General features: G+C 50.0%; 1 protein-coding gene across 1 annotated transcript; it reads left to right on the top strand.

Annotated features, from left to right (window-relative positions):
• The first annotated feature begins 35,134 nt into the window (after positions 1–35,134).
• OVOL2 (ovo like zinc finger 2) lies at positions 35,135–66,195 on the top strand. The gene is made up of 4 exons (XM_008256350.4): positions 35,135–35,349; positions 36,007–36,221; positions 51,591–51,780; positions 65,729–66,195. Exons 1-4 carry the CDS (start codon positions 35,250–35,252, stop codon positions 66,043–66,045), a joined length of 822 nt encoding a protein of 273 aa, XP_008254572.2. The 5' UTR covers positions 35,135–35,249; the 3' UTR covers positions 66,046–66,195.
• The last annotated feature ends 4,524 nt before the right edge of the window (positions 66,196–70,719 follow it).

The raw sequence follows: 70,719 nt of genomic DNA, 5'->3' as shown, positions 1-70,719 counted from the left end.
ATTTCCTCTTTTGAAAAATGTCTGTTAAGGTCCTTGGCCCATCTTTTTATTGAGTTGTTTATTTTGTTGCTGTGGAGTTTCTTGATCATTTTATAGATTCTAGTTGTTAATCCTTTATCAGTTGTGTAGTTTGCAAATAATGTCTCCCATTCTGTTGGTTGCCTCTTCACTTTCCTGACTGTTTCTTTTGTTGTAAAGAAACTTCTCAATTTGAGGTAATCCCATTTGTTTATTTTAGCTTTGACTACCCGTGCCTCTGGGATCTTCTCCAGGAATTCTTTGCCTGTTCCAATGTCTTGAAGGGTTTCCCCTGTGCTCTCAATTAATTTCATGGTGTAGTGGCGTATATCTAGATCTTTGATCCATGTTGAGTGCATTTTTGTATATGGTGTAAGATAGGGGTCTTGCTTCATACTTCGACATGTGGACATCCAGTTTTCCCAGCACCATTTGTAAAGAGGCTGTCCTTGTGCCAGGGGTTGGTTTTAGCTCCTTTGTCGAATATGAGTTAGTTATAGATGTTTGGATTGATTTCTGGTGTTTCTATTCTGTTCCATTGGTCTAGCCATCTGTTTTTGTACAAGTACCAGGCTATTTTGATTATAATTGCCCTGTAGTATGTCTTGAAGTCTGGAATTGTGATGCCTCCAGCTTTGTTTTTATTGAAAAGGATTGCTTTAGCTATTCACAGTCTCCTGTTTCTCCATATGAATTTCAGCATCATTTTTTCTAGGTCTGTGAAGAATGACTTTGGTATTTTGATTGGTATTGCATTGAACCTGTAAATTGCTCTTGGGAGAATGGACATTTTGATGATATTGATTCTTCCAATCCATGAACATGGCAGATTTTTCCATTTTTTGTGTCTTCTTCTATTTCTTTCTTTAATGTTTTGTAATTTCCATCATAGAGATCTTTGACATCCTTGGTTAAATTTACCTCAAGGTACTTGGTTGTTTTTGTGGCTGTTTGAATGGGATTGATCTTAGAAGTTCTTCCTTGGCCATGGCATTGTCTGTATATACAAAGACTGTTGATTTCTGAGCATTGACTGTGTATCCTGCTACTTTACCAAACTCTTCTATGAGTTCCAATAGTCTCTGAGCGGAATTTATTGGATCCCCTATATATAGGATCATGTCATCTGAAAGTAGGGATAGATTGACTTCCTCCCTTCCCATTTGTATCCCTTTAATTTCTTTTTATTGCCTGATGGCTCTGGCTAAAACTTCTAAGACTATATTGAATAGAAATGGTGAGAGTGGGCATCCCTGTCTGGTGCCAGTTTTCAATTAAAATGCCTCCAACTTTTCCCCATTCAATATGATGCTGGCTCTTGGTTTATCATAAATTGGCCGCTGGCAACAGAAACTGCCTGGCAACAGGCTGTGATTGGATGGCTTCAGAAACTGCCTGGCAACAGGGTGTGATTGGTTAGGGCATAGACCGCCCCTTGACCTGATTGGCTGCCTTGGCTATATAAGCTGCTGTAGCAACTGAAATAAACATGTCTGCAGGCTGCTTGCCTCAGGCCTGCTTTCACCCGACTCCTGGGGTCTGTGTGGTGACTCCGCACCTTTTGCCCCCTCCATGCTCCTCCTCTCAGAAGAAATCAACCTCAACATCTGGCTGGTGTGGGCATTTAGGAGGTGAACCAGCAGATGAAAACTCTTTGTCTTTCTCTGTCACTCTGCCTTTCAAGGAAGTGAAAATAAATAAAAAATAAAAACATTTTATTTTTTTCTTTTCTTTTCTTTTTTTTTTCTAAAGACAGAGTTACAGAGAGAGATAGAGACAGAGAGAAAGGTCTTCCATCTGCTGGTTCACTCCACAGATGGCTGCAACGGCCGGAACTGTGCTGATCCGAAGCCAGGAGCCAGGAGCTTCCTCCGGGTCTCCCACGTGTGCGCAGGGGCCCAAGGACTTGGGCCATCTTCTACTGCTTTCCCAGGCCATAGCAGAGAGCTGGATTGGTAGAGGAGCAGCCGAGACTAGAACTGGCGCCCATATGGGATACTAGCACTTCAGGCCAAGGCCTTAACCTGCTGCGCCACAGCGCCGGCCCAAAAATAAACATTTTAAAAATGAAAGTGGGCATGGATCAATTGTAAATTTAAATGGCAAACTCCAGGACATCCACTGAAAAAGGTAAAACAAAAAAGTAATATACTAAAAGAAATGAAACCGCATCAAATGTTCAATGAAGACCACGGAAAGAAGAAGAAGAGTAGAAGATAATGTGCACTCTGGGAGGCAGCAGATGATGGTTTAAGTAGTCGAGTCTCTGCTATTCACATGGGACACTTGGATTGGGTTCTAGCCCCCTGATTTGGCCTGGCCCAGCCCTAACTGTGGTGGGCTTTTGGGGAAAGAAACAGATTCAAGATCTCTCTTTGTCTCTCTGTCTCTCTCTTTCTCTGGTTTCAAATAAATAATAACACAAAAAAGGAAAAGGGGGATATTATTATAGATTCCTTGAACATGAAAAATATAATAAAGGTACACTATGGGAGCAAGCGTTTGACAGAGCAATGAAGACATTACTCAGAATGCCTCATCCCATATCAGAGTGACTGGTTTGAGTCCCGGTAATGCACAACCTAGGAGGCAGCAGGTGATGGTCCAAGTACCTGAGGTCCTGCCACCCATACGGGAGACCTGGATTGAATTCTGTGCTCCTGGCCCAGCCCCAGTGGTTGCAGGCATTTTGGCAGTGAGCTGAGGAGATGGGAGATCTCTATCTCTGTTTTTCAAATATAAAAAAAAAATTTTTTTTAAAGAAAGCAAGAAGCTATCCAGCCATAAAGAGATATGGAAGAACTTTAAGTGCATATTACTGTGTGAAAGAAGCCAATCTCAAAAGTCTATATGCTGTATTCTACTAAATATAGGACATTCTGGGGCCGGTGCTATGGTGTAGCGGATAAAGCTGCCGCCTGCATCCCATATGGGTGCAGGTTCGAGTCCCGGCTGCTCCACTTCCAGTCCAGCTCCCTGCTATGGTCTGGGAGAGCAGTAGAAGATGGCCCAAGTGCTTGGGCCCCTGCACCTGCATGGGAGACTCGGAGAAATCTCCTGGCTCCTGGCTTTGAATCGGCTCAGCTCCGGCGGTTCTGGAGAGTGAACCAGCAGATGAAAACCTCTCTCTTTCTCTTTCTCTTTCTCTCTCTCTCTCTCTGCCTCTCTGTAACTCTGCCTTTCAAATAAGTAAATAAATAAATAACATTCTGGAAAAAGCAAAACCATGGAGACAGCACAAAGATCAGGTGCTCCAGTGGTTGGGGGAGGGAGGCTTGAATAGAGAATTTTTAGGGTGGTGAAAACACTCTGTATGAACGCATGTCGTGCCCAGCCTCACAGAACATAGAACACTGTATTAGTCCGATTTTTATCACTATAACAGAAACCTGAGGGTAGCTACTTGGAAAAGAAGAACGTTTATTTTGACTCATGCTTTTGGAGGCTTGCAGTCCAAGACTGGGCAGCATCATTGGTCTGGTACCTGATGAGCATGAGGCTGGCCTTGGAGGAGGGCTGTGGCATGACCACATAGGATTGTGCTGGCTGACAGCCAAGGTCCAGGCCTACAGCCAGAACTAACCAATAGGTGTGTAAACCTACAAGCCTTCAGATGGTTCCAGCACCAGCCTTTGAGATTTTTCCAAGCTCCACAACCATGAAGCGGGAACTACCCATCTTCACAGTGCCCTGTGTGAGTTCCTGTCCTACAGGAGCCATGACAGATAATAATATTTGGGATTGGGCATTGTGGTGCAGCAGGTTAACCCGCTACTTGGGACATCTGCACTCCACTTCTAATCCAGCTCCCTGAAAAAGGTGATGAGCAGATCTCTCTGGGTTAAATGAATTAATTTTGGGGAAATGTATGCAGTACCTATCCTTTTCCAATAGCAACCAATTTCATAACTATTGTGCTTTTTAACCATATTTTTAAAAATTATTGTCTTTGGGTTGGCACTGTGGCATAGCAGGTAAAGTGGTGCCAGTTCGAGTCCTGGCTGCTCCACTTCTCATCCAGCTTCTTGCTAATGTGCCCAGGCAGCAGAAGATGGCCCAATGCTTGGGCCTCTGCACCCACTAAGAGACCCAGAAGAAGCTCCTGGCATCTGGCTTTGGATGGGTCCAGCTCGGCCATTGTGACAATTTGGGGAGTGAAACAGCGGATAGAAGCTCTCTCTATGTCTCCCTCCCTGACTCTGTAACTCTACCTTTCAAATAAAGAAGTCTTTTTTTTTTTTTTTAAATTGTGTCAATTTCTTTTTCTTTTTAAGATTCTATTTATTTGAGAGGCAGAGTTATAGAGAGAAAGAGGGAGAGACTGAGAGAAAAAGAGATCTTCCATCTTCTGGTTCACTCTCCAAATGGCTGCAACGGCAGGCGCTGGGCTAATCCAAAGCCAGGATCCAGGAGCTTCTTCCAGGTCTCCCACATGGGTACAGAGGCCCAAACACTTGGGCCATCTTTCTCTGCCTTCCCAGGCCATTAGCAGAGAGTTGGATAGGAAGAGGAACAGCTGGGACACGAACTGGCACCTATATGGGATGTAGGCACCACAGGCGGAGGTTTAGCTTACTACACCACAGCGCTGGCCCCAGTTTCTTTCTGCTTTGAATACCTTTTGCATTTTAAGGATAGGCTGATAGTACCTTGGGAACTTAGAAAAAGGTAAAGTAAAAATATCCAAGAACTTAAATTAAACCTAACATATGTAAGTAACTTCCTTAAATAAGTGAGTCAAGATTGAGTATTTTTCTGACAAGGAAGAGACTTGTGCTTTTATTTGGAAACCTTAAGGAGCATGAAAGCTAAAGCAAGCAGGGACCCGTTTTGTGGCAGACTGCGTAAAGCCACTGCCTGCAACACCAGCATCCTCTATGGGTGCCGATTCATGTCCCAGCTACTCCACTTCTGATCCAGCTCCCTGCTAATGGCCTGAGAAAGCTGCAGAAGATGGCCCAAGTGTTTGGGAGACTGGGATGAAGCTCCTGGCTCCTGGCTTCAGCCTCACCCAGGCCTGGCTATTGTGGCCATTTGGGGAGTGAACCAAGAACAAAAGATCTCTTCTTCTCCCTCTCTCTCTGTACATTTGACTTTCAAATAAATAAGTAAATCCTTAAAAAAAAAAGGACAAAACAAGCAAAAGTCAGACTAACATGGGAAACAAAAGGAAGAATAATATGCTCCCAGACGGCTCTATTATAGGGGCCGGCGCCATGGCTCACTTGGTTAATCCTCCACCTGCAGCGCTGGCATCCCATATGGGCACCGGATTCTAGTCCTGATTGCTCCTCTTCCAGTCCAGCTCTCTGCTGTGGCCCGGGAAGGCAATGGAGGATGGCCCAAGTGCTTGGGCGCCTGCACCTGTGTCGGAGACCAGGAGGAAGTACCTGGCTCCTGGCTTCAGATTGACGAGCTCCAGCCATGGCGGCCATTTGTGGGGTGAACAAGTGGAAGGAAGACCTTTCTCTCTGTCTCTCTCTCTCGCTGTCTAACTCTGTCAAAGTAAATAAATTAAAAAAAAAAAAAGGCTCTATTATAAGGTAAATCTCTCTCTCACACACACACACACTGAACAGTCCTGTATGAATTCTGATCTATGCTTCTTTTACAGTTAAAAAGCAAGATTTTTCCTCTGGAAGTGGTTGCAATAGATGAAGGTTAATTTATCTCTCAGTCCCACACTGGTATTTTAGATACTTTAAAACATTTGTTTAATTTTTATCTTTAAAAAATTTATTTATTTATTTATTTGAAAGTCAGAATTACAGAGAGAGAGAAGGAGAGACAGAGAGAGAGAGAGATCTTCCATCCACTGGTTCATTCCCCAGATTACTGTAGCAGCCAGGGCTGGGCCAGGCTGAAGCCAGGAGTCAGTCTCCCACGTGGGTGCAGGGGCCCAAGCACTTGAGCCATGTTCCACTGCTTTCCCAGGTGTATTAGCAGGGCATTAGCAGGGAGCTGGATCAGAAGAGGAACAGCCAGGACTCGAACTGGCGTCCATGTGGAATGCCAGCACTGCAGAAGGTGGCTTAATCCACTGTGCCACAGTGCCCGCCCCTTTATATACTTTTAAAACCGTTTTTCCTCTGGAGAAAAAATGCCATTTGTTCTCATCCATCTGCATTTTCACCAAGCAGGACCAAATACAATCCTGAACTTGGTGAACTCCCAATACCATCATCCCTGTGTTATCAATAGCAAATATTTATCGAGGGCAGGGATGGCGTCTTTGTCCTCCATGTCCCTAGAGCCCAGCACAGTGCCCTGTGTGTATTTGTTTAGTGGAGATAAGGAGTCTGCGGTGGAGAAACCAACAATTGACAGTGAATGTTAGCACTTTGAATAACACCTCCTACACACGTACCACTCTGGTTAAAGCACTTAAGAACTTGTAAGCATTTTGAAACACTGGGAGTATTATTTATCCTAATAAAAGCACAAATCTCAAGCGTATAGCTTAATGAACTTTAACAAATGATGCTATCACCCAGGACACACTACAGCATCTATCCAGCACCCCGGGGGGAAATCCTCTATGGTCCCTTCCCGTTATAATCCTCATGTGTGTCACCTTAGATCAGTTTTGCCCATTCTTGAGCATTGTTTAAGTGGAACCATCCCATATGTTCTTTTTTTTTTTTTTTTAATTTTAAGTTATACAATGGGGCGGGTGTTGTGGCATAGAGGGTTTAAGTCCCAACCTCCAGCACCAGCATTCCATATGGGCACTGACTTGAGTCCCCGCTGCTCCACTTCCGATCTGGCTCTCTGCTATGGCCTGGGAAAGCAGTGGAAAGTGGCCCAAGTTCTTGGGCCGCTGTACCCCCATGGGAGACCCAGAAGAAGCTCCTGGCTCCTGGCTTTGGATCTGCTCAGCTCTGGCCGTTGAAGTCATCTGGGGAGTGAACCAGTGGATGGAAGATTTCTCTCTCTGTCTCTGTCTGTCTGTCTGTCTCTCTCTCTCTCTCTCTCTCTTTCTTTGTAACTTTGTCTTTCAAACAAATAAATCTTTTTTAAAAAGTTATACACGTTTAATAAATTTCATATATACAGTGTTCTTTTTCATATTTGACTTCTTCATCTGTGGGATTCTTCTGTGCTAATGCATGTACTAATAGCTTGTCTTTAAAAATTTTTTTTTACTCATTTATTTATTTTACTTATTTGCAAAGCAGAGAGACAGAGAGATCTCCGCACACTGGTTTGTTGACAACAGACCATGTGTACAGCAGCCAGGGCTGAGCCAGGCTGAAGTCAGAAGCCAGAAACTCAATAATTAGTGGCAAGGACCCAACTATTTGAGCCATCCTGCTGCCACTCAGGGTGTGCTTAGCAAGACGGAATTGGGAGGGAAGCTGGAACTTGAACTCAGGCACTTCCAAATGGGATGCAGTCATCCCAAGCAGCAGCTTAACCTCTATGCCAAACACCCACCCAGTCATAGACTCCTGATACATTTCACTTTAGTGGTTGAGCCAACAATGTAAGACTCTTCCCTTTGCTGTGTGTCCTCACCAACATTTAGGAAGTGTGCCTGACATTCTAGCCATGCTTGTAGGTGTGTGTGTAAAATAGATTTTAAGGTTTGTCATAAATCATGGAAAGAATTAGTCATCTTCTGTAGCAAACACTGCTGGGGCCCTGCTCAGATCCCCCAGGGACCCCTTTACTGTCCCACAGCTGCTACAGGTGCTGTTGCTAAGGGCTCACACCTGCAACTTTCTCTTGTGCTTGCCCTTGGGCAATTGGAGCTACCTCTCCAATTCAACCCTCCCTCCGCCCCCAAACACACACCAGGCTGACTGCAGCCAACATCTGGCTATCATGGGGATGGGGTCTAGAAGCCCAGTTCCCTTGCTTCAAGGCAGGCAGGTTCACCATGTTGCAAGTTAAGTTTCACAGCTGCTTAAAGGATCAGGCTGAGATGGGGTCTTCTCCTGACCCACGTCTGTGTTGGCCACATCTCCTCCTGGCCCACCTTGCTTCCCTCACAAGGCCTTCCTGTGAACACGGATCCCCATTTGCAGCTCCTCTGCTAGAGTACCTGACCCAAGATATCTGCAGCATCCTGTCCTCCATCCTCCTCCCTCAAAGGCTCTGCTTTCCAGGGATGGACTGACCAGTGATGAAAACACTTCACTGAGTGGCAGCTTAATCAAAGAGGTGGGTTTTTTTTTTTCTTCAAGCTACTTTAGCCTCAACACAAGAGCCAGTTCACTTGGGAGTTTCCAACAGAACCACAAGATACAAGGGGTCCCCCTGGACCACACCCCTTGCCTATTAGAACCCTGCCTCCCATGTTGATCCTTCCTTCCCATCCCCCTCCCCAGAGCCCACTCCAATGATCTTCAAATAGTATCTATCCCCTGTAAATACTTCAAATGCTTCAAATACTCTGCATGCATAATTTTTTGTGCCAAGCAATAGAAAATTTTAAATCCAGAGATTTTAATCACTAGATACATTAGGAACTGGCCAAGGGACTGGTGTTGTGGCATAGAGGGTTAAGCCACAGCCTGGGACTCCCACATCCCACACCAAAGTGCCTGGTTCAATTCCCAAATACTCCACCCTTCTGATCCAGCTTTCTAATAACGTACACCCGGGGAGGCAGTTGGCAATGGCCCAAGCACTTGGGTTCCTGCCATCCATGTGGGAGATCCTGATAAAGTTCCTGACTCCTGACTCCACCCACAGCAAGTGCTAACGCTGAGACCTATGACCCCAGCCAGACCTCAGCTTGCAGAGCCATTCCTACTGAGGCTTCAGACTCCACAGAACAGAGATGAGCTAGTCCCACTGTGCTCTAAACAAGCTACTGACCCACAAAATCATGTTCAAGTAAAATGTAGGGATGGTTTGTAACACAGCAAGCTATGTCTTCAACAGAAAGTATTCCGCATCAAAAAAAACAATTTACTTTTTCTTTACTCCCACTAGTTTTTTATTCTACTTAAGATAAGCCTGCTGGCCAGAGCTGCGGCTCAATAGGCTAATCCTCCGCCTTGCGGCGCCGGCACACCGGGTTCTAGTCCCGGTCGGGGCGCCGGATTCTGTCCCGGTTGCCCCTCTTCCAGGCCAGCTCTCTGCTGTGGCCCAGGAGTGCAGTGGAGGATGGCCCAGGTGCTTGGGCCCTGCACCCGCATGGGAGACCAGGAGGAAGCACCTGGCTCCTGGCTTCGGATCAGCGCGGTGCGCCAGACGCAGAGCGCCGGCTGCAGCGGCCTTTGAGGGGTTAACCAACGGTAAAGGAAGACCTTTCTCTCTCTCTCACTGTCCACTCTGCCTGTCAAAAAAAAAAAAAAAAAAAAAAAAAAAAAAAAAAAAGCCAAGGCATGCAGGTATGAAAAATGTGTTGAAATATTTCCTATCTCCCAAAATATCTCCCCACTACAACTTTTCCTGCAGGCTTTTTTTTTTTTTTTTTTTTTGACAGGCAGAGTGGACAGTGTGTGAGAGAGAGAGAGAGACAGAGAGAAAGGTCTTCCTTTACCGTTGGTTAACCCCTCAAAGGCCGCTGCAGCCGGCGCTCTGCGTCTGGCGCACCGCGCTGATCCGAAGCCAGGAGCCAGGTGCTTCCTCCTGGTCTCCCATGCGGGTGCAGGGCCCAAGCACCTGGGCCATCCTCCACTGCACTCCTGGGCCACAGCAGAGGGCTGGCCTGGAAGAGGGGCAACCGGGACAGAATCCGGCGCCCCGACCGGGACTAGAACTCGGTGTACTGGTGCTGCAGGTGGAGGATTAGCCTATTGAGCCACGGTGCCAGCCACCTTGGCTTTTCTTGTTGGATGTCTTGATGAGAGTTAGAGGGAGGCTAAGGAGTCCACTCCATGAAACTCAATTATCTACTGTGGTCAGGGAGCCATGGGAAATGAATGAAGTGGATCAGTTATGGGACACATAAGGAATGGTGGTATTGGGTAGATTGGAAGCCACCAGAATCCAGCTCCACCCAAGCATGGTCATGAGGTAGCATGGGTCTCTATAGTTCTCGCTCCCCCTCTTCATGGAGGAACGACACAGGACCCTGCGCTGTTCTTTTATCTGCTCAGCCCTCCCCGGGTTTGCTGCTGGTTCTTCCCGGGTTGGCTACCATCCCTTCCACCTCCGTGGAAGGGCGGTTCCCCCTGGCCACTTTCCCCACTTCCGCGGGGGAGCGGCACACCGCCGGCCGGCTCTCTCGGGGGCTGCACAGGTGTTCCTTCAGATAGATGTTCCCCTTAGATGTTCCTGGTGCATGTTGTCTCTCTCCTCCTTTATAGTCCTCTTCCACCAATTCCAATTCTGCTACCCACACGCTGAATACGCTGCTCTCCTCCAATCAGGAGCAGGTCCTACAGTTTATTGGTTGAACTGGAGGCAGCTGTGTAGAAGCTGTTTCTCCCTTCTCAGCGCCATATTGTGGGAGAGCAGATGCATAGAATAAGTCTTAATTCCAGTAACTTAGTCTAGTCCGAGTTGCTCCCCACAATAGTTAGTTCTTTTTTTTTTTTTTTTTCTCTCCCAGAACCAAAGCAGCCAGAATTTTAAATGAACTCTCTGATTTTTACATTTGTGTTATTGGGTTGCCAATTTGAGCTCCCTGGCATGGGGACTGAGAGTACTGGACAAGGTATCATACTCATCACATGTTGCATGTGTGTCTCTCCAAGTAGCCCATGGCTTTTTTTTTTTTTAAGATATATTTATCCATTTGAGGTAGAGTTAGAGAGAGAGAGAGAGAGAGAGAGAGAGAGAGGTCTTCCATCTGCTGGTTCATGCCCCAAATGGCCACAACAGCCAGACTCAAAGCCAGGAGCCAGGAACTTCTTCCAGGTCTCCCAAGCACTTGGGTCATCTTCCACTGCCTTCCCAGGTCATTAGCACAGAGCTAGATTGTAAGTAGAGCAGCTGGGACTCAAACTGGCGCCCATATAGGATGCCAGCACCACAGGTGGAGGTTTAATCTACTACACCATAGGGCCAGCCCTGTAGTCTGTGGTTTTTGAAAATGAAATTTGGTCTCTTTGCTTTCCAGAAAAGTCCAACTAGGTATGCTTGAAGTTGTAAGTGCTGGTGAGGATGTGGAGGCACTGGAGCTTGTACACGGCTCGTGGGTGTGTTGATTGGTGTGATCACTTTGGGGACCTGTTTGGCAATAACTATTAAGGCTGAACATACATATGCCATAGCACTAGGACCCCAACATAATGCCAAGGTTTGGAGAGGATCCAGTATTGTGGTGCAAAGAGTTAAACAGTCTCTTGAGGTACTGACATCCATATCAAAGCATCAGTGTGAGTCTTCAACTGCTGCACTTCCAATCCAGCTCTCTAAGCACATGGGAAGGCAGTGGATGATGGTCCAAGTGCTTGGGCCCCTGCCATCCATGTGGGAGACCTGGATGGAGTTCTAGGTCCCTGACTGGCCTGGACGAGCCCCAGCCATTGCAGCCATTTGGAGAGTGAACCACTGGATGGAAGGTATCTCTGTCTCTCACTGTCACTCTACCTGTTAAGTAACTAATAAATAAATATTTTTAAAAAGGGAGATTGGTGGGGCTGGCGCTATGGCTAAGCCTCCACCTGTGGCTTGGTATCCCATATGAGTGCTGGTTCTAGCCCCAGCTGCTCCTCTTCCAATCCAGCTCTCTGCTACAGCCTAGGAGAGCATTAGAGGATGGCCCAACTCCTTGGGCCCCTGCACCCATGTGAGAGACTTGGAAGAAGCTCCTGGCTCCTGGCTTCAGATCAGCCCAACTCCACCATTGCAGCCATTTGAGGAGTGAACCAGCAGATGAAATATCTTTCTCTCTGTCTGTCTCTCTCTCTGTAACTCTGATTCTCAAGTAAATAAATAAAATCTTTATTAACAAAAGGCGGGGAGGAGGCTGGTGAATGTATACCTGCTACACAAATGCAGTTATATATTCATCAGAAGACATGTGTTAGAATGTTCATAGAAACACCATTAGTAATAGTCAAATACATCAACCAAATGCTGGCTGTTCACAGTGGAATGGATAAAGAAAGCATCAGTTAATGGAATATTACATGGCAATGTGAAACTTGACAAAATAAGAACTTAGATAAAACTCATGAATGGGTCAGCATTGTGGTGCAGCGAGTTAAGCCACCATTTCTGACACCAGCATCCTGTATCAGTGTCAGTGCAAGCTCTAAGTGTTCCACTTCTGATCCAGCTCCCTGATAATGTGTTTGAGAAAGCAACAGATAATGGCCTAAGTCCTTGGGCCCTGCCACCCACATGGGAGACCCAGATGGGGTTCCAGGCTCCTAGCTTCAGCCTGGTTCAGCCCCAGTCATTGTGGCTATTTGGAAGTAAACCAGTGGAAGGATGATCTCTGTCTCTCTCTCTCCCTTTCAAATAGATCATTTAAAGATCCTTTATTTTTTCTTTATTTGAGAAGCAGAGTTACACGGGGTCGGGGGTGGGGGGAGAGAAAGATTTCCATCCACTGGTTCACCTCCCAAGTGGCCGCAATGGCCAGGGCTGGGCCAGGCTGAAGCCAGGAACCAGGAACTTCATCTGGGTCTCCCACATGGGTGCAGGGACCCAAGGACTAGGACCATCTTCCACTGCTTTCCCAGACGCATTAACAGGGATCAGAAGTAGAACAGCAGGGACTCGAAGCAGTGCCAATATGGGATGCCGACATCCCAGACAGCAGCATAACCCACTGCGCCACAATGCCAGCCCCTAAATACATCTTTTTTTAAAAAGTACAAACTGACAAACTGCTGAGTGAAAATCAGACATAGAATAATTCATATAGTATATATAAAAAGTTCATGGAAAATGGAATTAAAAGATGATTATTTTGGTGCAAAGATTTTTGAAATTCATGCATCCAAAGATTCTTCAAAATCTCATGAAAATGTATATCATGCAAGAACTATGTCTGGATCTCTCTCTTTTTTTTTTTTTTTTTTTTTTTTGCAGCAAACTAAGCTTAACTTTAATTCCATTTTCCATGAACTTTTTCAAGTCCCCTCACACCGTGTGTGAGAAGTCTGGTTGTCCCACATCAGCACTAGCATTTGCAAAATAAAATTCAAAATACACAAAACCAACCTGTGGTTTAAGCATGAGGGTGATTACCCTTGACAAGGAAGGGGGACTGGGGAGGGGACAACTGGCCTTCTGGTGCAATAAACCCATTCTGGGTCTTGTTTGTGCATTGCTTACATGGCTGTGTTCACTTTGTGAAAAGCCACTGAACGGTACACACATTTGATCTGTGCACTTTTCTCCCTTTTGTTGTATTTCAATAGAAAATTTTCAAGAGGCAGTGGGCATTTGGCACAGCAGTTAAGACACTGATTGAGACACCCACATCCATATCAGAGTGCCTGGGGTCAAGTCCTCGAACCTCTCCTGATTCACCTCCTGCTAATGTGCACCCTGGGAGATAGCAGGTGATGACCCAGGTAGTTGGGCCCCTGCCACCCATGTGGGAGACAAAACTGAGTGCCCAGCTCCTAGATTACAGGTATTTGGGGAGTGAACCAGAAAATGGAAGCTCTTTCTGCCGCTCAAGTGAATTAGTAAAATAAAAGTAAATAAATAAATAAATAAAATCAATGGGGTGACTTCTTGTTTAAATAAAGCAAAGTTGGAAAAATGTAGCACTCGCTCATCCAGCCTGGGGCCTGCAGTGCTGACAACAGCAACCTGGAGCAAGCCTGTAGCTTGCCTGGGATGAATAGGAAACACCAGCACCGGGAGAACTCAGTGTTGTTTTCTGAAGTCACCAGAAAACAATGGCTGAGCCTGCAGGTTGTCGCCTCCTCCCCTCCCCCTCAGTCTGCTCTCCAACCCCTTGCAGCCTAACAAGAAGTTGCGTTTCCCAGACTTAACACTTGGCCAATGAGTAGTAGCCAGAAAGGCATGGTACCAGGGTGTACCTGGGGCATCTCCACCTTACCAGAACCCACCCGTAGACTTTTGCTTTTACCCCTTCTCAGGTTCCTGAGTGTGGAGATGACAAGGACCCGTCTTTGAACACGCAGACAAGAACAGCATCCCAGGGGGGTGGCAGAGCCACAAAATGCAAAGAATTCAGGTCTCTGAATGACCCCTGTTACTGTGACTCAGAATTAGCCTTACATCCTGGCTACACTGACACAAGGAGGGACTATCTTCTTTCTTATTTAAGCTGCTAGATCTGGAGGCTGTTTGGTCCAACAGACAAGGTCCGGTCTTTCCCAAGCGTTTCATGATGCAGCTTCTGCCCTATACCCTCAAGAAGCAGGGTCTGGGGGATTGCCCAGTGGGCCAAGGTTGGGCTGGCTCACCTCGTAGTCTGGAGCCTCGGCAGCCATAGCTGTGAAGTTCCATTCCAGATTGATCTTGTCAGGTTACCCAGTGCTTCTCAAAGTGTGGTCCTGGAGCAGCAGCAGTAAAGGAGATATTTGGAGATGAACTGGAGACCCCAGGCACGAGGTGCAGCCATTTGCATGAACAAGCTCTCCAGGGACTTCTGATGCACTCTCAAGCTTGAGAATCCCTGGCTTAGAGGAATCTGCAAACCTTCCCTGTAAAGGGTCACGTAGCAAACATTTCAGACTTTGCAGGTCGCACAGTCTCCTTGGCAACTACTCAGTTGTATCATTGTGGTGCAAAAAAAGCCAGAGATCATAGGTAAATAGAAGGGCACAGCCAGATCGAGCCTATGGTGGGCCTTAGAGACTGAGGCAAGGGCTTAGAGTGTAAGGTAAATGCCAGGCAAAACAAATTTCTTATTTTTCAGAAATAGAACATCCCTTGAGTCTCCCTCTCTCCTTCTATCACTCCTTTGAAAAAAAGATTTATTTTATTTATTTGAAAGATACACCCAGAGAGAGAGACAGAGATGGAGAGAGAGAGAGAGAGAGAAAGAGAGAGAGAGAAGAGAGAGAGAAAAATGGAGAGCTCTTCCATCCATTGGTTTACTCCCCAAATGCCTGAGATAACCAGGGCTGGGCCAGGCCAAGCCAACAGGCTGGAACTCCACTTGTATCTCCTAGTGAGTAGTAGAGAACCACGCACTTGCGCTATGGTCTTGCTGCCTCCCAGGATGCCCTATCAGGAAGCAGAGGAGCCAGGACTCAACTCAGGCCCTCTAATGTAAAATGAGGGCATTCCCAAGTGTAGCTTTGCCCACTGTGCCACAACACTTGTCCCATCCCTTGTTTTAAAGTCTCCTCTAGACACCTGGGGGCCCCCAGTTCTTAATCTGTCTTCTGTGGCTGAGTCTCTCCCTCCAAGGTCCTTACCTCACACACACCCCTTATAAAATCTGCTCTCTATGAAATTCTATAATAAATATACTCTCTTGGGGCTGGTGCTGTGGCACAGTAGCTTAACGCCCTCGCCTGTGGTGCCAGCATCCCATATGGGTGCCGGTTCAAGACCCAGCTGCTCTACTTCAATCCAGCTCTCTGCTATGGCCTGGGAAAACAGTAGAAGATGGCCCCAAGTCCTTGGGCCTCTGCACCCACGTAGGGATGCAGAGGAAGCTCCTGGCTCCTGGCTTCGGATTGGTGCAGCTCCAGCCGTTGCGGCCAATTGGGGAATAAACCATCAGATGGAAGACCTCCTCTCTCTCTCTCTCTCTCTCTCTCTCTGCCTCTCCTCTCTCTGTGTAACTCTGACTTTCAAATACATAAATAAATATTAAAAAAAAATATACTCTCTTCAGGCATTAAAGCCAGACAGCAGCTAGCAGTGCCACTTGGAGCAGCACCAGGTTGGGGCCGCACATTGTGTCCCAACACTGGTGTGGGTCAGTTGGTAAATAGGCCCCTGTGGAACAGGGGAAGGTGTCTAGTTTCCAGGAAGTCACCTTCCATGTAAATCCTGACCTGTGTATTTGGGGATCAGATTTTTCTAAAAGAAAAGCAGGGATCTGCTGCCTTTCCATCTTGCCTGAGTTCCCGCTGCAGTTTGTTCTGCTCCCTGCAGGGAGTGCCAGCTCCTTCTTTCCCTAAGCCTGACCCCATGAGTGGGGAGGTGCCTGGGCCTCAGGGCTCAGAGCAGCCCCTGTGGGTTTTCCCTCCTCTGTAAGCAGAGATCAATTCCCACCATGCCCCTCCACATGCACCTGCTTTGTCACAGAGCCAAGGCAGGAAAATGTCTCTCTCTTACACACACACACACACACACACACACACACACACGAGGGAGACCCAGGGGAGCACCCCTTTCTCTGTCCCATCTTGTAGCCATTAGGAATCTTAGTCACAACTCAAATTGGGTTTCAACTAAATAGGGAATTTCCTGGCTTCATTAACTGAAAACTCCAGGGATGATTCTGGCTTGAAGCTCAGTTTGATGCGGAGGCTCAAACACTGGCACAGGGCTGAGTTTCTCACTTGGCATCAAGCCCCCCTCTCTGTTGGTTCCATTATTCAGGCAGGCTGGCAGGATGGAGGCTCACAGCCAGCGAGAAGGGTCACTGGCTTCTCTCCCAACAAGAGCCTCGAGCTATCTCATTGGCTCCCCATGGACCACATGCTACCCCTGAGCCACTCCCTACGACCTGTGAAAGATCGGTGCTGATTGACTAGGTCTGCTGCACGTGTTCTATCCTGGAGCTGGGAGGAAGTTACTATGGAAACATATAGCAGGAGAGTGTTTCAAGGAAATAAAAACCCAGATGCTGTTACTCCTGAGAGGCTGGGACTGGCTGTGTCTCAATATGAGATTCCCCCAGAATCTGACCCTGAGTTAAGTATAGCCCTACATCACCTAACAATGGGAATATACTCTGAGCAAAGTTTCATGAGGCAGACCTCGGCGACTCAGCTCACTGCACAGCTAGACTGTGATATATATATATATATATATATATATATATATATATACACATACACACACACACACACACACACATATATATCACTGGATACATTGCATATATGAAATATAGCACTCCCAGGGCCATGATGAGCAAAACATGAGATTAAATGGAGCACAAAGAGAAAATGATGCAGTCAAGAGAGAAAGAGAGATGGCAAGCATAAGATGTAGGAGGTTATTACTGTGTAACATGCCACACTTTTTTTTAAAGGATTTATTTGTTTGAAAGTCAGAGTTACACAGAGAGAGAAGGAGAGAAGAGAGAGAGAGAGGTCATCTTCCATCCGCTGGTTCACTCCCCAGTTAGCCGCAACAGCCGGAGCTGTACCGATCTGAAGCCAGGAGCCAGGAGCTTCTTCTGGGTCTCCCACGAGGATGCATGGGCCCAAGCACTTGGACCATTTTCCACTGCTTTCCCAGGCCATAGCAGAGAGCTGGATCGGAAGTGGAGCAGCAGGGACTCGAATCAGCACCCATTTGGGACACCAGTGCTGCAGACTGGGGCTTTAACCCGCTGTGGCACAACGCTGGCCCCTACATGCCATACTTGTAAGGTTAACTTACTTTTTATAGGTAGAAGGTATGCACTCTAAAATAATGATAAGATACAGTCAATACAAAAACCAGTAGCCATTACCGTTTTCAAGTATCATGGACTGCTTAAGTCTCACATAACTGGCAGTGCAGTAGGTTTGTTTACACCAGGATCATCTAAATTCGTGACTAATGTATGGGCTATGATGTTACAAAGCTGTGACACCACTGGGTGACAGGAATGTCTCAGCTCCTTTATAATCCTCTGGGGCCAGCACTGCATACTCTGGGTGTTGCTGTCTGGGACATTGTAATGCAGTGCATAACTGCATTCAAATAGAAGGAGCTCATTTCAAAGATGATCTCAAGGGAGAAAGGAAGCAAAATAAGAAAGAGAGGTGAGGCAATAAAGAAAGGCTAAGCAAGCTTCCTCTGGGGGGCCCTGGAGCCCAATCGCGCTGGGCAAGCCTGGGAGACAGGAAGAGGCTTCCGAGTTATCCCTTCAGAGGCTTGGGGAAGCCAGGGTTTTCTGTCAGCTCCTCCTCTATCATTCTTGGGGAGCTGCTTCCAGGCACATTCGTTAATTATCCAGAACTTTCAGCTTGTCCCATTTTCCAGCCAAATTTGCTCTCATGCCCTGCCCCAAACCAAAAACCAAACACACACAAAAAGACTCCCCAGGCAGAGGACCTAGAGGCATTGGAGGTGAAAGCTGAGTGGATGTGTGCGTCTGCCACAGGGTACCCTCCCCATGCTGTCCATCAGGAGAATATGAAGCCCATAAACACAGAAATAAAATAGTAGCACAAGGTCCCCTGAGCATTAAACAAACCCTAATTCACAGGCACTGCCCCTGGGAAAGTAAGACAGGTTTTGCAGGTGCTGAATCCTGGACCCCAGGCTCTAAAGCTCTGGGAACGACGTGGTTGACTTACTTGGCAGGAACATGTAAGCTGGGTTAGAGGCAACACCATTGGAACAGCGTTGGGAAGGGGCAGTTGTCCAAACAAAACTTGGAACAGTTACTGGAAGTGGAGTGGATGGGAGCTGCATCACCAAAAATCCCCACAGTTGTTGGCTGCAATGGTAACTCTTTTACTTATTTAAATGTTATGTATTTGAAAGAAGGGAGACAGGAAGAGAGAGAACTCCCACTGCTGATTCACTACCCAGATACCCACAGTAGCTGGAGCTGGGCCAAGGTTGAAGCCAGGAGCCAGGAACTCAATCCAGATCTCCCACGTGGATAACAGGAGTCCGATCACTTGGGCCATCATAGTTGGCTCCCACGGTCTGCATTACTAGAAAGCTCAAATCAGGAACCAGAGTCGGGTGTAGAACTCCAATGTGGAACACGGGCATCTTTGCCACTGGGCTAAACACCCACACCCCTTGTTTACGTGTTGATGTACTAAACTTGGGCAATGGTTACCAGTTTCCCAACATGAATCCGTCACTCAAGCAATTTCCCTTACTTCTTCCCTCTATTTCTCCTGGTATTTTGTTCTTAAATTCTTATTTATTCGTTACCTTTGTAGCTTTAAAAAGAAGACATTCTTCATTTTCTTGATTCATTAGCTGTAACTTTTTAAAGCATTTAAAAACTATTTATTTAATTTTTTTGAAAGGCAAAGTTACAGAGAGGGAGAGATAGAGAGAGAGGTCTTTCATCTGCTGATTTACTCCGAAAATGGCTGCAATGGCCGGAGCTGCACCAATCCGAAGCCAGGAGCCAGGAGCTTCTTCTGGGTCTCCCACGTAGGTGCAGGGGCCCAAGCACTTCAGCCCCTCTACCGCTTTCCCAGGCCATAGCAGAGTGCTGGTTCAGAAGTGGAGCAGCTGGGACTCGAGCCAGTGCCCGTATGGGATGCTGGTACCGCTGGAGGATGCTTAACCAACTATGCCACAGCACCGGCCCCAGCATTTCATTTTTTAAAAATATTTTATGGGGGGGCCAGTGCTGTGGTGTAGCGGGTAAAGCTACTGCCTACAGTGCTGGCATCCCATATGGGCACTGGTTCGAGTCCCTGCTGCTCCTCTTCCGATCTACCTTTCTGCTATGGCCTGGGAAAGCAGTAGAGGATGGCCCAAGTCCTTGGGCCCCTGCACCCACGTGGGAGACCTGGGGGAGGCTCCTGGCTCCTGGCTTCAGATCGGCCTAGTCCTGGCCATTGCGGCCATCTGAGGAGTGAACCAGCAGATGGAATACCTCTCTCTCTCTCTCTGCCTCTCCTCTCTGTGTAACTCTGACTTTCAAATAAATAAATAACTCTTTTTAAAAAATTAATATTTTATGATCTGCTTTGCCTTAGTGTCCGGCTCTTCTGATTTTTTCCCTCAGAAAATGTTTTTTAAAAGCTTTTCATTCTTATGCGGTGGGGAAAGATATATATTACACAGGAATTAGTTGATCTTTAAGTTAGACACTTGAAGGATTTCATTGGTAAACTGATCTGAAGTCTTCTGCTTTTTTTTTTTTTTTTTAATATATATTTGTTTGAAAGGCAAAGTGACCAGGTGTGTGTGGGGGGGAATCTATCTGTCTGCTAGTTCACTCCCCAAATGGCTACAACAGTCAGGGCTGGGCCAGGCTGAAGCCATGAGCCTGGAACTCCATCCAGATCTCCCACATGGATGACAGGGTTTGAAAATACTTGGAGGGCCAGTGCTGTGGTGCAGTGGGCATATGGGCGCCGGTTCAAGACACAGCTGCTCCACTCCCAATCCAATCTCTGCTGTGGCCTGAGAAAGCAGTAGAGGATGGCCCAAGACCTTGGGCCCCTGCACCCACGTGGGAGATCTGGAGGAAGCTCCTGGCTCCTGGCTTCAGATCAGCACAGCTCCAGCCATTGTGGCCAATTGGGGATTGAACCATCGGATGGAAGACCTCTCTCTCTCTCTCTGCCTCTCCTCTCTCTGTGTAACTCTGACTTTCAAATAAGTAAATAAATCTTTAAAAAAAAAAATACTTGGGCCATCTTCTCCTGCTTTCCCAGGTGCACCAGCAGGGTGCTGGATCAGAAGCAGAGTAGCCAGTACTGGAGCAGGTGTTCTTTCCAATATGGGATGCCAACATTGTGGGTGTTGACTTAACCCACTGTGCCATATTGCTGATCTCCCTAAACCCGTCATTTTTTAAAACTTTCTCTTTGGCATTTATGTCTTATTTATTTACTTATTTTTAAAGATTTATTTATTTCTTTGAAAGGCAAAGTGCCAGAGAGACAAAGAGATCGTCTGTCTGCTGGCTCACTCCTAGGATATCCGGGTGGGCAGGATATATTCACAAGGGAACCTAAAAGTGGAAGAGGGAGGCAGAAGAGGAGGTCAGAGTGAGTTGCAGCTTTCTGCTGCCGGCTTTGATGATGGTGCAAGAGCCTGAGCCAAGGAGAGTGGGCAGCCCCCAGACGCTGGGCAAGGCAAGGGATCTGTCTTCCCTGGCAAAGGGACTCGGGCTGCCAACACCTGGCTTTAGCCTGATGCGACCTGTGACAGCCTACTGACCTCCAGACCTGCAAAACAGCACGTTTAAGTTGATTTATGCCACTATGTTTGTGGAAATTTTGGTACAGCAGGGTGGAAAACTAATACAGCTCGTATTTGGGATACCTTCTGCATAAGGAAGCTGTCTTTTCTCATTTATTTCTTCTGGTATTTAGGAAAGCTTGGCTTTATTCTGGTTGAAATATATAACCCGGGGCTGGCGCTGTGGCTTGGCAGATAAAGCCACTGCCTGCAATGCTGGCATCCCATATGGGCACTAGTTTGAGTTCCTGCTGTCTCACTTCTGATCCAACTCCCTGCTAATGTGCCTGAGAAAGTAGTAGAAGATGATTCAAGTATTTAGGCTCCTGCCATCCATGTGGGAGACTAGGATGAAGCTCCTGGCTCTTGGCTTCAGCCTGACCCATCCCTGGCTGTTGCTGCCATTTGGAAAGTGAACCAGCATATGGAAGATTCTCTCTCTCTCTTTCTTTCTCTCTCTCTTTCTGCCTTCGGCTCTCCCTCTTAGTACCCCTGCCTTTCAAATAAATAAAAAAGTCTTTTTTAAAAAAATTATGGGAGCTGGCGTTGTGGCATAGTGGGTAAAGCTGCTGCCTGCAGTGTCAGCATCTCTTATGGGCACCTGTTTGACTCCCAGCTGCTCCACTTCTGATCCAGCTCTCTGCTATGGCCTGGGAAAGCACTGGAAGATGACCCAAGTCCTTGGGCCCTGCACCTACATGGGAGACCTGGAAGAAGCTCCTGGCTCCTGGCTTCGGATTGGTGCAGCCCTGGGCATTGCAGCCATCTAGAGAGTGAACCAGCAGATGGAAGACCTCTCTCTCTCTGCCTCTGCCTCTCTGTAACTCTGCCCTTCAAATAAAATAGATAAATCTTAAACAAAAAGATGAAAACATTACATGTAAAAATTATGTAAATTTACACAACATACTTAGGCTCAATTCTTTATTCCTTTGGACGTTAGATGTTACTTTCTTCCTAGGAACAAAGATGAAGTTGCTATGCTTTTCTTCCTGTCCTTTAATGTGTAATGTGAGTCAATAGAATTATCTTTCCTAATTATGATTTCACCCTTTCTCTCTGTCTCTCTCTCACTGTCCACTCTGCCTGTCAAAAATAAAAAAAAAAAAAAAAAAGAAAAGAAAAGAAAAAAAAAGGCCGGCGCCGTGGCTCAATAGGCTAATCCTCCACCTTGCGGCGCTGGCACACCGGGTTCTAGTTCCGGTCAGGGCGCCGGATTCTGTCCCGGTTGCCCCTCTTCCAGGCCAGCTCTCTGCTATGGCCAGGGAGTGCAGTGGAGGATGGCCCAGGTGCTTGGGCCTTGCACCCCATGGGAGACCAGGAGAAGCACCTGGCTCCTGGCTCCTGCCATCGGATCAGCGTGGTGCGCCGGCTGCAGCGGCGGCCATTGGAGGGTGAACCAACGGCAAAGGAAGACCTTTCTCTCTGTCTCTCTCTCACTGTCCACTCTGCCTGTCAAAAAAAAAAAAAAAAAAAAAAAAAAGGAAAAAAAAAAAAAGAAAAAGAAAAGAAAAGATTTCACACCATAAAATGTGCCATGATGGCTTCAACTTATGCACCTTCCCTAATCAATTCGGCCGTGCATTCCCAGGTCCACTCTTAAGAGCCACAGCCAGTGGTTCTAGAATGTCCTAGCCTTCACCTATGTAGTAGATTATTGGGACAGCAGCTGTCCTGAGTCAATAGAAGCCCCAGGCCTCACCATCAGGCCAGGCTTCCATCAGAGTGAGCGAAAGCCTTGCTGCTCTGGCCCCTCCCCTTGTAATGGACTCAGTTGAAGCAGAGCCTTGCTGGGAAGCTCCAGAGGGAAGTTTTGCAGTCTAAGCCAACTAAATGATAATTTCAAGGACTTATTATTATTATTTGAAAGTCAGAGTGGCAGAGAGAGCAAGAACAAGAGCGAGAGAGGGAGAGATCTTCTATCTGCTGGTTTACTCCCCAAATGCCCACAACAGCCCTGGGCTGGTATGGGCTTGAAGCTAGGAGTGAAAAACTCTATCTTGGTTTCCCACATGAGACCAGGGTGTGTATTAGCAGGAAACTGTATCAGAAGCAGAGCTGGGATTGGCATTGGCACTCTGAATAGGATGGGGTTGTCCCATGTGGTTTCTCAACCAGCTGTATCACACCCAATGCAATAGCTTTTGACAATGAACTGTTTTGAAAACATGAAACACCAGAGGCTGAACTACATATGGACTCCAAAATGAGTTCTCTACACTGAAGGAAAAAAATAGTATGGGTAAAGAGCTGTTAGACCAGAAAGTAAGATGAGGTTATATTAAGCCATCATGGATCACATGAGGGATGAGAAAGACATCCAAGTATTTACAGGTGATTTTAGTTGTTTTTATTTTTAAGGCTTTATTTATTTGTTTCTTTGAAAAAGAGAAAGAGAGAGAGAGAGAAACTGCAACAGTCAGGGCGGCACCAGGCCCAAGCCAGGAGCCAGAAACTGCTTCCAGGTCTCCCTTGTGGGTAGCAGGGACGCAAGCCCTTGAGTCATCCTCTCATTGTTGCCAGGAGCATTAGCAGGCAGCTGGCATGGAAGTGGAGGAGCCAGGACTTGAACCAGCACTCTGATATGGAATGCAGGTCGGCTTAACCTGCTGCGCCAGTTGCCCACTCCGGTTTGGGTTCCTTATAATTTTCTCCATTATATAATTATCATTGCTTAGATCTCATGAGCAATAGTAAGAATTGTTTTGTTTCTAAACCCTTTTGTATGGAATCACTGGATACCACTCAATAGGGATTTTTTCCTGTGCTTTGTTCTACTTTGTTTTTTGTTTGCTTCTTTTTAGAGAGAATAAGGAAATAAGGCACTGGGTTTTGACTGACCTGTGTCACCACTGACAGCCGGTAAAAAAAACAAAACAAAAAAAAAAAAAACAACTATGCTCAAAGCCTTAGGAAAGCGGCAGAAGTACTTAGCACTAGAGGGAGCAGGGAAACACAGAAAGTGGGTTGACATCCTGAAGAACTCATTTCCCTGAAGCCATTGTTTTATTGGGAACCCAGGATAATTGGCTGCGACTTGGAGCCTGCATGGACACAGGCCCTCTGCTAGGGATCAGAGCAGAACTTCAATCCTCGGGATACCAAGATTCTAATAAAAGCAAAGGTGTAGAGGATTGAGCCTGACACGTGGCCAGTTTTTCCCTCAAAACATTCTCCAAATTACAATATTGTTTGGGGATGAAAGAACGAGTAGATTTTGGCCAAGCTTCCAGCAAAGAGGAGACAAAGTGCAAGGCTTGCCAGAGAGTAGGGCTTAATAAATACACTAGGCTTATAGTTGAGAGCAATGGAGGGTTATGGTTTTGAAACAGAGATTAAACCAAGGGTGATGCATGGGAGACCAGGAAGAAGCACCTGGCTCCTGGCTTAGGATTGGGGTAGCTCTGGCTGTAGCAGCCATTTGAGGGGGTGAACCAATGGAAGGAAGACCTTTCTCTCTGTCTCTCTCCCTCACTGTCTAACTCTTATCTGTCAAATAAATAAATAAATAAATAAATAAAAACAAGAGTGAATTTGGGTGGGCTAAGCTATCTCTGTGATGTGGGCATCCCCTATTAGAGTGCCCAACTGAGTCCCAGCTACTTCAGTTCCGATCCAGCGTCCTGCTAATGCAACATGGGAGGTAGCAGATAATGGCTCAAATGCTTGGGTCTCTGACTACCATGTGGAAGACCTGGATGGAATTCCAGACTTCTTTAAGCCTGGCTCAGCCTAGCTGTTGGGAAAACTTGGAGAGTGAACCACAATGGGAATTAAGTTTCAACATGAATTTTGGAGAGGCCATTGCAGTCTTGTTCTGCCCTTCATCCTATTACAGAATTATCTTTGTTGTTGTTGTTGTTGTTAAGATTTATTTATTTTACTTGAAAGTCATAGTTACACAGAGAGAGAAGGAGAGGCAGAGAGAGAGAGGGAGAGGTCTTCCACCCACTGGTTCACTCCACAATTGGCCACAACAGCCAGAGCTGTGCTGATCCGAAGCCAGGAGCCAGGAGCTTCTTCCGGGTCTCCCATGTGGGTGCAGGGGCCCAAGGACTTGGGCCATCTTCTACTGCTTTCCCAGGCCATAGCAGAGAGCTGGATCGGAAGTGGGGCAGCCGTGTCTTGAACCGGCGCCCATATGGGATGCCGGCCCTGCAGGTGGCAGCTTTACCCATTACACCACAGCACTGCCCCGAGAATTATCTTTATGTTACAGACTTGACCAGCTACCCTCTAGCTCAGTTTTTTCTGCCATCCATAGAATCAAGTCTGAATTCTTCAAACTCTTACCTCACCTACCTTTCCAGCTGTTACTTCCTGTCCCCTCATTGTCTCTGCAGCTGTCAGAGATGACTACTCGTCCTCCAAATATTTGTGCTGCCCATTCTTTAGTATGGAATTGTCTCCTGAGGTGGCTTTCCATCCAGGCATGCCATTTCCTAGCCCTCCTTGTATCTACGTGTGGCCAGATGACTAATTCTACACAATGGACTGAAATGAAGAATAAGAAGTTGCCTGGGTTCCTGAGTCACTAACATGAAAGAAAATTTCTTTGCTGGCTTCTGAGTTGGTTTCATGTTCAGCAATGTGTTTGTTTGTATGTTTGTTGTCCATGCAAATAAAATATATATTGAGGGGCCAGCACTGTGGCGCAGCGGGTTAATGCCTTGGCCTGAAGTGTCAGCATCCCATATAGGCACAGGCTCAAGACCCAGCTGCTCCACTTCCAATCCAGCTCTCTGCTATGGCCTGGGAAAGCAATAGAAGATGGCCCAAGTCCTTGGGTCCCTGTACCCACGTGGGAGACCCGGAGGAAACTCCTGGCTCCTGGCCAGGAGTGTGTGTGTATATATATATATATATATATATATATATATATATAAATGTATGTATATACATTTAAAGAGAGAGAAGCAGACCCAGCCTTACCTGTACCAGTTTATTAACCCCAGCAGAAAGAGAACTCCCATTCATAATTACTTCTAGCAAAAATCATGGGTTCGACTTTCCCTGAGATACCTTGGGCCACATGATAATCCCTGAGCCCATCACCATGTCTGAGGTTCTTTGGCCCAGCTCTACACTTTATGCTGTCACTTGCCTTGTGTAGTTACAGTCAGATGGTGCCAGAGGTGTGGGTCACCTTTCCTAACAGGCCTGGCCCTAGACTAGGGTACTGGAGCAGCTAGAGCTGATCAGGAATATATGTTATGTATGTATGTTTGTAGGTAGGTAGGTAGGTAGGTATCTATCTATCTATCCATCCATTTCTCATCTGCCTACCTATCATCTACCTATCTATCATCCCTCATTTATCTATCTCATCTATTATCTCTCATATATCTCCATCATACATTCTCTTTCAGGAGCTGGTGCTGTGGCATAGTGGGCTGTGCCTCCTCCTCCTGTGGTGCCGGCATCCCATATGGGCACCAATTTGTGTCCCAGCTGCTTCTCTTCTGATCCAGCTCTCTGCTTATGGCCTGGGAAAAGCACTGGAAAATGGCCTCTGCACCCACGTGGGAGACCTGGAAGAAGCTCCTGGCTTCGGATCGGCCCAGCTCCGGCCGTTGCAGCCAGCTGGAGGGTGAACCAGTGAATGAAAGACTTATCTCTCTCTGCCTCTGCCTCTCTCTGTGTGTCAAACTCTGGTTTTTAAATAAATAAATAAATCTTTTTTTTTTAAAAAGATACTTCCTTGCCTCTCACTCTGCAAAGGAATTAACAACTATTCCTTCTGACCAACAACACTCAGCTCACCCTTTTATCATGGCACTGGGGGCAGGCATTTAGCCTAGGGGTTAAGATGCCTGGTGTTGGCCGGCGCCGCGGCTCACTAGGCTAATCCTCCGCCTAGCGGCGCCGGCACACCGGGTTCTAGTCCCGGTCGGGGCGCCGGATTCTGTCCCGGTTGCCCCTCTTCCAGGCCAGCCCTCTGCTGTGGCCAGGGAGTGCAGTGGAGGATGGCCCAGGTGCTCGGGCCCTGCACCCCATGGGAGACCAGGAAAAGCACCTGGCTCCTGGCTCCTGGCTCCTGCCATAAGATCAGCGTGGTGCGCTGGCCGCGGCGGCCATTGGAGGGTGAACCAATGGCAAAGGAAGACCTTTCTCTCTGTCTCTCTCTCTCACTGTCCACTCTGCCTGTCAAAAAAAAAAAAAAAAAAAAAAGCCTGGTGTTGTGGTGTGGTGGGAAAAGCCACTGCCTGCGATGCTGGCATCCCATATGGGCACCAGTTTGAGTCCTGACTGCTCCACATCCCATCCAGCTCCCTGCTAAGTCTGGAAAGTCAGCAGAAGATAACTTGAGTAATTGGGCCCCTGCCACCCATATGGAGACTTGGATGGAGTTTCTGGCTCCTGGCTTCAGCCAGGCCCAGCCCTGGCTGTCCCTGCCATCTCGGGATCAAACCATTGGATGGAAGATCTCTCTCTCTCTCTCTCTCTCTCTCTCTGTGTGTGTGTGTCTCTGTCTCTCTCTTTGTAGCTCTGATTTTCAAATAAATAAATAAATAAATAAATAAATAAATCTTTTTTTTTTAAATGCCTGTGTCCTCTATCAGGGTATCTTGTCTTCAGTTCCCAGCTCCGGCTCCTGACTCCCAGCTTCCTGTTAATGTGAACCCTCAGAGGCAGCACTGATGACCCAAATAATTATCTTTCTCTCTCCCCAGGGCCCTCTTGTCAGCCCTCAATTCCCGTCTGCTTGTTCTCAAACTGCTCCTGGCTGTCTCTCCATAGCTCTCACAAACACTCGCCCACTACATTTCTTGCACATTTAATGCCTTCATTCTATTTTTTATTTTATTCTTAAGAATAAACTTATCTGGAGCTGGCGCTATGGTGTCATGGGTAAAGTTGCTGTCTGCAACACTGGTATTCCATGTGGGCAGAGTTTCAAGTCCCGGCTGCTCCACTTCCCATCCAACTCTCTGCTAATGAGCCTTTCTCTCTCTTTCTCTCTCTCTGCCTTTCTTTTCTTTTTTTAAGATTTATTTATTGCAAGTCAGAGTCACACAGAAAGAGGAGAGGCAGAGAGAGAGAGAGAGAGAGAGAGCAAGAGAGGTCTTCCATCACAATTGGCCACAATGGCCGGAGCTGTGCCAATCCAAAGCCAGGAGCCAGGAGCTTCTTCCGGATCTCCCACGTAGGTGCAGGGGCCCAAGGACTTGCATCATCTTCTACTGCTTTCCCAGGCCATAGCAGAGAGCTGGATGGGAAACAGAGCAGCAGAGACTGAAACCATGCTCATAAGGGATCTCAAGTCACAGGCACCAGCTTAACCCCTGTGCCACAGCGCCAGCACTGGAGCAAGGTCTTTTGAAGGCACCTCTCTGGAAGCCTTTAAAGAAAGCAAGAGTCACAAGTGCTGAAAACAAGTGTGGACAGGGGCTGGAGAGAGTACAGGGAGGTTGCCCAGGCTGGGGAGAGGGACAGAGGCTCAGGATCCAGAGAGAAGTGAGGACTTCATGCTCTTCCCTGGGGACTGGATAGAGGGGAGGGGGGAGAGGGTAGATGCTATAGGACAGGGCCCCTAGGAGGGCTGGGACCTGGGAGTCACTTAAATAAAACCTTAGTGTTGCTCTCTGCACATCTGTGTTTGTGGGTCTGGATTGAAGCACAAGTATAAGCATCCTGTGCCTATTAAATCAGTCATTATTTTTATAAATTATTTTTAAAATATTTTTATTTATTTATTTATTTGAGAGGTAGAGTTACAGACAGTGAGAGGGAGAGACAGAGAGAAAGGTCTTCCTTCCGTTGACTCACTCCTCAGATGGCAGCAATGGCCAGAGCTATGCCGATCCCAAGCCAGGAGCCAGGAGCTTCCCCCGGGTCTCCCACGCGGGTGCAGGGGCCCAAGCGCTTGGGCCATCTTCTACCACTTTCCCAGGCCACAGCAGAGAGCTGAATCGGAAGAGGAGCAGCCGGGACTAGAACCAGTGCCCATATGGGATGCTGGCACTGCAGGTGGAGGATTAACCTACTGTGCCAAGGCACTGGCCCCTACATCAGTCATTCTTAAGGTGATTGTCAACTCCCTCAGAAGCTACCCACCCATTTACATTTGTATTTTTATGGCACTCCAAATGGTAGAGATTTGTCATTCCACACATGTATACTTATTGCACAGAACCTTACCCTCTGTCTCTCAAGATTAAGCCAAAAAGGTACTATGGCCAGATGGCCTTGGAGAACCAGCTCAGAGTTCACTGGGAAAGGATACACTTTCCATGAGTCACTGGGAGAGCAAGGGTCATTTTAATAGACATGCAGTAGAAATTCTTGGTGTCAAGTGAGAAAGTACAACTCCAAGTAGATTAAGCAAGGGAGGAGAGAAGGCAAGGGAGAGGGGTGGAAGCAGCTTCAGGCAGGGCTGGATCCAGCACGGTCTTGAGGACCTAGTGTTACCCCCTCCATCTCCTGGCTTTGCTTTCCTCTATTAGAAATCATTCTCAGCAGCTGCTGGTAGCCAAAGTGGCTGCCTGCCCCAGACTGGTACCTCTGCCCCCCAGGGGCAGGGGAGTGGTGACAGTAGCTCATCAACATAGCTGGTTCTGTTTGGGTCTCACATCTGCCCGTGAAGCAATCACTGTGGCCAAGTTAGCCAAAGGTGCTAATTAGCTGGGTTAAATGCCCACCTCTCCCAGGGCTGTGGAGACAGCCTGTCTAGAACTGCGCAGGCTGAGAGGGGAGCTAAGGAAGAATCAGTTTCCCCAGAAAATGAGAACGCAGTTACTGAGTGATGGGGGAGATAATGACATCAGGTGGCTTCCTCAGGTAGACTCCTCCCCACCCCCTCTTCTCCACACACAGGTGCACCCAGGAGCAGGCAGAGCACATGGAGGAGACGCTGAGACCTTGTTCTTGGACATCTTCTAGTGTGTCTACTGCCCGAGTAAATCCCAGGCCAGTGTGTGGTGCATCTTGAGCAGACAGGGGGCTCTGATGGACTGGCTGGGAGTTCCTTCTGAGCTCAGCACCACAGTGCTGGTGTTTTGGTGCCTCCTGCGTGAGGGGTTCTCGACACCAAGCCCCCCTCCCTTCACTTCCTTTTGTTTCTGGCAAATCTCCCCTCCACACCTACCCCTTCCTCATAGTCTCTGACTCTTCCTGCAGATCATTTTGAAAAAAGATTTATTTATTTATTTGAAAGTCTAAATTACAGAGAGAAAGAAATCTTCCATCTGCTGTTACTCCCCAAATGGCTGCAAGGGCCAGAGATGTGCCGGTCCGAAGCCAGGAGCCAGGAGTTTCTTCTGGGTCTCCTTTGTGGGTGCAGGGGCCCAAGGACCCATCTTTCCCAGATGCATTAGCAGGGAGCTGGATGGAAGTAGAGCAGCCAGGACTTGAACTGGCACCCATTTGGGATTCCAGCACCGCAGGTGGCAGCTTTACCCATTATGCCACAGCACCACCCCTCTTCAGATCAATTTTACAACATGCTTTCAGGTCCCACAAGAAACACCTTTTCCTCAAATGTTTTTAACAATTGCATTAAATCTGCACATAAATTTGTGGATTTGGTGACCTTTTTTGGATGCATCTTCCAATTCATTAGCAAGGTAAATCTTTCCTTTCATTAATGTCTTTTTTACTGCTTTGCAATAAAGCATTTTATCCGCAAAAATCTTGCACGGTTTTTTATCTTTTAAAAAGATGTTTTAATGGGGGCTGACTGGCTTTATGGCACAGCGCGTTAAGCTATTGCCTATAACGTCAGCATCCCATGTCAGAGGACTGACTGGGGCCCCAGCTGCTCCCTGCTAATGCACCTGTAAAAGCAGCAGAAGATGGCCCAAGTACCTGGACCCCTGCCATCCACGTGGGAGACCCAGAAGGAGTTCCAGGCTCCTGACTTTTGTCTGGCTCAGCCTTGGCCATTGCAACTACTTGGGGAGTGGACCAGCAGATGGAAGATCTCTCTCTCTCTCCCCCCTCTGTGGGAGAGAAAGATTTATTTCAGTAAAATAAATCTTTTTATAATTAATAAATTATTTAATTAGTTATTTGAAAGAGTTACAGAGAGAGAGAGAAAAACAGAGAATATCTTCCATTTGCTGATTCACTCCCCAAATGCCTGCAACAGTTAGTTCTAGGCCAGGCTGTAGCCAGGAGCCAGAAATTCCATCTCCCACATGGGTGGCAGGAGCCAAAGTCCTTGGGTCATCTTCCTCTGCTTTCCTAGGCGTATTAGCAGGAAGCTAGATTGGAAGTGGAACAATCAAGACTTGAACTGGCACTCCAATATGGGATGCTGATGTCACAAGTGGTGGCTTAACCCAGTGTACCACAATACCAGCCCCATATGTAAAAAAACAAAACAAACAAACAAAAACTTCAAATAGGGAAAAACCAGCAAGCAAAAGGAAAAAAATTTTAATAAATTAAAGATATATTTCAAGATCCTTTTTTCTTTGTTGCTGTTGTCATTTTGTTTATTTGACTTTTTCTGACTGTTGTTGGCAAAATGAAATGTAATTGACACACATCCCCACTCACACAGATTTTCTGTACAGTAACTTTGTGTACTTGTCTTATTCTTTTTAAAAATTACTTATTTATTTGAAAGGCATAATTACAGGATGGGGGCAGGGGCAGGGGGAGGAAGAGAGAGAGAGAGAGAGAGAGACAAAGATCCATCTGCCATCTGCTGGTTCACATCCCAAATAGTTGCAATGACCAGGACTGGGCCAAGCCAGGAGCCTGGGCCTCCATCAGGGTCGCCCATGTGGGTTGCAAGGGTCTAAACACTTGGGCCATCTTCTGCTGCCTTCCCAGTTGTGTTAGCAATGAGCTAAATCAGAAGTGGAGCAACCGGGCTCAAATGGGTGCTCATATGAGATGCCAGCATTGTAGGTGGTGGCTTATTGATCCTAATAATTTGTAGATTCTTTGATATTTTCTACATAGACAATCATACTGACTACAAATAATACTAGTTTTGCTTTATTTCCCTTTATAATCCTTTTATCTTTATTTCTTCTTTTTTTTTTTGTCTTATTACACCTGCAAGGAGTCTGACAGGCAGCCTCCTGTTGTTGAGTTTGTAAAAATATACCAAGCTGTGTACTACTGATTTGTCCTTCAGTACACTGAAGTATACTGTAGTCTACTTCAATTAAAATTTTAAAAGCTGTTTGAAAGACTTATTTTTTAAGGTAGAGTGATAGAGAGAGAGAAAAAGTTCTTCCATCCACTGGCTCTCTCTTCAGATGGCTACAATAGCAAAGGCTGGGTCAGGTCAAAGCCAGGGGGCTGGAACTCCATCCGAGTCTCCCATGTGGGTGGCAGGAACTCAAATACTTGGGCCATCTTCCACTACTTTCCTAGGTGCATTAGCAGGGAGCTGGTGCAGAAGCAAAGCAGCCAAGACTCAATCCTAAGGATGTCACAGAGCAGGTTTGTACCTATCTGCTTGCAACCTGTCTATTACGGGAGAAAAGAACACAGCTGGCTGTTTTCAGGATTTTGAATACACCTCTTGGGGGAGGTGAGCAGGGATGGTCTCAGCATCCCCCCAGAACAGGATGCAAGCTCAGTGACACAGATTTCCACAGAGCAGAAGGAAAAGCTTCCAACAATTCTATTGTCTAAATAAAGAACAGGTTACTTCTTAAGAGAGTGAGCTTTGTAGCATTGGGCATATTCAGGCTGGATCTGCACCCACCCAGGATTCTATACATGCCCCTCACACCAGCATTGGGTGGGATGGAAACCATATCATGTCTCTTGTCTCTTCCAGCTGCAAGCTTGAGATTTTGAAGAATTGGGTTCATTTTTTTAAAAATATTTATTTGAAATGCAGAGTTACAGAAAGAGATGGAGAGAGAGAGAGAAAGAATATCTCCCACCCACTGGTTCACTCCCCAAATGGCTGTAATGACTGGGATTGGGCCAGGCCTGGAACTTCATCTGGGTCTCCCACATGGGTAGCAGGGGCCCATGCATTTGGGCCATTTTCTGCTGCTTTTCCCCAGGCCATTAGCAGGCAGCTCAATGGGAAGTGGAGAAGCTGAGGCAGGCACCTGTGCCCTATGGGCTCCTGGCATTTCAGGCAGCTGCTTAACCCACCGTGCCATAACCCCAGCCGCTGAGTTCATTCCTTAGCCTGCTTTGCAAGATGTTCTATCAACCCCCCTCACAGTACTTAGAAAGCTTGGCCAAGACAAAAGCTGGTTCTTTGTGTATGTTAATAATAATTAACCCCTATCAAGTCTGATCAAGAGAAAACAAAAAGAGACAGAAAGAAAACACACTAGAATTGCTGTCTCCCTAGAAACACCTAGCAAATGTCCTAGCTTTGTGCACCCAACAATCCCACAGCAAGGTGTAGTTGTGTACTTGTCAATCTCCAACCTCTAAAGGGTGCATTGGTTTTTGAGGTTTCTGGCTGGGAACCCCAGCATCTGTAATCTTTTCAGTAACAAATAGACAAAGTGGCCTAGACACTCATTGATTTGAAATACAGTAAAAGGGGGGGGGGGGCTTTACCAATGGGATCGATTCTCCTTTTCGTAAAATAAGGACTCTTGAATGAAGCGTTGAAGATTTTTTTTTTTTAGCGACGGGGGATAATTCTGTAACTTCACAGTTTTTCTTTATTTTTACTCTTTCACTCAACCGAGCTACTGCTTGCTGCCTGTTAAAAATTCAAACGCAGAGCTCCCAGGAGCTGCGCCATCAGCCGCACAGATAAGAAAGCAGCCGCGGTTTCTTGAGCCGCTACAGAAATGTCTTCCCTCTCCGCTGGCTCACCGGGATCAAAGTCTTGTGCATTCCTGGTCCGTTTTACTCAGTCGGGACAGGGTGGGTTACTCCTTGTGGGCAGCCTCGGAGACATGGCGCGCCGGTCCCCTCCGCAGCCTGGGAGAGCGGCGCCCCCTCGGCCGCGCGGCCACAGCAGGCAGCCAAGCCCACAAATCCGCTACCAGGCCGCTGTGTCCCCAAGGGCCATTCCTGGGCGGAAGAGGCCCGGGAAAACCGCTGTGGGGACTCCCGGGGCCATGTGGGCTGGGCGCGCAGCGGGTCAAGTTACCGACAGGTGAGGCTGCCGCTGGGGTGACCCGCGGACGCCGGGCGCCCCCGCAGCCGCCCGCAGTAGGCGCTCGAGTGACTGCCCCCCGGGAGGGCTGTGCGAGTCGTGCTGGGCGCACGGGCGTCGTGCGTGGAGAGGGGCGGCGCGCTCCCCAACGTGGGCATGGCCGGCCTCGGAAACTTAGCATCTTTCTTTTCCCAACTCCCCTTCCTTCTCTCCCAACCCCCCCCCCCAACCCCCCATCCCGGTATGAAGGTAGATCGGGAAAGCAAACAAACACGTAAATACAAAGTTCTCCAGCGGGGCGGTGAAACGGTGTAGCCAATCTTTCCCTTGCCGGTTTCCTGGAAAGGCGTTCGCTAGCCTCAGAATTGGGGGATAAGGCGAGAGCGGAGTGGGCGAGGGTCGGAGCCCGGCTTTGAAGCCGCATTTGCACAACCCGCCGCTGGCTTCTCTCCATTGTGTGTTAATTTGGGGTTGGGGGGGGTGGCCTGGGGGCGCAAGCTGCTTTGACCGTAGGCTTTGTTTTTCCCGATTCTATAGCAAAGATCGGTAAAATAACAGGTTCTAAAGATGCTGAGTTCCAGAATTTATTATTCCTGTGTGTGGCGGTGGAGGATGGGGCGCTCGAGCCCCCAGTGTGAGTCGGAGGAGGCTCCATGCCGCCTCCCCGCTTCCAACCTCCCCGGTGACCGGCCACAGGGTCCAGGGGACTCTAGCCACTTTGCGGCTGGCTCGGGGGAGACACGTCCACTCGGGGGGGGCGGCAGCTCGTGGGAGGGGGCCGTGGGCAGCAGATCCGGGGGGCTACTTCGAAGAGTTCGCCCCGAGGTGCGAGTGATGATGGGCGAATGGGGCGGGGGCTTGATGGGAAAAAAAAGTGCTTCCTTTTTTTTAAAAGGGGAGGGGGAAGAATCAGACGTTAAATTCTTTTGCAAACATTCATGCCTAAGGAAGGGCTGGAACAGGCAGCCCCGGCCGCCGGAACCGGTCGGACAGGTAGCGAGCTTGTTGACACCGTTATGTTGCAGGGCGCATGCTCACTCCCAAGTTTCCTGGTGCCTTTTCTATTCCACCTTATGAAACTTTTTCCCCGGCGTGGTCTCACCCGCGATTTCAGGCATAGGTGTCGCCGAGCCGGGCGGCTGGGAGTCGCTGGGCGTGCGGGGGCGAGGCCTGGGCCGCGCCGCCGCGGGGCTGGAGAGGGCGGGCGAGGCGGGAAGGTGGGCTCCGGGGACCGCGCCGCCGCCGTCCCTAGCGGGGAGCAGCCGGGAGGGGGGACCCCACCATGCCCAAAGTCTTCTTGGTGAAGAGGAGAAGCCCGGGGGTCTCGGTGCGCAGCTGGGATGAGCTCCCGGATGAGGAAAGAGCAGACACCTACATCCCAGGTGAGCGCCGCGCGGGGGGCCGGGCCTGGGCGCGGGGCTCCCGGTGTGGGTGGGGGAAGGGTCTGCTTGTGGCTGGGGCTCCACTCCCATCTCCTTTCCGTCCTCCCGAGGGTGGGGACGCGTGGGTCTCTCGGGCGGAGGGAGGCTGGGAAGCTTGGGACGCCCCGCGGTCCCTTCCCCCTAGCTGGAGCCTCTAATTGCCCGGCGGCGGGACCGTTGGCTGCAGCGCGAGCCAAGGTGGCCCAGGAAGGGGCTTGGAAGGCAGCCGGGGCTCCCCTTAACCCCAAGTCCTACTGGGAGTGCACAGAGGTCCTCCTCCCTCTGGGGACTGGGAGGGGAGCGGGCTGGCCCGCCCGAGCTCCCTTCCCTGCCCAAGAGGGAACTTGGCGCGCGGGGTCCTCCGCGGCGCACGGCCCTGCCAGTTCGCAGGCGCCGCGGCTGGGGCGGGGGATCGGCCCCCCCAGCACCCCGAGCCCGTTGGGGGAGGGGCGCCGGGGGCTCGCTCGCACGCCCACCCACCCCTGCGACGTTGCCCACTTGGCTGGGTGCCCAGGTCCGGGGCGGGGCGGGTGGCGGCGGCACCGCCCGCAGGTCAAACTGCTGCGGGCGCCGGGGCCTGACGCCGCGTGTGTCGGGGCGCGGCCCCTCCCTCCGCAGTGGGCCTGGGCCGCCTACTCTGTGACCCCCCCGAGGACTGCCGTAGCGACGGCGGCAGCAGCAGCAGCGGTAGCGGCGGCGGGAGTAGCAGCGCCGGGGAGCCCGGAGGCGCCGAGAGCAGCTCGTCCCCTCGCGCCCCCGAGCCCGGCGACGCCGAGGGCCCCGATGGACACCTGGCGGCGAAGCAGCTCCCGGTTGCCAGGTCGAAAATCAAGGTAGGGTGTCGACTCTGCCCCCGCCGCCACCTGCACCACGCCCTGGCGTCGGGCTGCTGGGGCCGGCGCCCCTCCCTGCCGCGCCCGCCCGCCCGCGCACCCCGGCTCCCGCGCCCCGAGCGCGCCCGCCTCGCGGTTCCTGCACCTGCCCCTGGGCGGCAGCCAGGGCGCCTTACGCGTCCTGCCGCCAGCTGGGTTTCCTCCCGCGCCCGCTCTGCTCAGGCCACCCCGGCGGCCCCGCCTGACACCGAAGGTGGCCGCTGGAACTGGCAGAAACGACTGGGCTAAGTCCGCTGCGTTGGGCAGCACTATCCGTTGCTCCGAGCCTGATGTATGACGGGGCCGTCGGGGTCCCCGGGGTCGGAAAGAAAGGATCCCACCCTCTGGGACGCACGCAGATGCTTGCTCCCCGTGAGTCTGAGAGTTTCATAGACTGCTGTGTCCTGCAGACAGCAGCGGTAGTTTCTGGGCACACAGTGGGCGTCTCACAACAGCAGTTTATCCCAGCCCCAGTTCTGGGGAGCCCGTTAGACTGCGGTCGGTGCTGTGCACTTTAGATTTCGCTCACATCTGCTTGCATTACATTGGTGGCCAAGCAGGGATTCAGTTGCTGACTTCAGTGGCGGTCCTACCCCCACTGGACCGGAGTGCCTGGTCTCCTCTGTTGTGCTTCGGACCTTCGAGTGTTCCAGAATTGTAGAAAACATCGGGAACGCTCCTCTGCGCTTTGCAGGGTAGAACCTGCGTGATCACCTGCCCAGAAGTATCAGCTCCCTCCCAAGATTACAGAAATCCCATTGCACTGGAGCTGGGGGTGGTGATAGTGTTTTATAAGTGGCGTGACCCCAGATCCTAACCTGCTGGTCCACAGGGCTGCCTGTGCCCAGAGCAATAAATTAAGGGTTTTCCCGCTCGGTGTTGGGATCTTGAGTGCAGTGAGGAGGGAGGGAGAAGTGGGCGGTTGTGGTGTGGTGGATTGACAATGCCCGTTACTTTCCTGGGAGAAGCCTTCTCTGTCCCAGGCGGGTGGGCTGGGGCGCATTTGGTTATGAATTGAGGTTGGGGGCGGGAGATAGAGTCCAAAGGCGAGACCTCTGTGAAGGGTACTGGCTGGAGGGTCTGTGTGGGTATCCACTTAACCAACCAGAGCGCTGCAGAGATTCAAAGCCAACTGGCCCCAGGCAGTTCTGGGCCAGGTGGGGTTAAGTGGGAGGGAACAAGTTGCCTGGGGCTGATAGCTGTAGTCCTCGGGAAGTTCAGTGAGGTGTCCCACTTGCATATTTATCACCAGGCTGGAAGGACAATTGCAACGTTGTTTTGGGAGTGACTGCAGCCAGCTTGCTCCCCATTGCTCAGATTCCGCTGCAGAGAAAGTGGCAGAGGAGAAATGTCCCATCCATTAACCGACATTTTGGGGCATCTCTCTCTCCTGCTCCAGGCAAACAGGGCTTTCGGAACTCTGCCTTAAGGAAATAAACCAGCCCATCTTATTCCCCAAAGCAGTTGCCTCTGGGCAGGGGCGGGGACTAAGAAGCTTTGCTCTTTCGCTGTTATCCTAGAGCCAGTTTCCCAGGAGTTTTTTAAAAAAATTTTGTTATTATTTTGTTGTTATTATTATTATTATTATTATTTTACTGAGGATGTTTCAACTCCTTCTGCCTGTCTCTCTCTGGCAAAAGGAGCTATCTGGGTGTCACTGTGCTCCAGGCCTCCAGAATTAACAGCTGTGGTATCTGCAGTTTTCAAATGACTGAATGCACTGTGACTTAGCCCACTGTGGAGCTCATAATTGTTGCATGGTGTGCTCAATTCAGCATTTGCTTAAGAATTCAGTTTTTAAGTGGTAGAGGAAGAAAGCCACGCAAGGATGAGGCCCATACATGATGATTTTTTTTTAAGGATTTACTTATTTATTTATTTGAAAGGCAGAGTGACAGAGAAGGGAAGAGACAGAGAAAGATCTTCCATCCTCTGGTTCACTCCCCAAATGCCCCCCAAACAGCCAGGGTTGGGTGAGGTTGAAGCCCAAAGCTGGAACTCCATCCAAGTCTCCCACATGGGTGACAGGAATCAAAGTATTAGGGCCATCTGCCACTGCCCAGGTGCAATAGCAGGAAGCTGGCTAGGAAGATCAGAGTAGCTAGAACTCCAACCAGCACCCTGATATGGGATGTGGGTACCAAGCGGTGTCACAATACCCGCTCCATCATGGTTCTAATAACTGACGACCCAGTGGACTCTTGGGACCACAGAAAGAACAGGTTTGTGCCAGTGTCCTGAGAGATGGCACCCTGTCTAAAGTTATGGGAAGGTTGCTGGGAGATTAAAAAGGTACCCCTTTGGCATTCCTTCTAGAATTGTCTGGCAATAGTGGTTAAGCACCTGAGCTCTGGCCTTGTTGCTTGTTAGCTGTGTGACAGTGAGCAATTTGCTCGTGTAAAATGGGGACAATGACGATACATGCCTCAGAGTTGTGAAGATAAATGATTTACTGGTAGAACATGGAGGGTGGCCAAGAACTAGGTTTATGTGTGCTGTGGGAAGACGCAAATATTAACTCTGTTACAGGAAAGTGAGTGCTAAGCCAGAAGCACAAACAAAACTCTTAGTGGGGATTTCACTTTTTACTTTTTTTTTTTTTTTTTTCATTTTTATATATTATTTAAGAAGCAGAGAGAAAGAACCAGGGAGCTCCCATCTGGTGGTTCACTCTCCAGATGCCCACACAAACCTGAGCTGGGCCAGAGCCAAAGATGGGAAGCAGGAACACAATCCAGGTCTCCCGTTTACATGGCAAGGGACCCAAGTCACTTGAGTCCTTCTAGGGTCTGCAATAGCAGGAAGCTAGAGTTAGGAGCCCGAGCCAGGAATCAAACCCAGATACTCCAATATAGGACACAAGCATTTCAACCTGGATCTCAACCACTAAGCCCAGTGCCCACCCTGGGAAGTTTTCTTGCTGTGGATTTGAAGGCTGTGGAGAAGGGAGAGAGATAGACTGTAGGATGATGTGGGTGAGTCCCACTGTTAAGTAAGAAAGGGACTCAGCTGGGGGATAGGAAAGGGATCCATGAGATCAGGGAGAGGGTTGGAGGCCAGGAGCTGCACATGCAGCTGGATCAGGATGAAAAGATAAAGGGGCCAAGATCAAGAAGTGTGAATGCTCCTTCATGGGCAGACGGGAAGCCCGAGATGGCTTTTGAGAAGGAATAGCTCAGTTGGCCATGGATACGTTATCTCCTTGAAAGCCTGGTCTGTAAAATGGGGAAATAAGAGAATTGACCCCTCAGAAGCATCGTGTAGGTTGAGAGAGGCCTTGGGTGTATAAGCCACCCTACAGGGAGTCAGCTGACCATGATCTACAGCAAGCTTTCTCAGGGTCCAACATCTGGTTTCCTACAGCAGGAACATGGGATTCACCACCCCAGTACTGACCAGTGGTTCAGGAAAGGAGTCCCGGGCGTGGGTTAGAGAATGTGGCCTTTGCCAGCCTTGCATACCTCCCTGCAGGCTGAGTGACCAGCTCTGTACTACTGAGATTCTGTGAGGTACAAAGTAGATGGGGCTGGGGAGAGCACATGCCGGGTCCTGTGAGTCTATTTTGTGCCAGACCCCGTTTGCAGGTCTCCAGCTATGGGACAGAGAAACGCAGGAAGTAGGATCATTCTTCAGTCTGGGATCCTCCTCGGTGCACGTCAGAATCTGCAGATGCCCAGGTTCCTTATTTGAATGGTGTAGCATTTGTGTAGCACTGCTGTGCTTCCTCCCCTATACTTTAAATAAATCATCTCTGGATTACTACTGCAACAGACATGCTCAGTGACCCATGGTTAGACTGTGTGGTTTAGGAACGATGACAAGAAAAAAGTCTGCACATTCAGTACAGATGCAAATTTTCTGTTCTTTAAACTATTTTTTTAAGATTTATTTATTTATTTGAAAGTCAGAGTTACACAGAGAGAGGAGAGGCAGAGAGAGAGGTCTTCCATCCGCTGGTTCTCTCCCCGGATGGCTGCAATGGCTGGAGCTGCGCCAGTCTGAAGCCAGGAGCCAGGAGCCTCCAAGTCTTCCACACAGGTGCAGGGTCCCAAGGACTTTTGCCGTCTTCTACTGCTTTTCCAGGTCACAGCAGAGAGCTGGATTGAAAGTGGAGCAGCCAGGACCCGAACCGGTACCCATATGGGATGCTGACACTGCAGGCAGCGGCCTCACTGCTATGCCACAGCGCCGGCCCCTAAACTATTTTTGATTGGAGAATGTGGAACCCAAGGGTGTAGAAGACTGACTGTATGGATCCCCATTGTCATTTGGGGATTTTTTTCCCTAAGATTTATTTATTTGAGAGGCAGAGAGAGAGAGAGCGATCTTCCATCCATCGGTTCACTCCCCAAAATGGCCTCAACGGCCAGAGCTGGGCCAATCCGAAGCCAGGAGCCTGGAGCCTCTTCTGCATCTCCTACGTGGATGCAGGGGCCCAAGGACTTGGGCCATCCTCTACTGCTTTCCCAGGCCATAGCAGAGAGCTGGATCAGAAGTGGAACTGCCAGGAGTCGAACCAGATGCCAGCAAATACAGACGGCGGCTTTACCCGCTGTGCCACAGCGCCAGCCCCTGGGAGGTTTATTAGAGACGAAGGTCCCTCTGTTAGCTCAACTGGTGTTCGTTCAGCTGGTGACTCCATGTGGCTGCTGGCTCCCAAGTGCAAGCACAAACTAGCAAGTGAATTTGTCCTATTCTGTTTTCTTCCTTGGCCTCCTCTAGGAATTCTTTAAAAGAAACAGTTTGGACTCCTTTAACAGTGTTCTCACCCTTTTACTTGAGTCTCCCAGTGATAACAAATGTGAGAGTGTGAAGTCTTTTTAGCCTATCACTGTTTATACCAGAGAGTTCCAAAGGCAGAGCAGTATGTATCAGTCACCCACTCCCAGTAACCGTCACCCATGGCCCTGCCTGCCAATTCACACCCCATTCCTCCTCCCAGACATATGCTTTTGCAGTAAATCTCAGACATGTTATTTCAACCATAAATAGGATATGCCCCTAGGGCCTGGCACTGTGGTATAGTAAGCTAACCTCTGCCTATGGCACCAGGATCCTATGTAGGTGCTGGTTCGTGTCCTGACTGCTCCACTTCTGATCCATCTCTGCTAATGGCCTGGGAAAGCAGGATGGTCCAAGTGCTTGGAACCCTGTACCTGTGTGGGAGACCCAGAAAAAGCTCCTAGCAACTGGCTTTGGATTGGCTCAGCTCTGGCCATTGCGGCCATTTGGGGAGTGAACCAGCAGATGGAAGACCTTTCTCTCCGTCTCTCCCTGTCTCCGTCTGTAATTCTACCTCAAATAAATAAATAAAATCTATAAACAAAGCAAAACAAAAACCCAACCATTTAATATTTGGAAGGGAATATAAGCTCTGTCCCAAGGCAGAATTGAATGCCCTTCATTCCAACCCCCAGAGTAGCTTACTGATCATCTTCCTGGTTGCACTTTTGCCCAGACCCCTCTTTCCAGTTCTGAACCCATCAGGGCCAGGGAACACTTCTTCCTGGTCTTGTATCCCCTGACCCAATGACTCTTAGGACACGGTCAGCAAGCAGTCAAGAACAGTCCCTAAATGGGAATGACACAGCATTTGAAGGAAAATGGGAAAGTGCTTGGAATGCATGCTTGATAAGGGTGAAGTTAATTAAAAGAACAATATATGTTAGTTGCACTGGTTTTAAACTTGAGTATAGGTGAAATGGATTCTTAAAGAGACTGCATGGGTTAGTAGCAGACAACAGAATCCACTATAGCTGGCTGAAATGGAGAATCGTTAATTTTATGGTACTTAATGAACCAACACCAAACTGCGCCCCTGGGAATGACTCTGAGACACACTGCATGACTTGCCCACCTAGAGGACTGTAACCATTGCCCTGTCAGGAAGCTGTTGCCTCTATGGCTGCCGGCTCTTGCATCATGATGCCTCTGCTAATGCAGAATGTAAAGCAATGGCCTCCTGCTTGCTTCTGCCCAATTTGCTTAGCTCCTGATAGTGCATGTAATTGATGAAACCCAGTCATAGCCCGGCCTTCTGGCTGCAAGGAAGTCTGGGAAATGTAGTTCCTAGCTCTCTTGCCTCTGAGTTGGAATAGATAACCAAGAGTGTCCATCCATTGGTTCCTTTCTGGCCTCTGTGGCCTAGACTCGTCTTACATTCAGGATGGGAAAAGTAAATCTCGAGAGGTTTTTAATCTTTTTAGTTTCTTGCAGTGTTAGTGAAAAGACCAACCCCAGGGTCCCTTATTCTTTCAGCATCATTGTATTGCATTGTGGTACAATTGCACTGTCTAGGATGGTAGCCACCATCACCATGGGGCTTTGATGCTTGACAGTCTGACATTAAAGAATCTGAAGCTGGGGTCAGCACTGTGGTTCAGCAGGTTAAATCCCTGGCCTGCAGTGCTGACATCCCATATGGGTGCTGATTCAAGTCCCGGCTGCTCCACTTCTGATCCAGCTTCCTGCTAATGCACCTGGGAAAGCAACAGAAGATGGTCCGAGTCCTTGGGCCCCGGCACCCATGTTGGGGACCTTGAAGAAACTACTAGCTCCTGGCTTAGGCCTGGCCCAGTCTAGGTTGTTGTGGCCATTTGGGGAGTGAACCAGTGGATGGAAGACCTCTCTCTGTCTCTCTGTCTCTCTCTTTCTGTAACTCTGTCTTTCAAATAAATAAAGTAAATCTTAAAAATAATAAAGGAATCTGAAGGTACGTCTTCACTATGGTGTGAGACAGATGATGAAGTTCACTCTCCCTGCTCCCCTACATCATGTGCCCAGACCCAGATACCTGCCCTGAGAGAACGGTAGGTTTACAAACAACAGACCACATTCCCAGTGTCAGTGTGGGCACCTGTAAGTAGTGTGGGCACAGATAGCTTCCATCTCTTTGAGCCTCACTTTCTGCTTGGGAGTTGTAAAAGAATATACTCTTCCTGTTCTGCATGTGACAAGCTTCTCTGTTCTGCCATAGAGGGGAGATGTTAAGCCTAAGGAAATGTACACAGGATCAGGAGGTGAATCTGAATCCCAGGGAAACTGGGGAGATGTGCTTAACATTTTTTTAAAAGATTTATTTATTTATTTATTTGAGAGGTAGAGTTACAGACAGTGAGAGGGAGAGGCAGAGAGAAAGGTCTTCCATCCGCTGGTTCACTCCCCAAATGGCCATAATGGCCAGAGCTGAGCCAATCCAAAGCCACTTGCCAGGAGCTTCTTCCGGGTCTCTCACACAGGTGCAGGAACCCAAGTATTTGGGGCCATCCTCTACTGCTTTCCCAGGCCATCAGCAGAGAGTTGGATTGGAAGAGGAGCAGCTGGGACTTGAACTGGTGCCCATATGGGATGCCAGCTCTGCAGGTGGAGGCTTAACTTCTATGCCACAGCACTGGCCCCATCTTAGCATGTTTTTAAGCATTCAAGCGTATCAATGGGTAAATGGAAATCTTGTCCAAATGGCCACCAGAAGGTAGCATTGACCCAAGAGAACAGGAAATGGGACTATTGATTTATTATTTTTGTTTGAAAAGCAGAGATACAAGGATATCCCTTCCACTGGTTCATTTCTCCCCAAATGCCTGCACCCACTGGGGCTGGGCCAGGCTGAAGCCAGGAGAGAGGAGTTCAATTCTGGTCTCCACATAGTTGGCATGGACCCAACTACCTGGTGCCTCCCAGGGTGCACATTAGCAGGAAGCAGGGTTCAGGAGTGGAGTAGGGACTTGAACCCTGGCCCTCCAATGTGGATTGCTGGCCTCCCCAGCTGGCCCCGAGGTTTGATAATTGGATGAAGTTGGCTGGTGGCAGCATCAACAGAGAATGAAGGGTTGTTCTTTGTTTCTTTGGAAGTCGCACAGGTAGATGACCACAGCCGGCTCTGAAGCTGGTCAAAGAGCCAGCCGAGGTCCCCGCCTCCCCGGGTCTTGCCGAAGTTCTCAGCAGCCCTGATACAATGCCCGGTTTGTTTGTGCTGCAGAGGCCTGTTTTTTAGAACTTCAGAGTAATTTTGCATGATTTTAAAAATGAAAGCTGAGACCCTACAGAAAGCAGGGCAGTGAGCAGAAAAGCATCGAGTTGGGGGCTTGAAGAACCACTTCCCGCCCTGAAATCATTCCAGACGGGCATCACTTACCACTCACTCTGGTAGTTTGCCCACTTCACGGGAAGCATTTTTGCAAATGTGTTCATGTGGGATTAAGAAGGGTGAGACTATTAAGCTTTCTCAGGAGGTAGCCTGGTGTAAATGCCACCAGGCGGGTCTGGAGCAGTCTCCCATCATTAAATCCATTAATGTTTTCTGTATGAAAACACATGGATGGTGACACTAAATGAGATAAAGCCTGTGCAGATTTTCACATCAGCTCAGGTCAGATTCCACAGCCAGGGAAGAGAGGAGAGGATGTTGGCTTCAGAGCTTTTTTTTGGGGGGTTGCAGGGTTGTAGATGAGGGTCTGGGAGGGGAGCTTGTGGCCCACCCTGAACATCAGTTCCCTTTTTCTTCCATCAGAGGAAAAAGCAAAATGAGAAATGAGGGCTTTTGACCAATTTTTATTTAGGATTACAGATTTTTGGAGCTGGTCTCACTGTGATAGATCTTACTAAGCACCAGGTTCTTTTTAAGTAATTTTCTTCTTTAATTCCTTAATTTATTTTCAGGAGGCAGATATCATTTTTGTCAACATTTTTTTAAAAAAGATTTATTTATTTACTTGAAAGTCAGAGTTACACAGAGAGAAAAGGAGAGAGAGAGAGAGGTCTTCTATCCACTGGTTCGTTCTCCAGTTGGCCGCAATGGCAAGAGCTGTGCTGATCCTAAGCCAGGAGCTTCTCCCGGGTCTCCCATGCAGGTGCAGGGGCCCAAGCACTTGGGCCATCTTCTACTGCTATCCCAGGCCATATCAGAGAGCTGGATTGGAAGTGGAGCAGCTGGGGCTTGAACTGGTGCCCATATGGGATGCCGGCACTACAGGAGGAGGCTTTACCTGCTAAGCCTCAGCACTGGCCCCTTGTCTACATTTTAAGGTGATGAAATTAAGGCTTGGAGAGATTTGTTAGCTCATCTACATCCCACAGACTCTGCTCTTAGCTTTTTGGATTACTGAAGAGATAGATCGCGAATATGGTTTTATTCTTTTTTTACATGTGAGGATGCTAAATGATACCACACATCATATGACTAGCTAGGTCTAGGTTTTCATTCAACCCTTGAGCATTTCTTGTCTCTCCATTCCATAGTCATTCTTTAACTGACATGCCTAAGATGTAACTATTAGCGGCAGGTGTTAATTTGCTACTTGGAATGCCCACATCCCATGTCAGAGGGTCTCAGTGGTGTCCCAGCTACTGAACTTTTATTCCAGCTTCCTGTTAATGCACACCCTGGGAGGCAGCAGATGATGGCTCAGGTTGGATCTCTGCCACCATGTGAGGGACCCAGATGGAGTTCCAGCCAGGCTCCTAGGTTTGGCCCGGCCTTGGCTAATGTGGACATTTGGGGAATGGACAGGCAGATAGAAGACCTGTCTTGCTGCATCTTTCTGCCTTTCCAATAAAAATGGAAATCAAATAAATAAATGAAAGAAAGAACATGTAATTATGGGAACACTTGAAAACAGTTCATGGAAAATGGAATTTAAAGATGAGTTTATTTTAGTACAAAAAAAAAAGTTTTAAAAATATTTATTTATTTGAAAGGCAGAGTTACAGAGAGGCAGAGAGAGAAAGAGAGGTCTTCCATCCACTGGTTCACTTCCCAATTGGCTGCAATGGCCAGAGCTGCGCCAATCTGAAGCCAGGAGCCAGGAGCTTCTTCCGGGTCTCCCACGTGGGTGCAGGGGCCCAAGGACTTGGGCCATCTTCTACTGCTTTCCCGGGCCATAGCAGGGAGCTGGATCAGAAGTGGAGCAGCCGAGACTCGAGACAGGGGCTATATGGGATGCCTGCACTGCAGGAGGTGGCTTGACCTGCCTACACTATAGCACTGGCCCTGAAATATATTTTGAAATCCATGCAAACTTTCTTCAGAAAGTTCATGCAAAATACATATTATGAAAAAACTATGCGTGGATTTCAGGATTTTTTTTTAGCACCAAAATAAACTTATCTTTGAATTCCATTTCTCCTGGAACATTTGAGGTAGTCTTGTTGGTTTGGTCTGGTGTTTGTGGGGTGAAGTACAAGATTAAGAGAGGTTCACGCTGCTTTGAGCTTTTAGGAGGCAGAGGATTAGATGCAAACCTGTGTGAACGTATTGTTAAGTGGCCCAGGGAGCAGACGTGGAGACTGAGGAGGGGAACAGGTCCCCTGGCCCATGGGACGTCATTCCAGAACCAGCTGTGTTGTCTGGATCACGCAGACCCTGCTGGGAGAGGACTCTTAGAAGTGGGGCAGAGCTGGTGTCCTGGAGAGAGTGGACCATGACCCTCATTGTTCCAGTTCTTCTGATCTTAGTAGCTGGATCGCATCTTCTACTTCCGTGGGATCCTGAGTTGCGACTCTTGCCTGGGATGGACATCCGCGAGGACCCACCCCCCTGGCTGGCAGTTGGTCCCTGGACTCTCCTGCCTCTTACCTTTATCTGGCTGTTTTGATTGTATGAGGGAACTCCACAAAGTTCATGGGAAATGGAATTAAAAGATAACCTTGTTTTGATGCATAAAACATTGAAATCCATGTAGTTTTTTCATAATATGCATTTTGCATGAAATTTTTGAAGACCGCTGCTATGGTTATACCATTCTTTAACAAGTCTTATTGATGGACATATAGTTAGCTTTCAGTCTTGCTATTAAAGACTAAATTTCTTTTTTCTTTTTTAAAGATTTATTCAGTTGAAAGATGGAGTGACAGGGGAAAGAGAAAGATCTTCCATCTTCTGGTTCACTCCCCAAATGGCCACAACAGCTGAGGCTGCACCAAAGACCAAATTTCAAAGCACAGGACATGTGAAATAAACTTTCTGGCATAAATTTCATGTTCATCCTACAAATACTCCTTCCTTTCTGAGAAGGAAAATAGTCTGGCAGAAGCTGGCTTTCTCACATCAACTTCCAACTAGGCTGTCTTGAGGCTTGGGGGCTAACTTGCTCACCTCTGGCACCTGGATGGGTGGCAGCACCTCTGGGTGTGTTCCCTCGGTGAGCCGCTTTGTGGTCACTCAGTTTTCCTTGCTGTGAAATGCAGATGCATGTGAAGATGGGAAAGGGAAAAACTGCCTTCGCTGAGGGGGTATTTGGAGAGTTTCTATTTTTGCTCCAAGAAAACCTGAGGAAGACCCCTTACCCCTTGGAAATGAGCCCCCCCCCCAGCCCCAGCCCCTTCCCCCTACTCCCAGTTCCCCCTGGTTTATTTTTATTTATTTATTTTTTTTATTTTATTTTATTTTTTTTTGACAGGCAGAGTGGACAGTGAGAGAGACAGAGAGAAAGGTCTTCCTTTGCCGTTGGTTCACCCTCCAATGGCCGCCGCGGCCGGCGCGCTGCGGCCGGCGCACCGCGCTGATCCGATGGCAGGAGCCAGGAGCCAGGTGCTTTTCCTGGTCTCCCATGGGGTGCAGGGCCCAAGCACCTGGGCCATCCTCCACTGCACTCCCTGGCCACAGCAGAGGGCTGGCCTGGAAGAGGGGCAACCGGGACAGAATCCAGCGCCCCGACCGGGACTAGAACCCGGTGTGCCGGCGCCGCTAGGCGGAGGATTAGCCTAGTGAGCCGCGGCGCCGGCCTTCCCCCTGGTTTAAAAAGCTTTCTCTGTCTCAGTTTGGTGATTTGCTGGCCTCTCCTGTGCGCTCATCTCGCTTCCCTGTGTCTTTCAAGGTTTCGCTCCTTTCATTCTGGACTGTAGTAGTTTTCCCATATTACAGGTAGAGCATTTTAAACAGAAATTTACCAAAAAGATGAAATGAAATGAGAGTTCAGGTTGGAGTTGTGACTGGCAAGACTTTCCAAAGACGGTTCTAGCTTTCCACACATTTTCCAATATTTCTTTATTTATATGAAAGACAGAATGACACAGGAGAAAAGAGACAGAGATCCTCCATCCGCTGGTTCACTCCCCAAATGTCTGCAACAGTCAGGGCTGGGCCAGGCTGAACCAAGCGTGTCAAACTCCATCCAGGTCCCTCACATGGGTGGCCAAGGCCCAAGCATGTGGGTCATCTTCTGCTGCTTTCCCAGGTGCATTAGCAGGCGGCTGGATTGGAAGTGGAGCAGTAGAAGTCAAACCCCATCTCTGATACAGGATGCAGGCGTCTTAAGCATTGACTTAACCAACCCCATTCCCACACATTTTGAATTGGAATGGCCAGGGTTGACTGTGCTCTATTTCATTAGTCCCTCACAACCTCTCAGATGACCTCTGCCTTGTGTAGACGTGACCTTGAGAAGCTCAGAGTTTCTAGTGGGCCAGAAGTGGTCTTCTCCTCGCTTCCAAGGGAGGCGATGTACAGAGTGAGGACTGCATGTCCAGGAGGAGACCAGGACCTGTGCTGGTGACAGGAAAGCCCTGGGTACAACTGGGCCTTCCTTTCTGCCCCTTGAGGCAGCAGTAGTTGTGGGATGTGAGGAGTTGGGGTCCTGGATGGCCACTCGATTGGGTCATCAAACTCGACTCCGATGTCTGTCCTCCTTGGACTTCCAAGGACTCCCTTCGCCCTCTGGATGTATCCCAGCTCCAGTGGGGTCCGTGGTGGACCCCTGGGGGAACCCTGCCCTTTTCTGCTATCACTGTTTACTCCATTAACTGCTCTCCCGGGCTAGGCCAGGCACCCTAAACCACACACAGTTCCCATCATCCCCTTGGAATGTGGGGGTTGGTGCCACTCCAAGATGTCCATTGTGTCGCAGCCTTGTCTGATGTCATTGACCCGTAGGCCTGTCTGCCTGCTTGACTGGCAGCCCTTGGGGATGAGCTGTCTCAGTGACTGTTTGCAGCTCTGAGCCCAGGGCTTGTGACCAGTCAGGCCCTGGTTAGCGTCAGCTGGGACAGATCGAGCCCCCAGCAGATGCGAGTGAACTAAAGGAGAAAGACGACTGAAAAGCCCTGGTCCACGGTCTGAGGCCTCCCATCAGTCTCCTTGCACCCTGCCACCTGCTCCCTGTGGCTTGCCAACACTTCCTGACTGTGCACCGGCCTTGGGCTAGGCTTGGGGCAGAGACGAGGGGCGGCAGGAATGTGAGTGAGCACTTGCTAACTGTCCTGAAGACGGAGATGAGAATACCAGATGCACTCTGCAAAAATGTGTGAGCACTATAAACCCTCTGGAATGAGATGGAATGAGGAACACTCAGCCTTACGGAGCTGCAGGTTCTGCATCTGAGAATCCAACTAACCACCCATCAAAAGCATTAGGGAGAAAAAGTATATCTGTACCGAATGCATACAAAGTTGTGGGTTTTTTTTGTGTGTGTGTGTGTGTTTTTTTAAGATTTATTGTATTTATTTGAAAGACAGAGTTACGGGGAGGAAGGGAGACAGACAGAGAGAGGTCTTCCATCTGCTGATTCACTCCCCAAATGGCTGTAACAGCTGGGGGTGGGCCAGGCTGAAGCCAAGAGCCTGGAGCTTCATCTGGGTTTCCCACGTGAGTGGCAGGGGTCCAAGCACTTGGGCCATCTTCTACTGCTTTCCCAGGTGCATTAGCAGGGAGCTGGATGGGAAATGGAGCAGCCTGGACTCTATCCAGCATCCATTTGGGATGCTGGTGCTGCAGGAGGTGGCTTAAGCTGCTATACCACAACACGGGCCCCAGCATACAAAGTTTTATCTTGTCATTACAAGTGTACAGTCTTTCAACTATTTGCATCTCATTAACAGTATATTAGGTTTTGTGAGTAATCTGGAGATGATGTAAAGTACACGGGAGGATTTTTTTTTTTTAAGATTTATTTACTTATTTGAGAGGCAGAGTTATAGACACACACACACACACAGAGAGAGAGAGAGAGAGAGATCGGTCTTTCATGTGCAGGCTCACTCCCCAGATGGCCACAATGGCCGGAGCTGAGCCTATCTGAAGTCAGGAGCCAGGAGCTTCACCCAGGTCTCCCACACAGGTGCAGGAGCCCAAGGACTTGGGCTGTCTTCCACTGCTTTCCCAGGCCATGAGCAGAGAGCTGGATCGGAAGTGGAGCAGCCAGAACATGAACTGGCGCCCATATGGGATGCTGGCGCCACAGGCATAGGCTTAACCTTCTATGCCACAGCGCCAGCCTCTGTGGGAGGATTTGTGTAGACTTTATGCACATAATATCCTATTTTATATTAGGGACTTGAACATCCCTGTGAAATTCGGCATCCCTGGGGAGAGGGAGTGATCCTTGACCCAGTCCTCCACGGGTACGATGGGGGAACTGTATGGAACTCTGGGCGGATTAGTGTTCTGGCCTCTCTTCATTGTTGTGTACAGCAACACCTGGGCACTGGTTATAAATGTAGCACCTCGGACCCCACCAGACCTCCTGAATCAGAGCGTGTATTTTAGCAAGACCTCCCCTGCAGAATGCAAGGGCCCCTGGAGCCTGGGAGGTGCCAGTCCACAGTGGACTGGGCTTGGGCTGCAGTGTGCAGGGAAGGCTGCCTCAGGGAGGGAGCAGTCATGGGGCTCGGGTTGGGCTAGACTCTCGGGAGGGGCTGGGACCCCGGTGCTTCTCCACATGGCCTGTGGCTCTCCTCTGGCTGTCTTAGACTTCCTCACAACATGGTAGCCCCGGACTTCTTACACAGCAGCCGCTGATTACAAGAGGGAGGAAGTGGAAGCCACCTGGAACTGGCACAGCATGGCTGCACCCCATTGGTCCAAGCGGCTGTAGCTCAGATGCAAGGGGAGGAGAATTAGACTCCATCTCTTGATGGGTGGAGAGGCGTGCGGGTACCAGGGGAAGGAATGGACTGGGCTCTCTTGGGAGCATCTACAGAAGGCTGCACGAGCTCACGAGGACCTCATGAGAACCCAGGCTCCTTCCTTCTGCCCCTCCACCCTCAGCCCTTGCTTCCTGCCACCTCCTGGTCTAAGGTGGCTGTTGGGGCTCTAGCCAGTAGGAACCGTCCCTCCGGGCAGGCAGCCTCACGGCCATGCTCCTTGTAAAGCTGCTCAGTAAGACAGCATCCAGGTTAGAAGTCAGAGGTCTGTTCTCAAGAAGGGAGAAGGCATATGGTGGCACCTGCCAGTCATTCTTTCCCCTTCCCCAAAGCCAAAACCTGTTTTGGGATTTTAAGGGAGCAGAAACCACAGCCAGGCCAAAGGTGGAGAACACGGGGAGGTGGGCCCCTGAGGAAGCCCCCCCTGGGACGCGCGCACCTGCTCGGCACCCCTCACGGCCTCTCTGCTCCCAGTTCACCACAGGCACGTGCGACGACTCGGTGGTCCACAGCTGTGACTTGTGCGGCAAGAGCTTCCGCCTGCAGCGCATGCTCAACCGCCACCTCAAGTGCCACAACCAGGTGAAGCGGCACCTGTGCACCTTCTGCGGCAAGGGCTTCAACGACACCTTCGACCTGAAGCGGCACGTGCGCACGCACACAGGTGAGGCAGGCAGGCACCAAACGGGGAGCGTGGGGCCGAGTTGTTTCTCTGGACGGATCACGGGCTGGGGCACTTGGGCTGAGCTGTGTCAGCTGAGGCCAGGCAAGACGCCTCTCCTAGCCTCGGTTGGCCCCTGTTAAAATGGGGATAATGGAGTAAGTGCTGGTGATGTGCAAGGTAAATCACTGGAGGATTAGAACGTGTGACGCAAGTGCTGGGGTGGGGGTGGGGGTGGGATGGGCAGGTCGCAGCGCTGCTGGAATGTGGCTCCAGTGCCAGGAGCTCACGTTCCTTCCTGGGAAGTAAGCCTGCTCCGTAACCTCATGTCTCTAGGGAAGGAAATGCACCCCACACCCCCAGAGCTCCCTGGCCTTCTCCTTGAACCTGCAGGCAAGCATCTCCCGCCTTCCTCAGTTTGTTCCAGGCAGCTCTGGGGGTGCCCTTCTGGCCTCTCCTAACCCGTGATTGCACCCACAGCCTCATCAGTTTGGTCTCAGTGTCCAGGCTGGCCTGCTTTGTTGAGGCCCAGGGGTGTACCCCTCTGCGGAGTGGTCCCTTGGGGAGAATCCTAAGGGTGCCATTTCCTGCCCAAATCCCCAACTCTGGGCAGAACAAAATCCTGGGTCCCATCTTCAAATCCCCATTGTGCGCCTCCAATCATTTCAGCCTGTCTTAACCCTTTCAGTGCCAGTCTTCCTTGAGGCAGCCTCGTAGAATTCTCCTTGGGGAGCCCCCCACAATCCCTACAGCCCTTTCAGAGTTTGGGGTTTCCCTTGTATTTGGGTGGGAAACAGCCAACCCCCGGCCCTTCTTAGACCCTCGGGATTTCGCTGTCTTTTCTTTTTAAAGATTTATTTATTTATTTGAAAGTCAGAGTTACACAGAGAGAGGAGAGGCAGAGAGAGAGAGGTCTTCCATCCGCTGGTTCACTCCCCAATTGGCTGCAATAGCCAGAGCTGTGCCAGGAACCAGGAGCTTCTTCCAGGTCTCCCATGCAGATGCAGGGGCCCAAGGACTTGGACCATCCTCCGCTGCTATCCCAGGCCATAGCAGAGAGCCGGATTGGAAGTGGAGCAGCTGGGACTAGAACTGGTGCCCATATGGGATGCCAGTGCTTCAGGGCGTTAACCCATTGTGCCACAGCACCTGCCCCCTTCGCTGTTTTTGCTGGTTCTTATCCTGCTCCCTTATTCTTAGAGCCCCTGCTGCTAGCTGCCCCTGACCTGGGAGGACTGTCACTCACCTTACAGAGTGGACACGTGTGCTGCAAGGTGGCTGTGTTTTCCATTTAAGCGTAGCACACATCCAGGAAAGGGCACATGTCATTAAGTGCCACCATCAGTGAATTTTGGAATTTTTACAAAGCAAACCCAGGCAGCTCACATGCACACCAAGAATCAGGGCATTCCCGGCCTGCAGAGGTCACTACTTCCTTCTCCCCATGGCGAACCACTGTCCTGATCTCTTAGAGCACAAATTAGTGTTGCCTGTTTTTGAACTCAATAGAAATAGAGCGCTATGGTATGTCCTCTACTGGATCTCACCAAGACTTCTCTTTTTCTTTAAGTTTTATTTATTCTGTTTGAAAGGCTGGAGACAGATGGAGAGAAGTCTTCCATCCACTGGTTCACTCCCCAATGCCTGCAACAGCCGGGAGCCAGGAACTCTGTCTGGGCCTCCCCCATGGGTGGTGGGAACCCAAGTAGTGGAGCCATCATCTGCTGCCTGCCGTAGTGTGCATTAGCAGGGAGCTATGTCAGAAGCAGAGGCAGGACCCGATCCCAGGCAGTCTGATATGGGAGATGGGCGTCCCAAGCAGCAGCTTAGCCCACTGCACCACAGTGCCCATCCCAGAGGCTGCTCTTTTGAATCTTTGTACCGGTTGACCAGTGGAAGTTTAACCTCTGGGAGGCCAGGCTGACCATTAGCTTGGGGTAGGAAGGATGCTTAGGGAGTGGTGGTAATGGGGTATCCCCAGGGCAGTAAATGGTCCCGTAGGTGGTGGTAGGGGTCTGGTAGGGTAATGGGGGATCTTTCAGGTTGTGCAGAGACCCCAGGCTATTGATACTGATAGACCTACAGACAACTGACCCTAGGCGCAACCAGGGGCACTCAGTAAATCATTTGTCTTTGGCTGCCCTGGGAGGTTTTCTCTGCTCTAGCTATGTCTGGGGATGCACTTGAGGCAATGGCCTGGCTGGGTGGACTCTGACCTTGGCCTCTAGGACACTGTGAAGGGAGATCAGAGGCTTAGCTGCCAGGTTTGCCTCCTGCACACTGACCTGATGCCCCATTGACCACTAGGGCCTCCTGATCCTTGGAAGAGTTTGTGAGTTAACTCAGTCACTTGATCGTAGCGACTAAGTTAGTTGCCTGCAAGACTTTGATTAGCTTTTCATCTTAAATTTTTTTTCTTTTTTAAAGATTTACTTATTTATTTGAAAGGCAGAGTAGTAACTGAGAGAAGAGAGAAAGAATGAGAGAGAGGTCTTCCATCCACTGGTTCACTCCTCAAATGGCCTTAATGGCCCAAGCTGTCTTAAAGTCTTAAAGTCAGGAGCCAAGAGCTTCTTCTGGTCTCCCATGTGGATGCCGGGGCCCAAGAACTTGGATCATCTTCCTCTGCTTTCCCAGGCCATTAGCAGGGAGCTGAATCAGAAGTGGAGCAGCTGGGACTCGAACTGGTGCCCCTATGGGGTGCCAGCACAGCAGGCGTGTCAAATCCTGTTTTATGTTAAGGACTTGAGCACCCCTGCAGAGTTTGGCATCCTTGGTGGGGGGGATCCTAGAACCAATCCTAAATGGGTACCGAGGGAGAACTGTACCAAACTCTGAGGAGGCTGGCACTCTGGCCTCGCTTCTCCAGCATGGTGCACGACACCTCCTGGGCACCACAGTGCTGGCCCCATAATTTTGATTCGTAAAGTGATTAATAGATCAAATTATGGAAACTTCTTGGGCATATTTTCCCTGCCCTGACTTATTTTCTGGTGGAAATGTGCCAGAAGGAAGAGACCAGGGCTTACGGACAGATTAGCAGGTGGCAAACAGCAGGTGCTGGGAGCTAGAGGAACTGGCCAGCGCCGTCATCTCCTGAGCTTTGAACAAACAGGGGCAAAGAGCAGAAATCAGGGGTTCTCAGACTTTTAGTTCACGGAACCAGCATCAACCAAAAGGCCTCAGCAGAGTTCGATGGGAACCTGGTGTTTTGCCTTTGATAAGCTGAGTATGTTGCAGGTTTGCTGTGGGCTCTTCTAAGCTGGTGTGGGAGTTATGTCAGAAACAATGATCCAGACACTTACTTAACTCCAACAGAGCAGATAGCAGTGGTGAGGTGTGAGTGCTTTCGGTCCAGTTAGAAGAGGCCTTGCCAGTGTCAGAGACCTGCCTGGGATGGTAGTGCCCTGCTCGGAGGAGTGTAGCTGCAGTACTGAGGACAGTGGCACAGACGGCAGGCTTAATCCGCCTCCCTTTTGTATCTCTTCCTACCCCTGTATCTACTGAAGGGACAAGGTCTCTAAGCAAAGACTGTAAGCACAAGGAAACTGGAACCTGAAACTGTCTTCCATCAACACCCAAATGGGTGAAAGGAAAAAATTAGGATTTCTTCCTTTGGACATAACTTCATCAAAACAGGATAAATCAGAGCTGTGTGTGTGTGTGTGTGTGTGTGTGTGTGTGTGTGTCTGAGAGAGAGAGAGAGAGAGAGGGAGGGAGAGGTAGTCTGTTGATGTCCAATTGAAGATTGGAAGAGAGGAATCAACCAGTGCACAAAAAAAACCCTAGCATTTTGTGAGCACACATCAGCAAACAATGGCTGTTTTCAGTCCAAGTTGATTGAGGGCTCCTAGGAGAAACCCATAAGGGAGCGAGGGAAGCCAGCAGAGGAGTGGTCTCTGGGCCTCATCCTGGGACACCTGGGAGTGTGACCGGCACCCAGAGTTGTCCTGTGGACCTCCAGGCCAATGGGCTCCTTTCCCTGCCCATTTGAGCCAGACACTGGCTGAGGGCCACAGCTTTCTTGGGCTAGGACAGGCCTGCTCACCTGGGCGTGCCGGAAGTCAGGCTTGGTGTCCATTTGTTGAAGTGGCAGCTAGGAGCCGTTGGCTGGCAGCACGCCTGACGACGAGGGACCAGTGCTAACCAGAAGAGGGGGTGGTGGTCTTGGTGGGAAACCAGCGGCATCCACGACACGCATCATGGAGGGTGTTGCCCTGTTCAGTGGGCAGGACACTGAGGTCAGAACCATGGCTGTTGGGTTCAGTTCACAGCTTCGCAGCTCATGGAAACATCATGAGTCCGTTTATAGACTGCACTTTGGGGTTTATTTCTGTATGTTGGGTTAAACCAGCTGGGATGCTTCCTAAGAACGGCTGTGTGTTAAGGAGATGGGTTGGGGGTGGTGGCGGCGGCAGCGTTGGCAGGGACATCGGGATTGTAGTAACCCCTTGCTTGCCTGTGCTGGACTCTGCAGTGAGCGTCCCCACACCTTGACCGGCTCTCTGAGGTGTCAGCCACAGGCCGGGAGCTCACCTCCAGGGGGCCTGACTCTGGGCTGGCTCATTCTGTGAGTACTGCATTTCTGGAAGTGCCTCTTTCATTCATAAAATGACTGCTTACTCTGTAAACTATGGAAAAAGCTATGGAGAAGAAAGTGTAAGCCATGCAGATGGGGGCGGGGTTCACAGGCCGTGTGGCCCGAGGAGATAGGAAACTCAGTGGAGGGGGAAGCCCAGTCCTGTTCCCAGGTCACTGGGGTGTGGCCCCTCCCCTTGCCTTATCTACCATCAAGGCTGCATTGAGAGGGATGAGAAGGCAAACAAATCCCATCTAGATTAAAAAAAGAAGCAACAATGGTGTCTTTGTTTGAGCCCGAGGGGAAGGATGACTGGATTGGGAAAAATGCAGGTTGTGAGAAGTTTGGAGTGGAGCAGATGCAGCCGAGAGAAAGAAGTGACCCCTGCACGGTGGAGTGCCGTCTTGCGAAATTGCCCTGGCCACTTATCAAGCTGTCTCTCCCCTGCTGGTTTACGTTTTATTTTTGAAATGAAAGGCAGAGTGACAGAGAGAGAGAGAGAGAATTTTCCACCCACCTATTCACTCCCCAATTGACCACAAAACCAAGGGCTGGGCCAGGCACCATCCTGGTCTCCTACATGGGTGGCAAGGACCCAAAAACTTGGGCCATCTTCTGCTGCCTTCTCAGGAGTATCAGCAGGGAGCTGGCTTGGAAGCAGAGCAGCCAGGACTCAAAACAGCGCCCCCAGTATGGGGTGACTGCTGCACCACAAGCTAAAAAAAAAAAAAAAAAAAAAAAATTGTGCATATGGGGGGAAATGGTAGAGGGGGAAAAAAACAAACTAGCTCTCCACCCACCTGCCAAGCCCCAACTCCACTCCTGAAAGTGAACTACCACTTGGGTTTTTTTTCTACAAGTTTTTAGTACACTTAACTCTTGGTGTCCTATGTCTCTTAGAGCTTGTAACAGCTGTCAGAGTATTTCTTTACAAAGTCATGACACCATGTCCAACATGGAGGCACCATCCTGTTCCCAAGTGATGACGCTAGTTTGCATTTTCAGGGCTTCTGTCTTTTTTTTTTTTTTTTTATGTTGAACAATACCGCCATGAATATTCTAGTATTGCCAGGACCTCCTCTGCATATGTATCCTCTGCATACCTGTAGAATGATTTCCCAAAGGTGGAACTGCTAGAACAAAACACAGGAACAATGTGAATTTTTTTTAATGGGTGTCACCAAACTACATTTCCAGCAAGTTGCTCCAAATGTCCATTCCCTTGAGGAGGCCCTGTAAAAACTGCCCTCTGAAATTCACATTCAGATAAAGCCCAATAAAGGAGCCTTGAACTAAGGCAAGGGAAGCAGGCAGAAAGTTCCAGTGACAAAGAATTGGAAGCTGTGTGATAAGCAGCTCGATTTGGTATTTAGGAAAAGAGCATTTGAAAAGGAGAAATCTGGGGCCGGCGCTGTGGTGTAGGAGCTTAAGCATCCACCTGTGGCACCGGCATTCCAAATAGGTGCCGGTTCAAGTCCCAGCTGCTCCTCTTCCAGTCCAGCTCTCTGCTATGGCCTTGGAAAGCAGTAGAAGATGGCCTAAGTGCTTGGGCCCCTGTACCCACGTGGGAGACCCAGAAGAAGCTCCTGGCTTCAGATCTATCCAGCTCTGGCTGTTGAGGTCATTCAGGGAGAGAAACAGTGGATGGAAGACTTTTTTCTCTGTCTATAACTCTGCCTCTCAAATAAATAAATAAATGTTGAAAAGAGAGAAGAGAAGAGAAGAGAAGAGAAAGAAGAGAAGAGAAGAGAAGAGAAGAGAAGAGAAGAGAAGAGATCTTTTCTAATAACTGAACAAGTAATATTATTTGGGCCAGGGAATACAGGTGTGTGGTGCAGCAGCCAAGAAGGCAGGCACTAGAGCAGGAAGTCCCACCTCTCCACCTGCACTCAGTGACCACATTTTAAAGCACTATCTTTTTTATACTTACAAAAATGCATGCAGATACAAAAGCATACATATGGAGATGATTTAAAGACAAATATGGGGCGGCTGCTATTGTATCAGAGCACCACGTCGAGTCTCTGCTGCTCCGCTTCTGATCCAGCTCCCTGCTGATGCACCTGGGAAGGCAGCAGAAGATGGCCCAAGTGCCTGGGCCCCTGCCATCCGTGTGGGAGACCTGGATGGAGCTCCTGGCTCCTAGCTTTGGCTGTTGCATTTGGGAAATGAACTAGCAGATGGAGGATCTCTCTCTCTCTCTCTCTCTCTCTCCCCCCTTCTGGTGCTCTGCCTTTAAATAAGTAAATAAATCTTTAAATGTTTTTAAAAAAATACAAATAAGAAATGCCCATGAACCCACCAGGTGGCTTTTGCATACGGCATATTTACATTATATTGAGCCGCATCTCATTGCTTGGTCCTTTTTTTAAAAAAAAAATATTTATTTATTTAATTTGAAAAGCAGAGTTACAGAGAGAGAGGTCTTCCATCCAATGGTCTCCCCCATCACCCCTCCCCAAATGGCTGTAACAACTGGAGCTGGGCTGATCCAAAGCCAGGAACTTCTTCCTGGTCTCCCACGTGCAGGGGCTCAAGCACTTGGGCCATTCTCTGCTGCTTTCCCAGGTGGGTTAGCAGGGAACTGGATCAGAAGTGGAGCAGCCGGGTCTCGAACCAGCGCCCATATGGAATACCAGCGTTGCAGGTGAAGGCTTTACCCTCAGTGCCACAGCACTGGCCCCTGCTGGGTCCTGTGGAGATGAAGTCTTGGTTAATCCTCACTGTAGCCCTGTGAGGGAGTCTGGAGGTAATCCCCATTTCCCAGATGGGGATACTGAGCAATCTGACTACAGACTCAGTTAATGAGTAGCCGATTGCAGTGTCTGGCTTTTCCGTGGCCTTGGACTCCAGTGCTTAAGTCATTGTCAGTAGGCTAATGACGTCTGGTGCATAGGTTGCAATTTTCAGTTCCCACATCGCACTGTAGACAGGGACAAGATTAGCCTTTGCTCTGAGCACTAAATTGATTGAAGCCCAAATGTTGGGGTGCGGCGGGAGTGAGGGGTGAGTGCAGAGGGGAAGCAGAAATCAGAGATGCCCTGACCGCCCCTTTCTGCGGCTGTGCCTGCAAGTCCTCCAGCTGGGTGGGGTTCTACTTCTCTCTGTAACTCTGTCTTTCCAGCCAGGCAGGGACGCCAGCCACTCCCGGGGAAAGCCTTTTAGCAGTCATGCCCACTCTTCATCATCCTCATGACGCAGGGCGCTGAAATCGTCCAGGCCTTGTTGGGTGCTGGCCCATGGGGCAGGGTGTGTTGAACACAGACAGGAAGGCGACGTGACCTCATGCACACTGGGCATAACGCAGCACAGCCAACCTCTCCCCAGGGGCAGATCACTGATCACCTGGGAGGTGGGGCCTCCGGGAGCAGGTTGGGAACACCCGTTTCCTGCGTCCAGGTCAGAGGCTGGTGTCCACATGCTGCCTTCCACCTGCACTAGCAGGTGGTTTCCAGCAACTTGAACGGAGCAACTGGTCTCTGGGTGCATTTCTGTTTGGATGAACCCTCGGCTTCAAATTGGGTTTGCTGCCTAGGATGGTGGGAGCCACCTACCAGCTGCCGTATCTGCCCCCAAGGACCCAGGGAAACACAAGGGCCCAAGCACTTGAGCCATCTTCCGCTGCCTTCCCAGGCACATGAGCGGGGAGCTGGATCAGAAGTGGAGCAGCCAGGACTCGGACCGGCGCCCATATGGGATGTCGGTGTCTCAGGCAGCAGCTTAACCTGCTGTGCACCGACGCGGAGGATTCTGAAGGAGTTCCTGTGGCTCTGGCACTTGTTCTAGGCTGAGTGAAATGTCCCGTAGGCCTGCGTTGTGCTTGGTTAGGCTGTGGTGGCGTGTCTCCAGGACTGTGACCCTACACAGTTTTACTCCAGTGAGTGTTGTGGGACATTGTATCTGTCTCTGGACGTGGACTAGAAGGAGAATGAAAAAGATTTGAATTATTGAGGTGGTGGTGGGATGAGGGCAGGAGAGGGTTTTTCATTCTCTATTTTTGACTTTTGTAATCTGTGCAGTTAAACAGGAAACTCATGCGCACTAGTGGCCATCTTGGAATGGGGCCTTTAACCTTGAAGAGCCATGGGGCATGGCCGCCCTGAGATAGCTAAGGGGCTGTCCTGGAGGCTGAACTGACACAGCGGTGGCCTCTGGCACTCAGGGACTGGTCTTGACAGCAGCACGCTCCGCGTCACTTGAGAACTTAGAACCTGAAGTTCCCAGCTCCACCCCAGAAGCTGGAGCACCAGGGCTGGCGCCCAGGGGCCTGTGTTTTGCAAGCCTTGCCGCTGACTCATGCTCCAGCCTGAGAACCTCCGTTCTCACATCTGCGTTCAGTAGGGGGCCTGGGCTTCTGCACTCCAGCGTGCTCCCAGGCGTGGTGGTCGTCGCTGGTCACGAACCACACATGAGTCAACCCACTGTACGCAACACTGTAATGGGACATGAGCTATGGTTCCTTGGCCTCTATGGTTCTTTTACAAATTATTTATTTGTTTAATATGAAAGGCAGAGAGACAGAGAGCTCCCATCTGCTGTTCATTCCTCAAATGTACAGCACAGCCAAGGCTGGGCCAGGCTGGAGCTAGGAGCCCAGAACTCAGTCTGGGTCTCCCACGCAAGTGGCAGGGACCCATGTACTAGAGGCATCGCCTGCCGGCTCCCAGGGTGCACCTTGGTCAGAAGCTGGAATGGAGAGTGGAGCTCAGACTCGAACCCAGGAACTCTGGTATGAGATGCGGGATTCCTTTTTGGTTGTTTGTTTGTTTGTTTGTTTGTTTTTTGACAGGCAGAGTGGATAGTGAGAGAGAGAGACAGAGAGAAAGGTCTTCCTTTTCTGTTGGTTCACCCCCCAGTGGCCACTGTGGCTGGCACACCGCACTGATCCGAAGCCAGGAGCCAGGTGCTTCTCCTGGTCTCCCATGGGGTGCAGGACCAAGGACTTGGGCCATCCTCCACTGCACTCCCGGGCCACAGCAGAGAGCTGGACTGGACGAGGAGCAACCGGGACTAGAACCTGGGGTGCCAGTGCCGCAGGCGGAGGATTAGCCTAGTGAGCTGTGGCGCCAGCCGAGATGCGGGATTCCTAAGCAGTGGCTCCCCTGCTGCACCAAATGCCACCTCGCCAAGGCCTTTAAAGTAAGGGATCTGGGTATGGCACCAGAGTGCTGTTACAAGGAAGGAAATTGAACTGTAAGCACCAACAAGGAAAATTCCCCAGAAGAACCCGCAAGGGCAAAAGGAGACTGAAAATCTCTTTTGATAAATTTGCTTCCATTAGAGCTAGGGGTACTAGAATCATGATAAATTCTGGCTTGGGTATTAATAAAATATTTGTTCATTTTAAGATGTGAGTTTAATACACTAGCTTTTTTTTTTTTTTTTCAAAAAAAATTTTTTAAGATTTATTTATTTATTTGAAAGGCAGAGCTACAGAGAGGCAGAGGCGAGAGACAGAGAGAGGTCTTCCATTCACCTGTCCACTCCCCAGATGGCCGCAACGGCCGGAGCCGAGCTGATCTGAAGCCGGGAGCCAGGAGCTTCTTCCAGGTCTCCCATGTGGGTGCAGGGTACAGGGGCCCAAGCACTTGGGCCATCCTCTACTGCTTTCCCAGGCCATAGCAGAGAGCTGATTAGAATAGGAGCAGCCAGGACCTGCGCCCATATGGGGTGCCGGCACTGCCAGTGGAGGTTTTACCTGCTACGCCACAGCGCCAGCCCCAATAAATACACTTTAAAATTAAATTCACAAGAACATCTACAGAGGATGCACATCCTCCTTTCACTGCCAGCCCCAGTGTGGCTTGACATGGCAGTCAGGGCCTGTCTTCATGTGAAATTTTGATAACTTATTCATCATGTATTTTTTAGTATTAATTTTTATTTAAAAAATACTGCCTTCAAGTATTGTTGAAGCTGATTAGTGACTCTTTTGTTCCCTAAGTGCCTTGCTCAGCTCACCCTAACGCCAGCCCTAGCATGTTCTAAAGAACAAGGGTCGGAGTTTGTAATCCCACTGCCCAGGGAGCCACAGCAATAGGAACATTACTACAGCTTGAGCAGCTCTAACATGAAATCCAAAATCTGAAATGATGCAGAATTTGGAACTTTTTTGAGTGCCAACGTCAGACCAAGTGGAAAATTCCATGGGATCTGCCGTCATATAACAGGCAGCAGTCAATGTGCAGGTGCACTGCCAATACTGTCAGAAGTCTCCTTTGGGCCATGTGTGGCTGAGCAAATATTCCACAGTCCGGAAAAATCCAAAAGCAGAAACACTTTTGGTTCCCAGCACTTGGGACTAGGGATGCTCGAGCTGTGCTGTGATCGCTGGCTGTGGTTTGAGATGACAAATAGCACGGGTGGGGACTCGGTGGCAGGCTGTAGGCTTACCCAGAGTCGATCTGCTCGGGAAAAGCTTTGTGTTTTGTTTCTTTTTAAATATTTATTTAATTGAGAGGCAGTTAGACAGAGAGAGAGAGAGAGACAAAGAGAAAGGTCTTCCATCTGCTGGTTCACTCCCCAAATGGCCACAATGGCCAGAGCTGGGCCAATCCAAAGCCAGGAGCCAGGAGTTTCTTCTGGGTCTCCCACGTGGGCGCAGGGGCCCAAGCACTTGGGCCATCTTCCACTGCTTTCCCAGGAGCATTAACAGAGAGCTGGATCGGAAGAGGAGCAGCAGGCACTCAGACCGGCCCCCATATGGGATGCCGGCCTGCAGATGGAGGCTTAACCTACTATAAGCTCCAGCGCCAGCCCCAGCTTCGTGTTTCTGTCTCAGGAAAGTATCCACGCAGGGGCCCATGTCAATGTGCATTTCTTGAGAATGAGAATGCTTCTTTCCTGCCCAGGGTAGCATCTCCTGGGGAAGGTGTTTTTTTGTTTGTTTGTTTGTTTGACAGGCAGAGTGGACAGTGAGAGAGAGAGACAGAGAGAAAAGTCTTCCTTTGCCGTTGGTTCACCCTCCAATGGCCGCCGCGGCCGGTGCACTGTGGCCGGTGCACCGCGCTGATCCGATGGCAGGAGCCAGGTGCTTATGCTGGTCTCCCATGGGGTGCAGGGCCCAAGTACTTGGGCCATCCTCTACTGCACTCCCTGGCCACAGCAGAGAGCTGGCCTGGAAGAGGGGCAACCAGGACAGAATCCAGCGCCCCGACCAGGACTAGAACCTGGTGTGCTGGCGCCACAAGGCGGAAGATTAGCCTAGTGAGCCGCAGCGCCGGCCTGGGGAAGGTTTTAAGCATTCTCCTGCTTGGGCCACACCCAGAGCAAGTGAATAGGTTTTTAAATCCATTTGCCTGTAGATAATTTGTAGACAACATTAAGAAATCACAAGGAACCACTGACAAGTTGAGACTAGGGGAGGGAAAGATACGTGGGATGAAAGAGTAATCTTTTAGTTTTGTATTTTCTAGTTTAATGTTGTTTTGTTCACCTTAAGCCTGGGGATATATGACTTGGATTTGAAGAATGACTTGCTTTTTTGAAAACAGAGGGAGATGAACATGCAGCTCCCTGGCTGCAGCCCGGATGCCTGGGATCCCTGCAGCAGGTGCAGGGCTGTGAGGGGCTTTGGGATTCCTCTTGGTGGCCCCTGCCGTGGGCCCCCCGCTCTACACCCGCCCCCCAAGTGCGATCTTCACCTTTTCCCAGGATTCCAGGCCATATTAAGTCAGGCCTCCCGATGGGTGGCTCATCATTTGGTTTATTTCCCTGTACCATTTAGGACGGCGTTCTGCTCTCAGCAGATGCTCCAGACACGTGCCTGATGTGCTCAGCCAGAATCTCTTGACGCCTGCCCGCGTGGTTGCCTCTGTCACAGGTCACCTTGGCCTCCTCCTTCGATGCTCAGCCCCTTGACAGGCTGTGGGCCTGAGGGGAAGCCTTAGCCAGGAGCTGGCCCTGAGCTGGCCATGGTCTGAGGTCTCTGTCCTGCCACTAACATACATACCTGACTCAGGCCCAGCCCGATCCGACTCTAAACCACCACAATCAGGGACTCCCAAAAGCCAGCTCCAACACTAGACTGCCCAGGGCCATTTGCTGCAGGTATGCCTTCTGGCTCCCTCCCGCTGGATCTGTCTTAGGAGAAATGAGGCTGTTCGTGAGCTTTGCATCTCTGCAACTGAATAAGCACCTGACACAGCTACAAATGCGGGAAAGGGTTATTTAGGCTCAGGATTTTGGAGGGCCGTGGTTCAAGACTGGGCAGCCCATTGGTGGGCGTGCGAGGAGGACAGAAGATGGTGGAGCAGGTGTAGAGGAATCACGTGGTGAGCCGGGAAGCAGAGAGGCAGGGTCTGGGCTGCCACCCGGACACCCGACCAAGCCTCCGCTGTTAATCTATAACCACTGGCATCAATCCATTAACCACTCACCTCAGACTTTTGGGTCCAGGCCTTTAACACACGGGCTTTGGGGAGGGCTGTTACCCAAACCACAACAGCGAGTTAGGATTTTTAAAAACCATCTAGGTGATGCAGAGGCTCTGGAAAGCACCTAAAACCCTGGGCAAGGTCATTTAACCAGTGTGTTACATAAACTCACACTGCGCGTAACTGACGACGGGAACCGGAGCGACTGTGCCTTGACCGGGCTGAGTTCCTGGCGTATCCTGTGCACGTGAACTCTCGTGCAGAAGGTGAACCCCGCTAATGCCAGGTGGTGGTGGACAAAGGGCCCGGTCCCTTACGGGCAGGGCAGCTTGGAGGTGTGTCCTCCCTTGTCTCCCAGGTTGGCCTTTGGGAGGGGACCCTGTCTTGGTAACTCACCTATAACTCATTTGTCTCACTTCTTTACATTTCCTCTCTCTGGATCTCTTTCTTGGAAAACTCAAACTAAATAACATTAAAGACCCAGTTGGCTTGGCCCACTATAAAATGAGAAACTTAAAGCAGTGGAGGGGGCCGGCACCAGCATCCCCTATAGGTGCCAGTTCAAGTCTCTGCTGCTCCACTTCTGATCCAACGCTCTGCTGTGGCCTGGGAGAGCAGTGGAAGATGGCCCAAGTCTTTGGGCCCTTGCACTTATGTGGGAGACTCAGAGGAAGCTCCTGGCTCCTGGCTTCGGATTGGCGCAGCTCCAGCCGTTGCAGCCATTTGGAGAGTGAACCAGCGGATGAAAGACCTCTCTCTCTTTCTGCCTCTCTGTAACTCTGCCTCTCAAATAAATAAATAACTTTTTTTTTAAAGCAGCAGAGTGGGAAGAACAGAATTCTTGCTCAGGGTCAGGTGGAGTCTTTCTGTTGTGCCGTTTGCTCCCTCCCTTGCCACCAATCCTTGGTCACACCGATGCTTCCTAGCTGCTTCATCGGTGAGAGCCTCTGACTCAGCCGTGACCAGTGAGTGACGTCTCTGTCCCTTGTCCTTGCAGGCATCCGTCCCTACAAATGCGACGTCTGCAACAAGGCTTTCACCCAGCGCTGCTCCCTGGAGTCCCACCTGAAGAAGATCCATGGGGTGCAGCAGCAGTACGCCTACAAGCAGCGCCGCGACAAGCTCTACGTGTGTGAGGACTGTGGCTACACGGGGCCCACCCAGGAGGACCTGTACCTGCACGTGAACAGTGCCCACCCGGGCAGTGCATTCCTCAAAAAGACATCCAAAAAACTGGCGGCCCTTCTGCAGAGCAAGCTGACAGCCACACACCAGGAGAGCATCCATCTGAGCGAGGAGGAGGAGAGGAAGTGAGGAGGAAGGCGAGGGGAGCCAAGACTGTGGCACTGCTAGACTTTGGGTTCTGCGGGGCCCCGCCGCACTGGCTCTCTTCAGTGCCAGGCGTTCAGCTCACCTGTCTGTCCTCTGGGGAGGGGAGCATCAGGATCCGTCCCAAGGCTGGGAGTTAGCGTAGTGACACCAGGCCCCACGGCACAAGTTCTGTTGAACACAGCTGTGTGCAGCTGAGTCTGATGTCTGTATTCCTGCTGGCCGAGGCCACCACGCAGGATTTTTGTTGTGTGTGGGTTTTTTTTTTTTTATGTTTGTTTTTTTAAAGACTCTCACACATGGATGGAGAGGCATTCCTAGAGAGACGATTACTTTATGGTGCCTTGAAATAAAAGTGCTTCCACTTGATGTGCTACTCAAGCAAGGAAATGCATTTTATTATGCTGAGTTTACAGAAATTATTTTAATAAATGAAATGTTCTTGTGAAACTTCTCTTTAAACACACACTGGTTGTTTATTAGCAATAGCTGTCTATTTGGGGTATTTGACCTCAGGGTATTTGGGGGGCGGTTGGGTATTTTGTATAAGGGAGGTGGGTTTGAAGAAGCAATTTTTTAAAAAAGATTCATTTAGGCCGGCGCCGCGGCTCACTAGGCTAATCCTCCGCCTAGCGGCGCCGGCACACCGGGTTCTAGTCCCAGTCGGGGAGCCGGATTCTGTCCCGGTTGCCCCCCTTCCAGGCCAGCCCTCTGCTGTGGCCAGGGAGTGCAGTGGAGGATGGCCCAGGTGCTTGGGCCCTGCACCCCATGGGAGACCAGGAAAAGCACCTGGCTCCTGGCTCCTGCCATCGGATCAGCGCGGTGCGCCGGCCGCGGCGGCCATTGGAGGGTGAACCAACGGCAAAGGAAGACCTTTCTCTCTGTCTCTCTCTCTCACTGTCCACTCTGCCTGTCAAAAAAAAAAAAAAAAAAAAAAAAAGTCTCTGTCTCTCTCTCTCACTGTCCACTCTGCCTGTCAAAAAAAAAAAAAAAAAAAGATTCATTTATTTATTTGAAAGGCAGAGTTACAGAGACAGAGGAAGAGACAGATAGAGATTTTCCATCCGCTGGTTCACTCCCCAAATGGCCACAACAGCCAGGGCTGGGCCAGTCCCAAGCCAGGAGCTCCATCCCAGTCTCCCACTTGCGTGAGGGGCCCAAACACTTGGGCCATCTTCCACTGCTTTCCCAGGTGCATTAGCAGGGAGCTGGATCAAAAGTGGAGCAGAGGCTCAAACCAGTGCCATATGGGGATGCTGGCATTGTGGGTGGCATCTTATCCCTGCAGCACCACAGCACTGGCCCCGAGGAAGCAAATCTTGGCTATGGGTAGCAGAATATACGAGGACTTCAGAAAGCTCGTAACAAATGGAAGTGAAAGATTTGTTTTGGTACGAGTTGTTTGAAATCCATGCATACATGGGGCCTTCAAAAAGTTCATGGAAAATGTGTATTGTGAAAAAGCTGTGGGGCCGGTGTTGTGTGTAGCAGATTAAGTCTCAGCCTGTGATGCCAGTCTGATCCAGCTCCCTGCTAATGCGCCTGGAAAAGCGGTAGAAGATGGTCCAAGTGCTTGGGCCCTTGCACCCACGTGGGAGACCCAGAAGAAGCTCCTGGCTCCTGGCTCTTGGTTTCTGTCTGGCCCATGCAGCCATTGGGGAGTGAACCAGTGAATGGAAGATTCTCTCTCTCTCTTTCTCTATAAGCCTACCTTTCAAATAAATAAAAAATACATCTTAAAAAATAAGAAAAAAAAAAGCTGCATGGGTTTCCCTGGTGGGAAGAAATAGCACTGAGCAGCAGGCTGGTGGGCAGAGGCAGAGCAGGGAGCTCACAGCCCTGACCTCCGGCTTCCTGCAGAGCTGTCTGAGGCCAGGACGTGCTCAGGGCCCTGCGTTGGCTCTGGAGTTGGATTCCGGCCCTGGGTGAGGCATGCAGCAAAGCCTGGAGCAGGAGCGGGAGGAGCTCTCGCCAGAGCACAGAGTGCACTTGCAGGAGCCACAGCCACAGCCACAGCCCTCAGGAGTTTCCCTCGGGGCGGTGGCTGCTGAGTGCGGTGACCCTTGGCAAGGCTCCCTCTGCTCACCTGTGAGACCTGCCCCAGAGACAAGGAAGGGTAACAGGCAGCCCCACCCTGAGACAAGATAGGGCAAATGGGAGACAGCGGCCACGGGACAGGGACAGAGACAGTGACGTGGTTTCCCTGGTTCTCGCTTGGCTGGAGGGGCAGCAGGAAGGGCCCAGAATGCTTGGAGGCCGAGTGGTGCTGCCCTGGTCGGGTCCGGGAGCGGACGCTGCGTGACTTGTACAGGACGTACGGGCAGAGGGCCTCTCTGGGCCAGGGAGACGGTGCCGGTTCCCTTCCTTCCTCCTTCTGCCCTCACGCCTCCAGCCTTCCCCTCCACCGTCCTCTGGCCTTACCTCTCCTCTCCTGCATGGTGAACCAGTTCTCATGCCAAGATGTGGACGGACATCGTAGGGGATGTGCTACAGCTTGAGCTGGTTTTTCTCTTCCCAATCAGTGCTTTTCTTTCAGAAGGAAGGGAACCAACCCAGGCCCGAACTGGCCACCTCTCCCTGCCCATTCTCTGGACCAATTCACGGAGCACTCCTGGGGGTCCGCAGCCCTGCCCCCCGTGGGCACACGAGGTGACCCAGAGACGGCTGGCTGGAGTCCAGGGGAAGAGGCCAGGAATCCCGGGTCAGACCCCAAGTCCTTTTCCTTTCTCTCTCTACCCTGCCTTCAGATTAGGAAGGCTAAGGCCTCAGGGTCAAGTGACCACACTGAGGCAGGGATGGGGCTGGGCTGCCTTTGGGGGTCCTCACCCTGGGCTCCTGTGACAGTCGAGGCTCAGCCTGCAGGCCTGGCAGGCTCTGCTCTGCGGCTCGGGCGGGGGTGTAAGCCTACAGCACCACACAGTGTACACTACTGTGCGCGGGCATGAGCCGCGGGGTCGGCTGCAGCTGCGGCAAGAGTTGAACTTGGAGCTCCAGTGCACTGGGACAGAGCCAGTGCTGAGGGAGTTGGCTTCGGAGGACACATCATTGCTGTCCTTGCATCTGTCACAGAGGGGGGAGGCGAGGCAGCCACTGATTTGCTTCCTCCTCGGGTATCTGGGTGCCGAAGCCACAGCAAAAAGGAGCTTTCCTGGAAAGGAGTGTGGGTGGTGCTGGCTGCAGGGAACTGCCCGCAGGGGAGTGTTCGATTTCAGGTCAGATTGCTACTAAACACAGCTTTACTGCTTGCAAGTGACAGAAACCCAGCTTCACAGGGCTTTACAGAGAAGGGGATATGTTGGCTGGGAAGTCTAGGGTTGTTCCCATTTCTTTTTATTTTTGACAGGCAGAGTGGACACTGAGAGAGAGAGAGACAAGGAGAAAGGTCTTCCTTTTGCCTTTGGTTCACCCTCCAATGGCCGCTGCGGCTGGCGCAATGGCCGCTGCGGCTGGCGCACCGCGCTGATCCGATGGCAGGAGCCAGGTGCTTCTCCTGGTCTCCCATGGGGTGCAGGGCCCAAGGACTTGGGCCATCCTCCACTGCACTCCCTGGCCATAGCAGAGAGCTACCCTGGAAGAGGGGCAACCGGGACAGAATCCGGCGCCCCGACCGGGACTAGAACCCGGTGTGCCGGCACCACAAGGCAGAGGATTAGTCTAGTGAGCTGCGGCGCCGGCTGGGTTGTTTCCATTTCAAGGGTGGCAGGTCTAATGCTTGAAAACACGTCACCACCCGGGGACCAGCGTTGTGGCACAGTGGGTTAAGCCACCGTCTGAGCATGGGTTTGAGTCCCGGCTGCTCCATGTCTGGTCCAGCTCCCTGCTAATGCACCTGGGGAAAGCAGCAGAAGATGACCCAAGTTCTTGGGCCCCTGCATCGAGTGGGAGACCCAGAAGAAGCTCCTGGCCCCTGGCTTTGGCCTGTCCCAGCCCTGCCCACTGCAGCCATTTAGTGGGTGAACCAGCAGATGGAAGATCTCTCTCTCTCTGTAACTCTGCCTTGCAAATAAATAAGTCCTAAAAAATTCATCTCCTACCTATCTTTCCTTCTTTTAGCTCTGTATCTCCACATAGGCGTCTTGCTCAGGCAAGCTCCAGTGGAGCTGGGATGGCCTCCCACGGCCCTAGACTCACGTCCCACAGTGCAGGAGCCCCACAGAAGGGCTGTCTGAGCCCACCCTGAACCATGGCTGAGCCCTGGGAGACCTTCTCAGCCTAGACCGGAGCCACAGGCTCCTGCCTCCCTTGTATAGGGTGCAGTGAGTTGCCCAGCTACCCTCTGTCTTCTGCTGTGACCAGGAGGACACAGATAGGACCCTGGAATAGACAATGCAAAGCTGTGGCACCAAGAAGCCCAACAAACTGGCTTGAGAAGAGAGGTGGTCGTCTCGCATGTTGGGTTCAGAGTTGGGTGCCTCCTCCTTACCACCACTCAGGGACCCAGATTTCTGCCCTACCCTAGGAGATGGTCAACCTGTACTTGGCTGAAGCGTGGTTTCTGTGGGTCTCGATGGGCAGCGGAGTTGTCTGGGTTTGGTCCCTCATAAAGCCGGTGTGGACGCAAGGACTCAGGTTCCGGTAGATTGTTCAGGACACATGGATAGTGATGGGGGAAGGAGGGAGGGGATGGGAAGGAAAGAGCAGCAAAGGGAAGAGGGTCTA

The sequence above is a fragment of the Oryctolagus cuniculus genome, chromosome 11, assembly GCF_964237555.1.
Source record: "Oryctolagus cuniculus chromosome 11, mOryCun1.1, whole genome shotgun sequence".
NCBI classification, from domain to species: domain Eukaryota; kingdom Metazoa; phylum Chordata; class Mammalia; order Lagomorpha; family Leporidae; genus Oryctolagus; species Oryctolagus cuniculus.
The sequence above is the reverse complement of the archived record's forward strand: the minus strand, read 5'-3'. Positions and strand labels throughout refer to the sequence as shown.

What these genes read in the sequence shown, in the direction of transcription:
- OVOL2 (XM_008256350.4), top strand. Translation starts at nt 35,250, where the DNA reads ATGCCCAAAGTCTTCTTGGTGAAGAGGAGAAGCCCGGGGGTCTCGGTG. An exon ending in TTGCCAGGTCGAAAATCAAG is followed by an intron (nt 36,222 to 51,590) that starts GTAGGGTGTCGA and finishes CTCTGCTCCCAG; the next exon opens with TTCACCACAGGCACGTGCGA. An exon ending in GCACGTGCGCACGCACACAG is followed by an intron (nt 51,781 to 65,728) that starts GTGAGGCAGGCA and finishes TTGTCCTTGCAG; the next exon opens with GCATCCGTCCCTACAAATGC.